This window comes from Argiope bruennichi, chromosome 3, assembly GCF_947563725.1.
Source record: "Argiope bruennichi chromosome 3, qqArgBrue1.1, whole genome shotgun sequence".
Taxonomy (NCBI): Eukaryota; Metazoa; Arthropoda; class Arachnida; order Araneae; family Araneidae; genus Argiope; species Argiope bruennichi.
The window spans coordinates 133,916,918-133,989,006 of record NC_079153.1 but is presented as its reverse complement, the minus strand read 5'-3'; the positions used below and the strand labels follow the sequence as shown (position 1 = coordinate 133,989,006).

General features: G+C 32.2%; 1 long non-coding RNA gene across 1 annotated transcript; it reads right to left on the bottom strand.

Moving 5' to 3' along the window:
• Positions 1 to 29,115: 29,115 nt before the first annotated feature.
• On the bottom strand, positions 29,116 to 48,185 carry LOC129963767 (uncharacterized). Its single transcript, XR_008784012.1, has 4 exons — positions 48,077 to 48,185; positions 45,043 to 45,150; positions 43,415 to 43,552; positions 29,116 to 29,417 (listed from the first exon to the last, which is right to left on the bottom strand). It is a non-coding gene; the product is annotated as an uncharacterized LOC129963767 (long non-coding RNA).
• Between the last annotated feature and the right edge of the window lie 23,904 nt (positions 48,186 to 72,089).

Below are 72,089 nucleotides of genomic sequence, written 5' to 3'. Positions count from 1 at the left end.
GTAGAATACTGATAGCGATGGTGTAGAAACAGCTGTTGAAAGACAGTCGGTGTAGTTGAAGATCTATCAAATCCGGAGAATGGATTCAAAAAGGAAAAATGCGGTTTATTCCAAGGTGGGAAGCAAAATAAATCGGATGATTTAACAGTAATATTATCATGGTCCGAGTCATGTAGCAGAATTTTGATTCTTTCATTAAATGGAAGGATATGAAATGGACGAGCATCATACAACCGGCGAAAACCAACTGGCAATGTGATTTTACGCACAGGATGCTCTGGCACAGACAAATTTCGAAAGTAATACAAAGCGGACAATTTATTACGCCTTAAATCAAGGGGGAGTTGGTGACAAATAACATACAAACTCTCAACTGGAGAAGTACGAAATGCACCTGAGCAGATTCGTAAAGCAGAGTGGTGAACAGTATCTAGTCTTTGTAAAACGGAAGCACGGGCAGATCCATACACCATACAACCATAATCCATACGTGAAAGAATGACCGCTTGATAAATACGGAGAAGGGAGGATCGATCGGCGCCCCAAGATGTTCGGGAGAGTACCTTCAAAATATTTAAGGCCTTCTCGCACTTTTTTCGCAGGTTAAGAACATGCGGAAGGAATGTTAGTTTGCGATCAAAGACCACACCCAAAAATCGTACTTCATCAACTACTGGGATAGGCGTATTGTGTATTTGGATAATAGGATCCAAATGCATGTTTCTCTTCCGGCAAAAGTGTACGCATCTACTCTTCTCAGGAGAAATGTTATGCCCGTTATTATCGCACCAATCTACCACTTTATTAGCCGCATTTTGCAACTGTCGTTCAATGACACTCATGCTGCTACCCTGACAGGAGATCTGCAGGTCATCAACATAGAGGCTACCATGAACTGATGATGGCAAATGGTTCAAGATTTGGCTCATATGAACGATAAAAAGAGTGACACTGAGGACACTTCCTTGAGGGACACCCTCAGCTTGTATAAAATGATTTGAGTAAAAATTACCGACACGAACACGAAAAGTACGAAGTGATAAAAAGTTTTGTACAATATGGGTAAATTTCCTCTAAAACCAAATTTAAAAAGGGTTGATAGTATACCATAGCGCCATGCACGGTCATAGGCCTTCTCGATGTCAAAGAAAATGGAGACAAAGTGGCTCCTTCTAACAAATGTGTTGCGTATCTGGGTTTCCAATAAAACGAGGTTATCAAAAGTTGATCTACCTCTTCGGAAACCACTTTGCAACGGGGGGATGCATCCTTGTTTCTCCAGTTCATACACAAGGCGAGCATTGACCATGCGCTCAAAGATCTTACAAAGACAGTTTGTTAAAGCAATCGGCCTGTAATTCAGAGGATTGGACGAATCTTTGTCGGGTTTTAATATTGGAATCACAATAGCTTCACGCCATTGTGTAGGATACGTTTGCTCAGTCCATATTCTGTTAAAAAGCAGTAACAGATTGGAAAGGGAAGTTGTACTCAAATGGCGGAGCATGTTATACGTGATTCCGTCTGGTCCAGGGCTGGTATCATGGGTTTTAGATAATGCCATTTCTAATTCATACATCTGAAACTCACAATTATAAGGGAATGTATTTCGGTCATTAAAACGTAAAGGCAACCGTTCCGCGCGCTTCTTAACTGCCAAAAAAACAGGATTGTAGGAATCGATTACGGATACTTGTGCGAACGCTTGACCGAGAACATTGGCCACATCTAATGGGGCAGAATGCACCATATTTCCTTCTTTTAAAATAGGAATGGATGTTTCAGTGTAAATCCCATTAGCAGCCTTTACCTTCTTCCACAACGTTTTACTAGAGGTGTTGGAGGTAACAGAAGAAACAAAGGATATCCAGGATTCTCTCTGGCTATACCGGCGAATGCGGCGTGCTAGCGCTTTGGCTCTTTTAAAAGCGATAAGGTTCTCAGTTGTTGGGTACCTTCGAAAGATGTTCCATAATTTTTTCTGCTGTTTGTGACTGTCACGGCAAGCTTCATTCCACCACGGTCTGCGAAATTTTTTTAAACGTGGAGTACTTTTTGGGATAGTGGCATTTGCGGCGTTTATTATTATATCAACAACATGTTGTATTGCTTCTGATACGTCTGATGTACTGACCATAGCTTGAGTGATATCTGCCAATTGCATGAATGCAGCCCAGTCTGCTCGTTGGAAAAGGTAACGTTGGGGGCATGCAGTCGTATTACCTCCATCAGCATACGAGACGACAACTGGGAAATGGTCACTATTGTATAAATACTTTTCAACAGAAAAGTTCATCAATGGTAACAGCTCAGGAGAGCATATGGCTAGATCAAGACTATGGAATGTACGTGTGGGTCCATGGAAATAAGTATTCTCTTCACTATTGAGCAAGCAGAGACAGTTGTTAGAAATCAACTGCTCAATCTGCCGTCCACGAGAATTCGTGTTATCCGAACCCCACAACGTACTATGGCCGTTGAAATCTCCTAGTAGAATAAAAGGCGAAGGAAGCTGGTCCACTAAGTTGTCAAGATCTTGTTGCCGTATGATATCATTAGGTGGTAAATATATAGAACAGACTGTGACCAAAGATCGTACATGTACCTGTACAGCCACAGCCTGAAGAAAAGTATGCAAGTTTAGAGGTGTGCTCGGATACAGATTGGATGTGAAGATACAGACACCTCCAGAACAGTTAGCTCCAGTGTCTGCATCTTTCCGAACACAATTGTAACCCCGTAATTTAATGGCAATATTGGGTCTCAAGAAAGTTTCTTGGACACCAATACAAACAGGATGAAACTTGTTAATGATGGTCTTGATTTCAAACAGTTTGGGCCGAATGCCGCGACAATTCCAGGAGACGAAGGTACCCATTAAGAGAGAGGTTTTGAAGGGGAAAGAAAATGCGCATTTGTTGGAGTTGCCAAATCTTCGCAACTCATCCCGAGATCATTTTCATCCTCAGAAGGATGCAACATTATATCGGGGCTATTGGGCATGCCACCAAAGATGGACGATAAGTCCTTATGGACAATACCCTGCGTCGCCAGCCCCAGAGCGACAGAATTTTTTGACTTTGCTGCTTTTAGCTTCAATGGGAGATCTTTTTGAGAAAGACCTCGTTTTGCTAATCTTAATGTGAGCGACGATGTTTTTGATTTTCGCTTAGGTTTCTCTCTAGTTTCCTTGGGAGGATCAGGGTTACTGCTGATGGAGTTTTCAGTGTCTGAATGAGAGGTTTTAATATTATCTTTTGTTTTTGTAGTTTGTTTAATACAATTTGCACATGAACAATTAGCGCAAAACGTTTTTTTAACTACGGAAGCATAAGTAATACCAGGAGTAGGAGTCTGAGCTTGAACTCTACGCCTGGCTTCAGGATAAGTTAGGTTTTCTTTAATTTTTATTGTTGCGATTTGTTTTTCCAGCTGCCAACGCGGGCAGGATCTAGAGTAAGACGCAAGATTATCACCGCAGTTCACGCACTTTTCAGGTGCGACACATTGCTGGCTATCGTGGCCTTTTTCTGCGCAGCGCGCGCAAGTGTCGGTTCCACGGCAATGTAATCTTGAGTGGCCAAAGCGTTGGCACTTAAAACATCTGAGTGGATTCGGGATGTAGGGTTTAACAGGCAACTTGATATAGCCGGCATAGACATGTTCAGGCAATTTAGGTGATTTGAATGTCAGAATGTGGTGCTTTGTTTCAATTATCTCACCATCCCTCCTGATGGTAATGCGTTTTACATTTATTACTCCCTGAGGTTTCATCTCCTCTGTGATTAATTCGACAGGAAGATTGAAAATTTCACCACAGGTAATTACACCTTTGGATGTATTTAGTGACTGGTGTGGAGTGACACTAACTCGAATTGTTGCTAACGCTTTCAGCTTTTGTATGTTCTGGGCTTGTTTTCGAGTGTTGACTTCTACTAACAAGTCACGAGACCTCATCTTTTTTATTGAATTCACTTCACCAAAAGTAGTTGTGATTGCCTTTTGGACTAAAAATGGAGACACTGTCTGAAAAGTTTCATTCTTATCTGATAATCGCTTTACTATGAAATATCTATCAAAAAGTTGTTCAAAATGAGAATTGATATGCACATTATGACGCCCACTGAAGGGACCACGTTTGGAGGAGCCCATACGATATTACAAAAGATTCGGGTCCGACGGCACCGCCCACCACGGAGCCCAACAAGGGAAAGCAGCCACCGGCTCTGGATATTTCCGACCTCGGTACTTACCCTAGTGCTAATCGGTACCTATACGCTGGGAGCTACCCCCGGGGACAGTGACCACCCTTAACGCCAACCCCAAGGAGTAGCCCCTTCGCTTGATCCCTAGCAGACTAGCCACTCAGGTGACTAGGTACCAGCCGATTGATACACCGGGGACAACAGTGCACCACCCGTCTTTCAAATGGGTCGCCACGCACGGCCAACACGTGGGGTTTTGGCTGTCCATGAGAAGCAAGAAGCAAACAGAGCGGCGACAGCTTCTCATGGAGAGCTCCCTCGCTTGCCGTCGAGGGAATGAAGAAACAGCAGAAAGCAGAAGGCGTAGGGGAGATTGAACATGAAGGGAGTAAAGATACCTGGGTACCTCGGGATTGGGACACCCATACTCACCTATAGTAGGTGAGCCCCTCAGGGGCATAACAGGTTGGAGAGCGATGTACCATTTAAGTGGCGAAGCATGCAGTAAGCGATTCCATCTGGACCGGGACTGGTATCATGTGTCTTAGATAAAGCATTTTTCAATTCATTCAAACTAAATTCAGTATTATAGGGAAGAAAATTTTGAGCAGAAAAGTCCAAAGGTAAATTTTCTACACGATTCTTAGTCCCTATGAAAGTAGGACTATATGAATCTGCTGAAGAAACTTTAGCAAAGGCATGACCTAAAGTATTGGCAACATCTAATGGACAAGATATATTCGCATTTCCTGTGTTGAGTACAGGAATTGAGAATTCTTTGTAAATGCCATTAGCGGCCCTGATTTTCCTCCATAGAAGTTTGCTTGAGGTTGAAGAAGTAATGGATGAAACAAATTTGATCCAGGATTCTCTCTGGCTTTGACGACGAATGCGGCGAGCAAAGGCTTTGGCTTGTTTAAAAGCGATAAGGTTGTCTGTGGTTGGATACCTTCTGAAAACATTCCACAGCTTCTTTTCTCTTTTGCGACTGTCACGACAAGCTTCATTCCACCACGGTCTGCAATATTTCCTTAACCGTGGGGAACTCTTAGGAATACTCTGATCTGCGGCGTTAATTAGGCAGTTGATGACATTTTGCACCGCTTCTGTAATTTCTGTCTCATTGACCATAGAATCAGTGATATTTGCTAGCTGCATGAACTTATCCCAGTCTGCCCGCTGGAATAGATACCGTGGTGGATAATTATTCGCCCCATCTCTATCAGAGTAAGAGACTATCAAGGGAAAGTGATCACTGTCATACAAATCATTTCCAACTGCGAAATTCAGCAGTGGTAAAAGATCAGGAGTGCAGATTGCCAAATCAATACTTTGGAAGCTACGTGTGGGCTCATGGAAGTACGTTTTTTCTTCATTATTGAGCAGACAGAGACAATTATTCGAAATAAATTGTTCAGTCTGTCGCCCACGAGAATTTGTAACTTCCGAACCCCACAAAGTGCTATGTCCATTAAAATCGCCTAACAAGATAAATGGTGATGGAAGCTGGTCAACCAAATTGTCTAGATCACTTTGACTAATAGTCCGTTGAGGTGGCAAGTAAATGCAACAGACCGTAACCAGAATTCGAGAACAAACCTGCACAGCCACGGCCTGCAAAGAGGTGTGTAGAGTAAGAGGTGTGCTCGGATAGAGATTAGAAGTGAAAATACAGACACCACCTGATGGGTGGGTGCTGGAGGTAATATCTCTCCGAGTACAGTTATAGCCACGAAGTTTCAGAGGGAAATCAGACGATAAGAAGGTCTCTTGAAGTCCTATACAAATAGGATGAAATTTGTTGATGAGATGTTTAATGTTATGGAGTTTCGAACGAATGCCGCGACAGTTCCAAGAAAGGAAGGTACCCATTAAGAGGTTTTGGAAAGAGAACTAAAAGCAGAAGAATGAGGTGTTGCTGGAGTGTCGCAACTCATTTTCAAATCATCCTCTTCCTCCGACGGATGGAGAGAGATGAGTTCAGAACTTTTAGGGGAATTGCCAAAAATGGATGACAAGTCTTGTTGAACAAGGCCCCTATTCGCCAGTCCTAAAGCGACTGAATTTTTCAATGTAGATTTTTTGAGCTTTGTTGGCAAATCAGCTTGTGACAGGCCTCGTTTTGAAAGCCTTAGCGACAGAGATTTTTGAGATTTGGTTTTACCTTTACGTCTCCGAGTGTTTGACGATTCAGGAGCACTATTTGAAACCGAATCTGAATCTGCACTAGAGGACTGTGCTTTTTTGGATTGTTTTGTTTTTTCAGAATGAGTTTCTGGAATAGTTACTGGTTTAAAATTTTTTGCAAAAACAGATGCGTAGCTATTACTTGGGTTAGGAGTTTGTGATGTTACCTTGCGCCTTGCCTCTGGATAGGAAATATTTTCTTTGAATTTAACCGTTACAATTTGTTTTTCTAATTGCCAACGTGGACAGAGTCGAGAATAGGCAGTATGATCGCCACTGCAGTTAATGCACTTTTCAGATTCGGCACACTGCTGACTGTCATGGCCCTTTTCCGAACAACGTGCGCAAGTTAGAGTTCGACGGCAGTTTGATTTTGCATGTCCAAAACGTTGGCACTGAAAACAACGTAGAGGGTTTGGTATATAGGGACGGACAGGTAAATTTATATACCCAGCTTTAATAGATTCTGGCAGTTTTGGGCTATTGAATGTTAAAATATAGTGTTTACCCAAGCAGCAAAGAGAAGTCGATAAACGATTGGCCAAGCATCGCATCCATCTGATATACGCCGCCCATATTTTGCCAATGTCACCTTTGCATTGGCGCGACATCGGATTCTGACCATATTTTTTTCTGTCGCCTCTGAAGATCGCTTTTTCATCGGGGCGAACTCCTACGGCGACTTAGTGAAAAAGACCGGCTCAAAGCAATCGGCCCATAGTCGCCTCGATGTCGGGAAAGTTGCTTTTCCTAGGCGGCGCTATGCGAACATATTTTAGAAATTTCCCATGAATCACCTGGCGTGTATTGGATTTTGAAATTCAACCAGCAACGTATACTGTCATTTCAAGAAACTTAGTAAGTGTAAAGTTTTTATTATTATATATTTGTAAATAATATATTATTTATTCTAAATAGTGAATAAAAAAGGTTATTTTTGTTGAAGCCGTTCGAACTCGTTGCTTACCTGAAACATGGAGTTGCACGTGATATTATTAGCGTTAGGCTTAAGCGACCATTATCATTTCTTTTCTTGTTTGTATTCTTTTCAAGTGATTTTATTTCTTATCTTTTTTTGTGTGTGTGTTCTTAAATTATTGCAGATATTTTTCCATTTCATTTACAATGCCTTTCTTTTTGTTAACAACAATTTCTAATGAAAAAAGTTTTTAAAAAATATTAAATTGCGTTCTTATGTTTTGGTTTTGCAATAACATTTGTGTTATTATTTTTATTTCGACATAAGGCTAAAAAAATAGATTAGCAGAATATATTTATTGTAAATTTCAAAAAAAAAAAAAAAAAAAAAAATCTTTAAAACTTGCAATTATGTAGTTATATTTTAATACTCTTATGTGAATAGTTTATAATTATTTCACCTTTCATAAAATAGTAACGTAAATTTTACACCCATTAGTTTATATTATTTTTCTCTATTGTCCTAAACATTATTATAATATTTGCCTATATAGTTCATTATCAGATTGAAAACATTATTAAGCTTATGAAGTTCTATAAGACTTTTACTCCTTAATTACATATCTCCAATTGTCAACAAATATTTTATTTGTACTTTTAAAAGAAATGAAAGCTCAATCATTATTCTAATTAAGGAATATGTTTTTTAGGTTCATCAAATCTGCAAAAAGAAGAGTGAACTTGAAGAAAAAGTATATGTATAATTCTTTATATGTATTACCAGCAAAATATGAAATCCAGTATTCTATAGAATGCCCAAGCATTGTATATAATGCCTAAAACAAGCCAGTAATGTATGAAACAATTTGTATTTCATACATTTTCTAAGCATTCTATAGAATGCCAAATGACAACCTGGCAAAGTATGAAATACATCTCTCATTTAATAAAATAAAAATTTTGTGCAACCTTTGTTTCAAAACTGAAAATGCAATTAAAGATAAAATACATTTTAAAATTGATCTATAAATATAAACAAAAAAAAATTTCTCACTATTTGTTTCGAAACTACTGTGCAAGTTTCTATTCCTGACTTCAAAAAAGAGCAAAATATTGGAAGTTACAATTAATGTGACGGAATATGGTTTCTACCAACTTGGAACATCAGAAGGAAATTTAAAACAATTATATGCGAGACAATTATATGTCCCAATTCACTTTATATCCTAAGAACTTGTTTAGAATTGAAGTTATTCCAAATCACAAAATTTCTCTCTGGTCAGTTGCAATTACTCAGATCAGTGGAAGCAATCAAGGATTTATCAGATGTATGTGTTAAAGTGCCAAAATATGTAATGTCTTTTCGTGAAAAATGTAGTAAAACTTCAAAATGTTGTAATGTGATAGGCTTGAATGACAAGTAGGTAGATTTTAATTTCTGATTTTTTTATCTGGAAACTTATTTGCCTTAATTAGAAAGGCATAAATTTTGTTTTGTACAAATTTTATTTTTCTATATAATTTGAATAAATTTTTTTTAATGGCAACCTCATTATTTTTGCAGACTGACAATTCAAGTGATTTTAATTCTATTTAGCTTAGTTAATTTTCCTTTTCATTTACAATTTTTCTATGAAAGAAGTTTAATAAAATATTAAATAACATTTTTATATTTTGGTATTGAAATAACATTTGTGTAATTATTTTTATTTTGACATGAGGCTAAAAAAAGTTTAGCAGAATGTATTTATTTTAAACTTTCTTTAAAATTTGAGATTATGCAGGCACTTTTGAGTACTCTTATATGAATAATTTCAAATTATTTCACATTTCATAAAACAGTAACATAAATTTTACTCCCATTAGTTTGAGTTTTTTTTTTTTTTTTTTTCTTTATTATCCTAAACATTATTATAAAGTTTGCTTACACAGTCCAGTATCAGAACAAAAATATTATGCTTATGAAGTTCTATAATACTTTCGCTTGTTAATTACTCATCTCCAATTGTCAACAAATGTTTTATTTGTACTTTTAAATGAAGCGGAATCTCAATTACTATTATAATTGTTTTCTAGGTTCATCAAATGTAATCAAAAAGGAAAAATGAAATGTATAAATAAATGTATAATTCTCTTTATATGTAGCTGAAGATTCAGTTATACATATATATAATATTTATATAAATGTGTGTGGATTTTTAGAAATTTCAAACTCTTCAAGTATTACATAATAAATAAAGTTTAAATAAATTTTTTATAAATGACTTTGTGTCAATATTATTTATTCTTGTAAATTATAAGTCATAGTTTCAGGATTTTGCTTGGGTGTATAAGTCATTACAGAAAATTCAGTAAAAAATTTCAATTAAATTATTATTTTACTTTGTATTTCTAAAATATTATTTAATGAAGGTCTTTGTAAATAAATTGTTTTGCATAGTTGTTTTTCTTTTCTCCTAAAAATAAAGAGGGGAAAATAATAATTAAAAAAATATTTATCTAAAGAAATTTTGTATAATTGAAAGTAGTGTTTACATTTTTAGGTATGGAGTTTTTGTGAAATATTCAGAGTTAATCATAGATCAAATTTGGTTCTTGTGCCATGAAACAAAACCAAACTAATAGATTTAAAAAAATTAGAAATTTGAAGTAAATTGTTAATTTGTGCTTGTAAAATGTTATCAATTGGACATTAGCTAACACTAACATTTGTAATGAGGTATAAAATTTCTACACTATAAAGTAACTTTGTAAGTTAATAATAAATAAGATTTCGTATAAGTGAAAGAAGTGTTGTATTTTTGTGCATGGAATTTTTGTGAAACATATTTTTCAAATATTCAGAGTTAATCATAGATCAAATTTGGTTATTTTGCCACAAATCTAAACCTCACTAAACATAAATTATGAAAATATTAGAAATTTGAAGTAAGTTATTAAATAAGAAGTAAGTTTGTGCTTGTAAATTGTTGTTTATTGAATATTAGCTAACACTAACATTTATAATGAGGTTTAAAATTAATGCAATATGAAGTAACTCTGTAAATTAATAGTAAATAAAATTTCCTATAATGGGAAGAAGTGTTCCATGTTTGGGTATGGAATTTTTGTGAAATATTCAGTGTTAATCATTAATTAAATTTGGTTCTTGTGCTACAAAACCAAACAACTAAAATTGATCAAGAAAATATTAGAAATTTGAAGTAAATTATTAATTTGTGCTTGTAAAATGTTGTATGTTGGACATCAACTGACACTAACATTTATAATGTGTTACATTGAAGTAACTTTGCATGTTAATAGTAAATATAAGGAATTTTGTAGAATTGAAAGAAGTGCTGCATTTTTGTGTATGGAATTTTTGAGAAATATTCAGTGTTAATCAAAGATCAAATTTAATTCTTGTGTAATAAAACCAAACTAATCATAGATAATAAAAAAATATTAGAAATTTGAAGTAAATTATTATTTTGTGCTTGTAAAATGTTATCTATTGGACATTAGCTAACACTAAAATTTATAATGAGGTATAAAATTTCTTCATGAAGTAATTTTGTAAAGTCAATAGTAAATAGAATCAGTAAAATTGAAAGAAGCATTACATTTTTGTATATGGAATTTTTATGAAACATATTTGTGAAATATTCGGGGTTTAACATAGATCAAATTTGGTTATTTTGCTAAGAATCTAAACCTCACTAAACATAAATTATGAAAATATTAGAAATTTGAAGTAACTTAATAATTTGTGCTTGTAAAATATTTTCTATTGAAGAAACATATAATAGGAATTATATAATTTAGTGTTTTAAACTATTTTTAATCAATGCATTAAATTTTAGGGTGTTAAAATAGGAATTTGTGTTTTATTCATTATTCTTTAGGAATTATTTGTTGATTACTCACATTAAGCAATATAAAAGTGTGTATAGTAAAAAAAAATATTTTTTTAATAAGAATTATATATTTTTCTATTTCGAATTTAAAATAGCTTTTAAAAACAGATGATATAGGCAATATATGTAATACACCTACTTTTAAATTTCTAATATCAGTTAAAATCATTCTGATTAATTATGTAATTGAAACTATGATTATGTTAACATTTCTTCCCATGCATTAAACAATGAAAATAAACAGGAAATATCAATGAAGGAAATAAATCTTATATGTAGATAGATGTTCAGGGGATCAAATTTAAAATTATTTCAGATAATTTTAACATTTGTTTATTTTTTTAAAGAGCAGTAAAAAAATGTCATTTAAACATTTTATAGGGTAAGGTTGTGGTAAAATCTATGCTATAATAATAGTTAAAAAAAAGTTGGAAGAATTATTAGAATGACATTTTCCATGAATTTTTATCAAAAGCAAGTATTTTATGGAATTTTAAATTTATCAAAATAAATAACAAACACTATTATTAATAGGTAAAAAAGAAAAGCAAACTATACAAAATTTTGAAAGTATGATAGTTTTAAATATTATGACACTAGTTTCTAGAGTTTGAGAAAATTGAATAACCATTAAACTAATATTTCAATTTGACACCAGCAAGTGTTCAGAAATAAATTGCCTATTGATTGGCATTTGGTTGCCCATTGCTAAAATACATGGGGAAATGATTGGTATTGGGTCGCCGATTGTTAAAACACATGGGGAAATGATTGGTATTGGGTCGCCGATTGTTAAAACACATGGGGAAATGATTGGTATTGGGTCGCCGATTGTTAAAACACATCGGGAAATGATTGGTATTGGGTCGCCCATTGATAAAACAGGTCGCGAAATGCTTGGTATAACGTCGCCCGTGATAATAACAAGTCGCCAAAGGATCGGCAAATTCGTCGAAAACAAGTCGGGGCGGCCATCGCGCGGCGAACCGCCGGGGGACATGACCAATGTCGGGGCGAGATCGCCTCCGATCTCGCCCCAATCTCGCTCGTTCCGTGGGGCGGTGCTTGGCCAATGGTTGGCCAACGATCTTTTGCTGCTTGGATAGTATTGAGAAGTTCCCCGTTCCGTCTAATTGTTATTTGACGTACTTGAGTCACTCCTTGACCGCTCAATTCTTTTGTAATAATCTCAATAGGGACATTATATAACTCTCCGCAAGTTATTACACCCTTGGAGGAATTCAGAGATTTATGAGCACTGACAGTGATGGGAATAGTTGCTAAGGCTTTAAGTTTCAGAATTTTCTGTGCTTGTTGGCGGGAACTAACCTCCACTAGTAAATCGCCGGAGCGAAGTTTACGAATAGATGAGACATCACCAATCGTTGCAACGAAAGCCTTTTCAACAAGAAAAGGAGACACATTATGAAAGTTTTCTTTTGTATCGGAAACACGCTGTACGACAAAAAAATGATCAAATGGTTTTTCAACAGATTGCAGTTGTACTTTACGATGCCCACTGAAGGGACCCTTCTTGGGAGGAGCCATACGACATTACATAAGATTCAGGCCCGACGGCACCGCCCACCACGGAGCCCAACAAGGGAAGGCAGCCACCGGCTCTGGCCATTCCCAGCCTCGGCGCTTACCTTGGTGCTAGCCGGAACCTATACGCTCGGAGTTACCCCCGGGGACAGTGACCACCCTTAACGCCAAGCCCAAGGAGTAACCCCTTCGCTTGATCCCTAGCAGACTAGCCACTCAGGTGACTAACTACCAGCCGATTGATGCACAGGGGACCACAGTGCACCACCCGTCTTTCAAATGGGTCGCCACGCACGGCCAACACGTGGGACATTGGCTGTCCATGAGAAGCAAGAAGCAAACAGAGCGGCGACAGCTTCTCATGGGGAGCTCCCTCGCTTGCCGTCGAGGGAAGGAAATACATAGCAGACAGCAGAAGGTGGAGAGGAGAGCGAACTGAAAGGGAGTAAAGATCCCTGGGTACCTCGGGATTGGGACACCCGTACTCACCTAGAGAAGGTGAGCCCCTGAGGGGTAATTGAAGAGGGATAGGATTGTAAGGTTTAGTGGCGCAAGAGCCATATCTGGCCATACTGCGCCAGACCTATGGTTAAAATATTAAATACTTGTCTTATATAAAAATATGTAAAAGTGGAAACTAATTGACAAAATTACATTGCAATGTCTCGTAACATTATCAACAAGGTGTAAAAAATGACAATAAGATGAAATATTAAATAAGATGATAAAAACCAACTGCTTTTAAAAATTTAAAAAGATTTTTATGGGGACGTTCCCCCACTAGCATTTGCATGTCCACTGTTGAAGCATGAAAAAATCTTCGACGGTGATGTTTAAAATCAGGACATTCAACCAAAAGGTGATGAACCGTTAAAATTACTTTGCATCTCGTGCAAAATGGAGCTCTATCGCCGAATAAAAGATGTTTATGTGTAAGACGTGTGTGGCCAATGCGGAGTCTAGATAATTTAACGTCTAGCTCTCGCACTGGTAAACAAGGCCAGAAAGAAATAAAAGGTTTTATCGTGTGAAGTTTGTTATTAATTTGATTGTTCCATGACTCCTGCCAGAGTGAGTAAAAAGGACGTTGGATTGCATTTTTCGCATCACTAAATGGGATGTCTCTCTGTATAAGCAAAGACGAACTCTTTGCAGCATTATCCGCGAGCTCATTACCAGTGATTCCAACATGACTCGGAATCCAGCAAAATAGTATCTCAAACCCCCTGTTTTCGAGAATCCTTAGAAGATCTAGGATTTCCACGGCAACTGAATGAATCCGATTTTGAATACTGGAAAGTATTTTCAATGAGCTCATACTGTCGGTATAGATACAAAATTTTCGCTCAGAAGAGAGTGAAATCCTCTGAAGAGCATAAAAAATTGCCAATAATTCAGCAGATAGAACTGAAAGGGATGTGTCTAGGCGGTAACTGAATATATCAGTATCGAAAACAATTCCGCAACCAACATGACCATCTGACTTTGAACCATCCGTAAAAACTTTTAAGTAATCTAGATACTGACAGTGATGAGAATTAAAGAGATTCTGGTAGACAATAGGGGCAGTATTCTGCTTCTCAAAACTAGAGAAGGGATTTAGAAAGGAAAACTGAGGCATATTCCATGGGGGAAAGGAAAAGAGATCAGCAGTCTGTATCATCTTATCATGGAACTCGGAATCACGAAGAAGAGATTTAGCTCTCTCGAAAAATGGGAGAATGTGGGAAGGTCGAGCATTTTGAAGTCTTCGAAGACTAACCGGAAATGTCATAGAGGACAAGGGGTGCTTCGGAATAGACAAAGCTCGAAGGTAGTACTGGGCAGATACTTTTTTTCGTCTTAAACCAAGTGGTAACTGATGGCAGAGAGCATAAAAACTTTGCATTGGTGAGGTTCCAAATGCACCAGAGCAAATTCGTAAAGCTGAATGGTGTACTGTGTCAAGTCTACGTAAGACCGTAGAACGCGCAGAGCCATACACCATACATCCGTAATCAATACCGGATAAAGTCAATTATTCGTAAATTCGGAGCAAGGAAGTGCGATCTGCTCCCCAAGTGGTTCTGGAAAGAACTTTAAGAATATTTAATGACCTGTCACACTTCTTCCGCAGATGTAGAATATGCGGAAGGAAAGTGAGCTTACGGTCAAATATTATTCCTAGAAATTTTATTTCATTGACCACAGGTATTTCAACATTCCCAATATGGATTGAAGGATCCAAATGAATGGCTCGTCTTCTACAAAAGTGAATACATTGACTTTTTTCAGGAGAAATGGTATGCCCGTTTTTATCGCACCATCCTACCAGTTTGTTAACGGCAACCTGCAATTGGCGCTCTATTAAGCGCATGTTGCTTCCTTGGCAGGAGATCTGAAGATCGTCAACATATAACGTAGCTTGAATAGATGAGGGTAAAACATTAAGAATTTGACTAAAATAACTGATAAAAAGTGTAACACTGAGGATACTTCCCTGTGGAACACCCTCAGCTTGAATAAAAGGATCAGAATATAAATTACCGACCCGAACACGAAATGTGCGTAACGATAAAAAATGTTTTAAAAACATGGGCAAATTTCCCTTAAATCCAAATTTTGATAGTGCAGAGAGAATACCAAACCGCCAGGTACGGTCATAGGCCTTTTCAATGTCGAAGAAGACAGAGACCAGATGATTTCGACGGATAAATGCATTGCGAATTTGAGTTTCAAGTAACACAATATTATCAAATGTCGACCTTCCTCTGCGAAAACCACTTTGAAGCAACGGGATGCATTCTTTCCTTTCCAGTTCAAATACAAGACGGGCATTAACCATGCGCTCAAGTGTGTTGCATAGACAACTTGTGAGTGCGATAGGCCTATAGTGCAGAGGGTTAGAGGTGAATACATTAATTTCATTTAATGTATTCACCGAGATTTGAAATAGTAGAAACTCAGAAAGCAATTCCTTATAATAGAAATTGCTTTCAGTTTTTTTTCAGTCAAAATCTTTGATTAAGTTTGGTTAAAGATTATGACATGCTATGGGTTAAGATAACAACAGGAGCATCGGTGAAATTGCATTCTAGTGTTTAGAGGTAATCGATCTACGTAAGCGCTTTGGTTTTGAAATGTTCGAATATTGTTTATGGCACAAATAATTTTAAAAAAAAATTTTATTGTATAAATAAATTGTGTCTCGCATTTCTTGTATCCATAATACCGGTTTCAAATTGATATTCTGAAATAAAACAAAAACATTTTATAAATTCGCTTCATTTCTACGGAGAATTCGAAATTTCGCAAGTTCATAAATAATTTCATAAATTAGTATTTTATATTCCTTCAAGGTCCTCGACTCAGACTGAATAAGGACTTCGGGAAAGAAAAGATTAAATCGTATAGTGAATATCATGACATATCTTGTCATATGGTTATAGCCGAATGTTCTTAATATCTTCTATTTTCGGTTAAAATTTCTTTCCACGAGTGGAATTTAATTTTTTCATTTTTTTTCTGACGTTAAAAAAAATTCTTAGTTCCATAGTCCATTATGTATGATTTTGTGAAATAAAATTGTGAAAAATCATTTCATATAAAAAAAAGTCCATCGGGAATTCGAACTCCCGAGTATCCAGAACTTTTTCCGTTCTTTTATGTTAAGGTTTAATTTAAGGATCAATAGTTAGTCTTATATGCATTCTGTAAAAAGATTCAATCGAACAAAGGATTAATTTTGGATCTATGCATACTAGAGAAAATCTGGCCTGTTGTTTAGAGTTTTTAGAGAAGCAATGAAAACGTTGCGAAATATATACTTAAAAATAAGGTTAAAAGTTAATTAAATGAAGACCAAAAATTTTAAAACTGAATAGCCATCAACTAAAACATAATTTCTTCGACTTTTAAACGTTGTAAAAATTATTAAAATTATTTTTAATCGGGAATATTTTTAGATATTTTAGCAAAAAAAAAAAGAAAAGCTTTCTCTTAGATGAACATTTATACCCTCCAAATTATAACAGGGCCAAATTTGAAAACTCGAAGTCAACCGGTCTAGAATTCAGAGCCCCATCACATACACCCCTTGACTAATGAGTGACTTTTATTTTCCCATAGTCACTCTGACTTGTGGCAAACCCAAATGCTAGATCGGCCTTTTCCTTCCTGAATTCATATGGTTTCATCTAGGTATCGTAAGTAGCAGGACGGCTGGAAAAAGACAATTTCACCCTGCCTTTTGGTGTGAAATTATTTTTCCATCAACTTTCCGTCAGGATAAAAAAACCATCGTTTTTTTTAATGAAGCATTTATCCAAACATATTTTCACAAAGGTATTCCTATAGGCAAAGAAAGATAAGAGCAATTTACTTCTTTTTGTAAAAACATATTTTGTATGGCCTTTTGTCAGGGTTTGTAAATATCATTTGCTTTCAACAATATTTCTTTTGCACTGTCAAAGCGCCTCCTTTTGTGAGAAAAGTATTCATATGAAGTTAAAGAAAGATAACTGCGTCTTGACTTTAAATGTAAAATAATTCTTCTCTCGTCCTTCCGTGAGGGTTTGTAAGTATCGCCGGCTTTCAAAAACATTTATTTTACGCTATCCGACCACATCATTTTATGGGGAAAATGTTCATATAAAGATAAAGCAAGATAACTTCATCCTGACATGTCATGTAAAGCGATTTTACATTCATCCCTCCTTGAAGGTTTGTAAGGAATAGATTTTTTCCAACAGCATTTCTTTGGAGCAGTCCATGGCCCCCTATTAGTACGAATGCATTCATGTACAGCTAAAGGAAGGTAACTGCATGCTGACATTTCATGTAAAGCTATTTTTCTTTCATATATCCTTGAGAGTTTGTAAGCATTAGTTTTTTTTTCCAACAACATTCCCTTGTAGCAGTCCATGACCCCGTTTTGTGACTAATGTATTCATGTGCAGCTAAAGAAAGATAACTGCTTGCTGACATTTCATGGTAAGCTATTTTTCTTTCATCTCTAATTGAGAGTTTGCAAGCATACGTTTCTTTTCCAACAGCATTTCCTTATAGTAGTTCATGGCCCCCTATTAGTACGAATGCATTCATGTGCAGCTAAAGGAAGGTAAATGCTTGCTGCCATTTAATGTAAAGCTATTTTTCTTTCGTTCCTCCTTGAGAGTTTGTAAGCATTAGTTTTTTTTCCATTTCCTTGTAGCAGTCAATGACCCCCTTTTGTAAGGAATGTATTCATGCACATCTAAAGGAGTGTAACTGCTTGCTGACATTTCATGTAAAGCGATTTGTCTTTCATCCCTCCTTGAGAGGTTTTAAGCATTTGTTGTTGTTTTTTTCCAACAGCATTTATTTCTAGCAGTCCATGGCCCACATTTGTGACGAATGTATTCATGTGTACCTAAAGTAAGGTCATTGCTTGCTGACATTTCAAGGTAAGCTATTTTTCTTTCATCCATCCTTTTGAGTTTGCAAGTATTAGTTTTTTTTTCCAACAGCATTTCCTTGTAGCAGTCCATGGCCCCCTTTTGTGAGAAATCTATTCTTGTACAGCTGAAGGAAGGTAACTGCTTGCTGACATGTCATGTAAAGCTATTTTTCATTCATTCATCCTTGAGAGTTTGCAGACATTAGATGTTTTTACAACAACATTTCCTTGTAGCAGTCCATGGTCCCCGTTTGTGAGAAATCTATTCATAAACAGCTTAAAGAAGGTAACTGCTTGCTGACTTTTCATGTGAAGCTATTTTTCTTTCATCCCTCCTTAAGAGGGTGTAAGCATTTGTTTTTGTTTTTTTTTCCAACAGCATTTCCTTGTAGCAGTCCATGAACCCCTTTTGTGAAGAATGTATTCATGTGCAGCTAAAGTAAGGTAACTATTTGCTGACATTTCATGCAAAGCTATTTTTCTTTCATCCCCCTATGTGAGTTTTTAAGCATAAGTTTTTTTTTTCCAACAGCATTTCCTTGTGGCAGTCTATGGCCTCCTTTTGATATGAATGTATTCATGTGCAGATAAAGGAAAGTAACTTCTTGCTGACATATCATGTAAAGCTATTTTTCTTTCAACCCACAATGAGAGTTTGTAAGCATTAGATTTGTTTTCCTATAGCATTTCCTTGAAGCAGTCCATGGCCCCCTTTTGTGAGAAATCTTTTCATGTAAAGCAAAAGGAAGGTAACTGCTTGCTGATGTTTTTGTAATGCTATTTTTCTTTCATCGCTCCTTAAGAGTTTTTAAGCATTGGTTTTTTTTCCAACAGCATTTACTTGAAGCAATCCATGGCCCACTTTTGTGAGAAATCTTTTCATGTAAAGCAAAAGGAAGGTAATTGCTTGCTGACATTACATGGTAAGCTGGTTTTTTTCATCCCTCCTTCAGAGTCTCTAAGCATTAATTTTTTTTTCCAACAGCATTTCCTTATAGCAGTACATGGCCCCCTTTTGTTTAAAAATCAATAAAATATTTCATTGTAGAATACAATAATGTCTAATGATTTAATCACTATACCATTTTTCCAAATTTGTAGAAAAATATTTTATATAAAAATACTTAAAATTTCTGTTTTATGCAGTTTTATTCTAAGTCAATTTTACATATATTTAAAACAATTAAGATTTGAAAAAGCAATTAACATTTAAAAAATTTTAAGATTAATATATTCGAAATAAAATGATAAATTTTATAAACTTTCTTTAAAAAGCAAGTTCCGAAAACAGTAAAAATGATATGTATTTTTATTCGTTGGGTCATTATTACTTTCTTCTGAAAAAAAATGGCGTAACTGCAAATAGTATTTAAAATATGCTTTAATTATAATGAGAGTTCGGAATTTTAATATAGCTATAGAAAAAGATGTAAGGCATCTAAATTTTCTACGATAATCGAACTCGATTCGGTTACAACTGCAATGTCATTTGTAAGCCATTATATCAAATCTGTCGTCTTTCTTTACATACCTGTTCTATATAGCCATAAAGTTGTCGTGAAAAAAATACTTTATAATAATAGGTATATCAATTTAATGACATTCCATTTACAAGAATTGATTATTTTTAATTCTCATCTCACAATAATATTCTTAATTTCTTCATTTTTTATCAAAATATAAATTAAACAGAAAAATTTATATTCAAACGAAACCATAAAAGCGTGAGATTTTGATAGAAAACCTAAAAAGTAGATTTGAATTTTAATTGCATTTGTAATATATTTCAACTTAATTTTCAAAGAATATCATATGATTAAATTTTGTCTTTAGCTTTTTGCAATATTTCTTAAAAAATATTTCCTAATTTTTATTAAATTAATTAAATGATGCATAAAATCTTTCTACTGTTATAATTTTATTTTTTAGTATTCAGAATCTAAAAAATAATATTTAGATGGTGGTAATTCTGATGTAATTTTAGTTAAATAAGTATATTTGATAATTAAGGGCTTTAAATTTATTAAAGTATTTCATTGTCTTCAGGAAACAATAATAGAAGAAAATTTCAGAAATCTAGCACATTTGGAAGTGAGTGAAAAATCGACTGTAAAATAGTATTTTTATGAACTGCAAACTGTTTAAGCAAAGCCTAAGCCCTTTTTTTTTTTTTTTTTTTTTTTGGAGGTTTCTTCTGCAAAATCTGCAAACCTAAACTATGGTAAGTTGTTCAATACTTGTGCTTTTCCTAAGTAAAAATTGATAAAGTAAATCAATTTACAAAGACAAAGAAAATGAAAAGAATTCTTTATACAAAGACCACACGTTACATTCACCTAAAGACCATGAGAGGTGACTGCAGAATTTCAGCATTTATAAAATCCTTTTCTAGAATTCGAACCCAGTTACATTTGGATGTAACAAAACCACTTTACCAAATGACCTTTAACCTTACAATCACAATCTGTTGGTCATTTATAAAAATTGCACATTTCGAATACGAGAATTCTCAGATATAAATTTTTCAAATTTAGATTTATCCTGTTATTTCTCTCAGAATTTCTTAATATAAGCTGATTCTTTTAAAGAAAAGGTCATCAACCGAATCATTTTATTTGAATCAGAAATAAGAATTCAAACATCTGAAATGGTTGCCTTTATCTTTGATTCAAAATGCTTTCGCTCAAATACTTTTCATTTTAGTGCCAACAACTCCTTTCAAATGAATTGTGAAAGAGACAATGAAGCGTTAATATGATTTTAACAGTCAGAAAATAACTGCGTAAATTCTCAGAATATTCCAAACTGAATAACAGTTTTGCAGAATAACAAATAGTTCTACATCGACAATATATTTGCAAGAGCATACTTAAAGAATGAGTATAAGATTCTCCAAACCGTCTGTCTGTTTTTTCGTGAAAATACATAATCACCAATAAAATACTGCTCAAAATCAAAACTGATTGAAAGAAATTAGCGATGGGAAAGACTGATATAACATCATTTTAATGTTAATAATCATTACGCAAAAGTTAAATTTGAGATTTTATAAAACATTCTGCATTGTGAATTTTAGTTTTAGTTTTAGTTTCATTTACATTAACATCCCGTTTTAAAGCAACACTAGAGCTATTTTGGGAAGGACCTCGTAAATTTGAACCATGATCAGATAAGAAGGACGATACCTGAGCGGGCACCCTCTTCCCAAGCTTCCACACCACACTAACTGGAGGACGGTTGGCTTCGATGGAATTAGCTTGCACTAGACCCTCTTACACGACAGTTCTTCAGTGAATCGAATCTCGAACTTGAAACCCTCCTATTCCGAGACCTTACCACCAGGCCACCACGGCCCTCTCTGAAAGGTGCAGATGAAATATCGTTTTCTGCTTTTCAAATTGTAAAACTTGACATTCTCTCACATCTTGTCCCACAGCACCCGGAATTCGGATTGATTACAACATTTGAAACGTTCATGAATCTCTTAAATGGGATTTAAAAACGCAGCAATAAATAGACGATTCTTCGCTTCACCAAAGAAATTATTTATTAATTTGGTTTTGGGCCTATTTAAAATACAGTCAATTGTAATATGTAAAATTTGCAAAAATTTTCAATCACAAAACCTCTTAGACCAGAGGTCCCAGATTTTTAAACATTCCATTCCACTTTCTGGAAAACAAATCTGTATCCTTTCATTCATTTCATGTGAAATGCATTTTTTCCTTAAGAAGAATAGCACATGTTCATTCCGAAAATGATCAAAAAGAAATTTTTATGAAGCGAAGAACATTTGTTACTAAATATAATTTCGCAAAAAATATCTCTAATATGTGACTTGAATATTTTAAGCCCGCATCACAATTTGTAAATTGTGGAAAGACACATGCATCATTCAAAAACAGACTCAATTCTCACAGTTCGGGGCGTCTTGTTATGGAAACTTTTCAATTATAGCATTGGCGTTTTTAGAAATGTTGAATTTTAGAATAGTACATATTAGGCATACCCACTTTATACAAATTGGTTAATTTGGTTTCATATTTCACGCATATTTAAATTAACAACATGCCTTTTTATTAGGTTAATTTTTTATATAGGTAATATTAGTATAGATTTATATTAGGTTAATTTTTTTATATAGGTAATATTAGTATAGATTTATATTAGGTTAATTTTTTTATATAGGTTATATTAGGATAGATTTATATTAGGTTAATTTTTTATATAGATAATATTAGGTTAATATTTTTATTTTAATAAATTGATGAAAATGCATATTTTATTTATTACGACTCATGATTACGAAATTATTGTCTTGCATTTGTAAGCATTTTTAGTATGTATATAAATTTTGATATTTTGTATGAAATCTGAAATAATGAAGTGATATCACTGAAACAGGCACTTGAAAAAGTATTAATATCCTTATATTTTATAATTCACATGTTTTTATACTTCACAACATTAATTGGCAAATAGATTAGAAACGAAACGTATCTTAATCGACCAGCCCGTTTTGGTCGATTAAAAAGATGTTTTTATAGTCTAATGCAGATCCTATAGCACAGCAGCCCTAAGTAGCTGCCTAGTTGAGAAATCTGCTGCTGATATATTGCAATATTAAACTTGCTACGTGAAGAATCAAGCATTCAAAAAATAATAATAAGTGAATTGTTATTAGACGTTTTTATATTTAATTGATTCAGTGGAAGTGAATTAATTGATTCAGTGGAAGTGTAGAAGAAGCAAATAGAATTAAAGTAACTGGAAAGCATGTAATAAAAATTTACCAAACTCTCTTATTAATGAACACCGAGAATGAAAAGGCTATTACTCTACTTTAACAAATTTATTTCGAGAACGATAGAAGTAGAAATCATTAAGAGTTATCACGATTTCCCTGATTTTTCAAGCGTAATAAAGTTTATTTAGAAAAGTAACAGACTCATTTTCATAGAGCGCAGATGTAAAAACACAGAAATTCAATCTACAGTTACGCAGGTTTATCAAAATAAGCTGTTACATTGGCTTAAAGTGAGAAGGCAGATGCTTTTCTCATATCGTCTGCGTTCGATCATTTGGCGCCGAAATTCTAATTTTCAAGCTTTGTAATGAAATAATACTTACCGAAATATTCACCAACATGGATACTTTCATTTCATTTTTGTTGCTTCTATACTTTGTTTTTAATACAAAGATTATAAATCCTTTTCCTAGTGACTATTAATATTCTCATTGAAATGTGTTGATAACAAAGTTTTATCCGTTTAGTTAAATTGAAGTTCTTCTTTGCAATTGCAAGATAATTATTTCATGGCAAAAATCTTCAAAAAAAAAAAAAAAATCTGAACGTTTTCACGAGCTTTTACAAACAGCGGGGGAGATTATTCGACTGGAACGAATTTAAAGGGATGGCGGACTCTTATGAATTTTTCTCTAGATGTTAATGAATTTTTCGTGTATTAAAATATAAACTTTGTTAAATATTTTTAAACACTCTTTAAAATGAAATATATTATTTTTTAAAAATTAAAAAATATATATTATTCCAAAAATTTCAAAATATTCCAGGTGACTTAATGCGTAATTTTTTCGGCTATTTTTTCCTTTTTATCCTATAAAAATTTATTTGGGACAAAACTATGTATGATTTTGTAATTCCAATCAAATGCTAATTTTACAGAAATATTTGTATGCATGTGCATTACATTTTCATAAGAATTCTATGTTTCTCTGGACTGAAATGGATTATTAAGTATCTGAATGAATGGAAACATGAAATGCATGCCCTATTTTCTTTTAAAGTTTAACTGAAATATTTACTATCAATTTATTTAATTTGCTCAAAAATTAAGACACTTGGAATATTTCAAAGATATTTTAATCTAATTAAAGTTACATTTTAAGAACAATCATTAAAATGTACTTTTTTTTCTTTAAGTCCTTCAAATATTCATTTGATTGAATAATAAGTTTCATAATACCCTTCTGGTTCAATATAAAATATTGTTTTGATGATGAAACAATAAAAAGTGATTGTCACATTTTCTCCCATATTTGCTCATTTCAGAGTCCACTGTTCCCTTAGTCCATCAATTTAGCATACACTGAGGATTTTAGACGCAGTAGAGTTTCGAACCTCCGATACAACGACTGCCATTGAGTTTTGAAAGATTTGAAAACAGAGACACCCGATTTTCAATATGGTTTCCATTGCTTATGATGTGTCATTTAAATGTTGACTCATTCTTTCTATATATGTACAAATATGCGACTTCTAACTGGAGGGAAATTCTTCCCTTGACAAGTTTACAATCAAGGCTGCGCATCGATTTACATTTAATCCTGCTCCATCAAACTCACATCCACATGAATTAACTTGGGAACATAAACGTTCGATACCTTCGTCCAGACACCATTTTAAAATTCTGATCATGAAACAAATCTCTACAGCTCGTTCCGTTTCTGAGTTAGTTTTATGGTAGCTTAGGAGATCAGGAAAATTTCAATTAAATATAAAAATATTTTGACGTACAATTTTATTTTTAAGAATATTATTTCGAATTATTCATTGTAACTATAGGACAAGTACGGAGAATAATACCTAAAATAAATAAATACGTCGTTTTCGGGAGTCGAATTGAAGATCTTCAAAAAGCAGTCAAACACGCTGCCGACCTAGCCACCAAGCCCTGAATAGTGACAGCAGCTGAGGGGTCTAAGATTCATAATACGGCTACCCAATTCAAGTTTTAAACACGGTGGGAATCTGATCTAAAAGCCTGATGCTACGAATAGCAATGAATTCTGCGCATGTGCGTGATTTCAACACAAAATTTCAATTACATGTTGAAATATTTTGACGTAAAATTTAAATTTTAAAGTATATGATTTGGAACTATTCACATTATATATAAGATTATTATGGAAAATAATATCTAAATTAATATGCGTATATATATATATATATATATATATATATATATATATATATATATATATATATATATCAATACGTCGATTTCGAGACTCAAACTGGAAACCTACTAAAAGAAGGCAAACACGCTGCGCACCTTTCCACCAAGCCACGTACAGCAGCAGCGGCTGAGAGGTCTAAGATTCATAATACGACAACCTAATTCAAATTTTAAACACGGTGTGAATCTGATCTGAAAGCACCATGCTACGAATAGCAATGAAATCTGCTCATGTGCGTAATTTCGACTCTTAAAATTTCGATTAAATGTTGAAATATTTTGACATAAAACTTTATTTTTTAAGTATATGATTTGGAATTATTCACAGTATTTATAGGTTTATTGCGGAGAATAATACAAAAAAATTAAATATTTAAATCAATACCGTTTCAATTCAATTTTTTAAGATGGTGGGAATCTGGTCTAAAAGCACAACGCTAAAAATAGGAATGAATTCTGCTCATGTGCGTGAGTTCGACACTTTCAATTTCAATTAAATGTATAAATATTTTGATTTTAAATTTTATTTTTCAAGTATATGATTTGGAATTATTTATGCTACTTATAGTATTATTATAGAGAATAATACCCAAAATAAAAGGATATAAATCATATTTCGTTTTCGAGACTCGAACTGAAAACCTACAAAAAGCACTCAAAACAAGCTGCGAACCTAACCACCAAGACACGTATAGCAACAACGGCTGAGATTTCTAAGATTCATAATAGGACTACCCAAGTCTTAAACACGGTGGGAATCTGGTCTAAAAGCACCATGCTAAGAATAGGAATGAATTCTGCTTCTCAAATTTCTAAGCTTCAACACAGAACTTTCTAGACATAGATATATGAGGAAGGACCAGAAAAATGCTAAGACAAAACAGGAAGCTGTATACCAGGATGTCCGTTAACTTTACCACTGCACACAAATGATTGCATGAGATCACAGTGGGATTTTATATTATTCAAAGTTATCAAATCCTTAATATATTATTACTTGAATTTGGAATTAATCAGTGAAATAAGATGTTCGACTCTATTTATAATAGAAATTCATGAGTGGTAAATTATTTAAATACTAATATTTAAAAACACAGCATTAATTTTAATGAACGTTTTTATTTTTCTTCAGTGTTTTCCAATGATCGACATCAATATCGGTTGCAGTTCAGCTCATTAGATGAATATACACCCGACCGCCTAATAGCTTGGATAAAGAAAAGGATAAAAAGAGAATACATTGAAACTCTTTTTAAAACATAAATTAAATAATGAGCTTTTGGAATTACCAATAGAACGCACACAGATATCTTTCGCCATCGGTATATCTAATACTGGCGAACATTTTCTTCTGGAATTTTTCGAAAATAAATAGTCCAAAAAATAGCTAATTCAGTACCCATAAAAAAAAGTACGTGCAACGTAATTCCATTAAAGTTCTATTTACCCCATAATTAATCTAAATATTATTTTTAATTAATAATTATATCTTAAAAGTTGAAATCTAATATTTATACCAAATTTCATGACGTTAGAGCTTTATTGCGCTCGTCCAAACTAGTTCAATTAACTTTCCCTAATTAATTTAACTTTCCCTAAACTAACAAGTAGTTATTCCAAATTATGATGTGGAGGTGCTCGTGACCACTTTGTCACACAGCGGTACTCCGAAACATCACAGCCTTTTCGTTGCCATATATAATCGTCCACCCCAGTTTGCTAAGTTGGGGGAAATTAAAAATATTTTCCACTCTTTTAATCGGCATCATTATCGGGTGCATTATCCCAACTTCTGTATTGGCATCTAGCAATTACTCTTTTAATATTTAAATTAACTGATTTATCGGTGTGCGAATAAATTTAAGCATGAATAAAAATTAGGAATGGGATCATAAACTTCACATTTTATTTACATTTTTTTTATTTTTACGTTGGATTGTAAAAAATGTTAATGAGTTGAGGAATTATTTTATATTTATGTTGATTCATAATATTCTAAGTTCAGTTGGAGGTTATTGATAACAATTTCTTTTAACATTGTATTTTTTGTTGATTTTGATAGGAGGGTTCATAGATATTATGGATAGAGAGAAATCTACATAATAGAGATAAATTTTTAAATGTAACTGCAATTTTAAATGCAAGATCTTTGCCAGTTCATCCTTTTACACTTTTGAAATGGTACTTGATAACAATAATGAAAAGTTTTCCTTCAAGCATTAAATTATATTTTATCTTCAATTCATGGTCTATCGGGTTATAACATATGTTGTATTAATTAAAACTATTTAAACTACTACCAGATTTTTCTATTGCTGTTAATTGTATAGTGAAATCCACGATAAGTTGTAAAGAAAAATCCATTGAAATAGGATTGTGATATTATTGAATTCAAAATGTCGTAATCGAATTTTAAAAAAAGGAACCAGGAAACGAAAAATGTTGGACCACCGCAGAGAGCCTAATTATTGTTGAAAAAGAATCACAAATAAATGCTTTAGTACTTTTATTATTTCCTCTTCTGGAAAATATCATTTCAAGTGTATACAGTTTGAATTCGAGTAGACAAATTAATTTGGAAAACAGAAGTGACTTCATTACATGTGAAATTTCAATTAAACTGAATAAAATTCATTTTTCTTCAAATATAAGTTACATTAAAACTAAAAGTAAGTTTTTCAATAAAATTGAATAAAATAAATTTTTCAAGCACAGTCTACAACATTACGAAAGTACATTTTTCTGGTACATTTTACAATAAAACTGAAAGTATACTTTTCAATAAAACTGAATAAAGTACATTTAGGATTATATATAAAATGAAAATTGATTATTCAGCTACATATTTTCCTTTCCAGTTTCCAGACTTATTTCGCAAAAAAAAAAAAAATCGAACTCTAAAAATCATTCTATCTAAAAATCAATACATATTTCTTGGTTTAAAATTTCTTTCATAATTTGACAAAACGTACAAATTAAATTCTCGAAATCATTATCTTACATGCGGTTGTCCTTGCCAAGAAACAAAGAACGAAAAATTCAGGAAAGGAAGGAATACTACAAAAGAATATAAAAGGTTACTATTCTACAAATGAGGGTTACTACAAAAGAATATGAAAGAAAGATAGAAGACATCGGTATTTTTCTTTTCATATTGCACTAAAATATCAAGAATTTTACATATTACTTTTTGCATTCTATAAGCTTTGAATGAATCCAATATGATATTTTAATATAGGTATCAGGAATATTCTTTAGACAGCAAAAATGAGATCAAAGGACATTTCTCACTTCCTTTAAGCACTTCCACAACATAAAACAAATAAGTATATATCATATACCACCATAAAATGAATGTGCATTAAAAGATAATCAAATTCCAAAAGAATAATGTCATTAAAGATAACACATCCTCGCTCGAAAGACTACATACTACGTCATTCAAGATCCATTAAGGTCCCCGTAAAACGTATTAATTGATAATAAAAATGATAATTTTCCTGGTAATTGAAGAGATAATATACAAGCCTCAATGTAGGTTTAAAAAAATGATGCTTGGTGCCTGCTTTTTAATAGTTCGCAGAATGTTCTGCTCACTTCAAAGGGATTTCATTACCAAACTGCGCTCTTGTAATTCATTCATCCCAGGAGATTTAGCTATAGTCTTTAATCGGTAATGAATGTATGAGCAGAAAATACAATTTGCATCATTTCTAAGTGAGCACTTTGTTTAAAGATTAAAGCAAACAAAAATAACTTTCATTTCCAATGCTGTTTTACAGAGAAGAATTAAGTGTATTTAGAGAAATGTGTTGTTTTCGAATTTGAAGCAAACGTAACTATTAGCAATATACGTTTGTAAACAGTTCATTCGCTTTGAGTTAAATTTGAAATTTATAAAAATATAAGCTTAGCTTTTTAGAAATTTTCAATCGATGTTCTTTCGCAATATGAATAAAAATGGGAAGAATTTTTGTACATTCACAGTCATGAATATTCGTATACATTATCTCATATTGCTATACAAAGCAGTGTAAAAATATTTAGTTAAATTATATTAACGTCCCGTTTTAAAGCAACAATAGGGCTATTTTAGGACGTAAATTTTGAACTGCGGTCAGATGACGAGGACGACATCTGAGATGGCGCACCCTCTCCAAACTTCCACACCACACCAAAGGGATAACATTTGGTCTCAACGGAGTTAGCGTGCACCAGGCCCGCTTACACGATGGCTCTTCGTGTGGAATCGGGTATCGAATCTGAAGTCCTGCAATGTAAAAAAGAGAAAAGTGTCTTAACAAATAAATATATTACAGAAATGAAACAATTTTTATTAAATTCACGAATTCAAAAAAAATCAAAAGAAGATTAAATAACAATTCTTCAAAATATACAAAACAATTTTTTCGCATCATCAAGATAACTATTCATATCTTAAAATAATAATAATGCATAAAACAATAATAATTATATAACAAATAATTTGTTATATAACAAATATAATAACAAATAATTTATATAACAAATATAATAACAAATAATTTGTTTTTAGTATTTTACTAAAAGTATAAAAAAGTAGTAAATAATTTAAATCTGGATATGAAAACATAAGCGCAAAAGCGTCAGTCATAGAATTCAAATAAATTGAAATTTTAACTATTAAGTGAAATAGGTAACTTTTGCAATGATAGCAAATAAAACGGTAAATGTTTTCCAAAATCCATTAAAAAAAATTGTTCCATTTCGTTTTATTTAGGCTCCATGCTTATATTATATATGTAATGATATTTTAAACTCTTAATTTCAATTTAATAAATTTCCAAAGTTTTATCTTAATCTAACCCATAATAAGTTCATTCTCTTATTTCGTGATCCAATTCCACTGTCTCTACTTAATTAATTCAAGAGAAGCTTCATAAAATTGCTTAATCAGCTAAACGCCGAGATACTTTCACACGCTCGGCATGAAAGGGTAAAAATGTCCAGTAAGCACATTCTTTCTTAAAAGATCCCTGTGTTTCCCTTACAAGTGATTGACATGTGTCAGAAATCCCTATCAGAATCTTAATAAGATATTAGCACTGTGAAGAAATATTTTCCCTATCAAAATGTAAGGTTATATAAGGCGAGGGATAATTTATTTCGGTCTTTTTTCCCCACTTCGGCTTTTGTATTGCGCTGTGGCGGACGCGCAATGTCCGCGTCTTTGCTTGTAAATAATTATGCTTTCCCGATGGATTAAAAAGAATTTAAAAATGTAAAAAAATCTCTTCACTGTCTTCAAACTGCATTCTACTTCACATAAAATAATGTTACACATTAAAAAGCCGACAGGATCCGAAAATTGTTACATATATATTGTATTTATTTTCACTAGAGAAACTAAACAGCCGTTAAATAAATTCTTTTTTTATCGATTAAAAGCTCACCAACTAATATAAATTCATCAAAAGTAGAATGAAAATCGTGACATGTCATTTATGAAGGGAAGAAAGAACTTGATATCCAAAACAGAAGTATCTTAAAATCTTAATCAACAGTTTACGGATTTTTTTAAAAAGGTATAACTCATTCCACTACTCATGTTGACGAGATGTTACAAAATGATAACTCATTAAAAAATATTATGTAAAAGAATCAAAATAAATTTTTAAAATAATGTGCAGTTCATATTTATTTTCTTATTTCAACACATTACGAGTTCTTATCATTAAGTTCTCTTAATTAGATTAATAGATTTGCTGTTGTCGTTTCTAATGGCATTTGTCATAGACACGCCCCCTAACTTTAAAAGTCAGTGATTTTAAGCCAAGAGTGCGTGTCTTGTTTTTTCAGTCTATACCAAACCGGAAAGTGGCCACATGATCTCAAGAAACGGAGGTGAGGTGTGGTGTGATGTTAAGGGCCAAGCTATATACACATCACAACCATTTTTAGGGGCGGACTTCATTCATGCATTTCATTCACTCATCCACAGATCGTAATTTAGACCTGAATCAGAGAACGATCGCCTCTGATCCAGTACCCCTAGTGGTATTACTCTCGAAATGGAGGATTTTGTGACCACGACAGAGTTATACATGCGCCAGCAACCACACACACAGGGATAGTCTTCGGCCGGCGGTGTTCGAACTCGCAACTCAAGGGACGCGAATACAACGCCCTACCAAACAGGCTACCCGGACCTGCTTAACCGATTTAAAACAATCATGAATCTACGGCCAGAAAATGTGATTTGCATTAGCTCTTTTTCACGATCAGCGATTGCTTTCTCAGAAATAAGTAATCACGATCGGTCTATGAAAATAATCATCGACTTTTGATTACTTTTGTAGAAATACAATATCACATTGTAGGAACAGTCCTTGTTTTTCTAACCAAAAGCAATAATTAATCATAAATGTCCCATGCTCCATGATTTATATGCTCATACGCCTTACTACCACTATTTCTGGTAATCGCTTGATATACTCGTAAGAGATAGGAAGAGTTTATGCACTTCATTTCTGTCCTGCCCATAATTTTTTTATAAATGACTCGTTATCAAGAAATTATGTTAAAAAACAAATTACATTTCCTCAGGTTTTAATGTTTCATGAATGATTTCCATTTCATTAAATGGACCCTTTTAGAAATTTTTTAGTTGTCACCATAAAAACATCACGGCAATAAAGAAAGTTCTGTGCCATGTTCTTGCTCATTCAATCTATGAATCATAAAATCAGACCTTTCATAAGCAAGAAAGTATATAAAATTTAGAATTTCAACTAACTTTTTTTTTCTTTGCAAGTATTTATAATTAATGTAAATGTGTATTTTAACGCTATTTTAAATGCTGTAAACACAAATATTTCAGTGTTTTAGGCATTTAAGCTAAAAATATTTCTGAAACTTAATTGCTTTGGTAAATAATGTAGAAGTCGAATATATTTTGGCTCTTGATCGCCGAAAAAGGCCAATTAAGTGTCTGAATCTTTAAGACAATACATTTTAACATAGTACAAAACATGGGTATTTTACATATGATATATCTAAAAAGTACTGGAGTTTTAATTAATCGAAGAAATTTTACAATAAATGTCAGGAAAGAAATTTTAAAATTAAAAAAAAATTGCTAATACATTTACGCTTTCTAAATATTTGCGGACTTGTTGACAAGCGACATATAGCCGATAGATTTATCCTTAATTAGGTAAGTTTTCAGGTGAAACTATGACCTGTTGGCTGAGTATCCTTTTTGATATCACAGAATTGTAACGATTTCTTCACTTTGATACGATTAAAAAATATGGGAAATGGAAAATCTGTTGTCAGATGTTTTTGTTATTGGATATTTTTTTTAACTAAAAGAGCATTTGATAAAATCAGTACTGTAACTTTCAAACGACGCTTTAATTTAGGAAATTTATACAAAATAATATTTTATTAAAAATATTAATTTTTTTATGAAACCAATAAAGTTTGTAACGGATTCAGCTGGTTTTCATAATTTTAATAACCAAGCATCGCAAAAGCAATTCTTAAAAGAATTTGTATTTTAATTCTGAAGACATCACTAGAACTAATATCAGATCCTTAATTAGGTTTAGAATGAAAAAAACTTATTACAAACAACCGCGCTTGGCGACCAGCAAATTCTTCGAGATTATTTTTAATTGAAATTTTGATGCGTAACGTGGTGTTACGAATTTGTAATTCTGTTTCCCAGAACATTTTCTTCCATCTTAAGAAACAGTTTTATGGACAACCCTATTTGATGTTGAAAGAGTCACGAATGAACGAATCCCGGACTTGGTAACAAACTTGACAATCATTTGTCGATAAGACCAATGGGAAGCAGATTACGGAAGATTACATCTTGGAAGTTATAAAGGTTTGTTAGGACCAAACTAGAATCAGTCGTATAGTTAGTCGATTGAATCAGTTATTATTGAGTCAGAGTGAAGCTCAAACGATTCTTAGTGACTTGAGGATTGAGCCGTGCGCAAGTTTGAATCAGCAATTGAGCAAGTTTTTGAATCAAGTATTCAAGCAGCATCGAATCAAGTGCTGAATAACCAGTCGTATAAAACCGAGTCAGTAATTGAGCGCAGCTAAAATAAGAAGATAATGGTAAATAGCAGGCGTTTAAATCCAAGATAAGATCCAAGTCCGATGTTTGATAATTATTGATAAGAATCCGTCATCGTACAATATTTCGAATTTCGCAGCTTAAAGAACCAACTGGAATAGATGATGCAAACAAAGAAAATCGAATGATTTCCTCATTTACAGTTTTCCTCTCGCAATTAAGATAAAATCCCTTCTGTCTGCTTATCACTACACTTATTAATGCTACCACATATAGAACCGTACTTTCCTCTCGACGAAATGACTCCTGACAATTTCCGAAAATTAAATTTCCGATTTTAAGTAAACAAGCAATTACGCAAGCAAACAAGACGCAATTTATGCAAAAAATTCATGACTGAAAAGCATCCGACAATGCCTACACAATATTTCATCTCTAAATACACTCCATTATTGGTTTGGTAGATACTAAATGTATCTACCAAACCAGTTCTGTTATTACGTTTAAGCTGAACACATCAATTGCTGCAAGAAAGAGATGACCATTTGAAAAATGATTGCCGTTGAGATTTGTTCCAGATGTGCCTTAGTAATTGCTCTGACGGCTGTTATTTGTAACTTAAATATGAATGCAAGATGCCTACTCATTTTATGTGTAATCTTTAAACAATAACGAGAAAAGCACCCTCATACAAAAAGAAATACTCGCTGCTTCTTGGCTAATAAATTGACGTTTTGTAAATCCCTTCATAAACACATTATGGACTTAAAGGCAGTAAATGATTCAATTTTCGAAATGGCTGGAAAATGAATGAGATCGAAGTTGATATTGATTAATTCTAGTTATTCCTAATTTGAAGCGAATATTGTAAAACTTATTCAACTTTATGTTCATTACAGCTTAAATTCAAATCAAGAAAGAACTTCCTTAATATATGGCATGTTATACACAATAACGAAGAAATTGCTGAATTCTAATAATAAGCATCACCCAGGATAATATCAACACACTTATTACAGTTTGATATTTCTATGATTTTTTTTCAGTGGGCAAATAAATTATCATTCGAAACAATTAATGCTTTCGACTATATTTATTTAAACCCCAAATTAACAGTGTGCAATATTCATTTACCTGCAGTAAAACCGATTCGAAGATATTTGTTCTTAACATATATTGACAAGACATATGTACTTTCTGCCGTAACTAGCTAATGTAAAAATGCTGCGGGGAAGTATTATTTCTATATCAGTTCTTTGCCTAGTTTACAATCTAGCGACAATGAAAATGTTTTAACCGTTAAGATTTTCACGAATTTCCATTTTTTAATCTTCAAGTTCAGATTTATGTCTGTACTTCTAGCAATATAAATGGACTATACAAATACAAAACGAGTTAGAATCTTGAAAGATTTCTATAAATTTTTGAATAATATTTCGGGAGTGAAGGGAAGTCTATTCATACAAGAATAACAGTACAGGATAAAAATAGGGTGGTTTTACGGATCCCAAAGCAGATTTGCAGAATATAGACGCCTTCGCCTCTAGAAGGGTTAATATTAATCAAGACTCGCATTAAAATGATATCGAGTCAATATTGTTTCACCCTCAGGCAATTTTTAAATCCAAAATTTGCCGAAGCTTAATGTCGGATATGAACTAACATTGGAGAAACATTTCACGTAAAAGTTAAGAAGCGAAATATCAAAATTCACAGAGAAAGAGAGAAATTAGGCTAACACGAAATTATACAAATTAAAGGTAAATGGTTCATAATAGCCCGGAAATTCAGAAATGTTTCGTATGTTTTAAGTCTATACGAAGAATTTAAAATTTATAATTAGAAGGCGTAGGTATTTCAATAGGGAGGCATTAAATAGGAGATTCCAATGTCTAGAATGTACTCTCATTATAGAGTAACTGTATCGTCCTTATTTCCATCTTTTGGGAAAAAATCGGATTGTAGATGGTAACAAGAGCCTAGAAAAAAAATAATCAACTAGGTTAAAGTTCAAATAATTAAAACGATATCCGTTCGGATTCCAACTAGCATTTGTAATCGATTAAATTTAAACTTTAATAAAAGTCGATTTAAAAGCTCGTAGAATAAAATAGTTAAAATTTCGGAAATCTTATACGAGATTTAAAACCTTTAGAAATACAAACGCCTCCTGATAAATCAAGATATTAATGGGAAGGTGCAACAATATAAAATTAAAAGTCAGCAACAGGAAAGAACACTAGAACAAAATCACTCCAAATTATGAAGGAAACCGACTTTATTAATAAACACATTTGTCGCATTCTAAGAACAATTTCATAGTTTACTTCGAAATTTCATGTTCACATCATTGAGTGTATGGAATGAATAAAACAATTGTATGAAAATCAAGTTTCATACAAGTCTAATTAAAAAATTAACATTGTTAAGTTTTATTCCGATATATCTAAGGTTTAAAAATTGCCCAGACAAATCTACCAATACAACAGCATAGATTGCTAAAGCTTAAATAACTAAAATAGATGCGACAACCTCTGCAACCAAGTAAAAAACAGACAACAAGGATTTACAGGTAGCTCCACTTTTAAGACGCTACATAAGTCATTGAAACGAGATAGAAGTAAAAACAAATTAGGAGATTAAAATTTAGCATTTTATCATCAAGACTATTCCATTTCGGATTTGTTATGCTCAAATGATAATTTCTTGTGCAACCAAAATATATTTAAAATATGTTAAACTTCTATCTCAAAAGACAGCACTAATGAATTTTAACATTAAATATTTTGTGGAGTATTTAACTTCCGCTTTTCCAATGATATATATCCATTTTAATATAACAATTAATGGATCATGTATGATTCGTAATCTATACACGCAGTAATATAATAAGCGAAATACATTTACATATTAAATATACAGAATCAAGTAGACAAAATGAGAATCTGAAAAGATATGCGCTTTTAAGCTTATTATAGCGCAGTGGTTGAAATGGGATCATTTGCCATTTTCCCCTTGAATAATGCGGGACAACTTGCAGCATCAGCATCTTTCAAAAAGGATTTTATATCTCAAAAAGCAAAGATTTCACAAGTGTATAGGTTTGAAAACCATAATTTTACTTAAAATTGCTACAAATATATACATTTAAGATAGAAATAATCACTAAAAATAAGTTCAGATATCATTTCGGTACACACAGAACAAATTCTTTTCAATACAACCTCATGGAGTATTTCATTTACAAACATTGTTATTTACAAATTTTTAGCAAATACAACAAAGTTTAAATAAACCGTTTTCGAAAAATAGTAGAGTTATGTTAATTATAATGCTATTTATAATGAAAAAAATCGTTCTTTACATCGTTTCAACGAGTGGCACATCACTCATTGTTAAATATTTTAATTTTAAGTACATTAAAATGAAAACAAGTTTTTGTATTACTGAACCATTATCGCAAATTATGCTAATTTTAGCGTTCTTTCTGAGCATACTCGACTGTAAATACTAGTTGAAAAGTTATCCTATCGCAACATATCCGAGTTGCCAAATGCTTTCAAATACGATTTTCCATCACTATTGTGAAGGCGACTCTTTGCATACTAAGATTGGCATAGCACATTTGCATGCAAAGAAATCAGCCTTATTTAAAATTTCTTGTGTTTAACGAGGCATCGCTACTCCAACAAATTGTTTTCTTATTCAACGCAAAAGCGAACCTTTAGTTTATTAAACTAAATTTCATGCAATTTGTCGTTCTCATTAATGGAACATTCATCTACTATATATGTAGTAGATGGATAAATACACGAGTTACACTCCGTTACAAAAGATAGCTTAAGTGTACTGAAACTTAAGCTTTTATTTCGATTAGCATCTACATGGACTAAATGTTAACATTTAATCTAAATGGAGTCATAAGCAGGACGACACATTCAATACAATACTATAAACAAATAACAACCGATTCTAAATATTTCAACATTTTCTACAAGATACTTGTACACTTCAGCTTAACATTCGAATCATTAAATAATGAAATTTGTTTTACAACAGCATTAACATTTATAAACGTGTTCAAAGTTTTAAAACAAAGGAAAAAAAATTAGATTTAACCAGTTAAAGGCTGGATGATGCTTTTTAAAATCGAACCTTTCATGTTCCGCGCCAATTCTGAAGCAGCCAAAACAATCTTTACAAATGCAGAAGATTTCTCGAACAAATTAATTTGAACGTTTTTAAATGCGTTAAGAGTTAGATTTGGTACGTGAAAAAAGTTAAAATATTTATCTTCACATGATAATTTAGAACAAACGGGGAATTTTACCGATTAATTTTTCAAGATCCTATGTTTTGCTTTGTCAGGATTAAATTTCCTTACTTATGAGAAAGCGATTTCCTTGGCTTGAAGAGAAATTCGTCTAGTTACCAGTTTCTCCTTAATATACCAATGAAGAGTTTTAAAGCAGAATAGACATACTGAATTGATTTGGGGAAGGAATAGCTTGTTTTAATTAAATTCTTTGCAAGAACGTGACTTGCAAATGACTTCCCCACCGGAATTGCGCCAAAAGCTTTGAAGTTTGTTATAGACTTCCACCTTCAGGTAGCGGAACGAAATTAATGATAATGGCGAAATTAGACTAAAGGAAAGAATAGGAAGAGAATACGAAGTGTCAGCTAACAAATTAAGATTTAGACCTAGTAATACGATGGTTAGGTAATTTCTACACGAGCCGCAGGAAGATTAATGAAAGCAAAGTACGGGAAGGACAGCCTGCATCATTGAGACAATTCGGTTATTTAAAAAGGAACGAAGTTTCAGATTTTATAGTCTTCATTTGAAGAGATTAAGCGCCGTAAGCATGCAATTCGGACTAGAGCGATTTCTATTTTATAAGTAGGTTAATTCTAAATTTTAAAAACACCAGTAAAACCAATGGAATTTTATCGCGGTAGCTTTTAATTGCCATCAAAACTATAGATATAGCTATGTACTGCTAAAGAACTGACGTCAAGTTCGTAATTAGGGTATTTTTAATAATTTTTGGAAAGTTATTCACCTTCAACGCGATATTTCTATCCAAATCACGTTACATATTCACGATAGGTTTTCAATTCCAAAGCATTTTGACTTCGATGGTGATCAAGCATCGAGTTCAAAAATGCTCTGGAATTTAGAAGACTGTCGATTAACTGGCTAGCACAGTTACCGGCAGTCATCACCGAAGTTAAGAAGTGGGCAGAAAAACAATTAAAATCCCCAATTAAAACAGGCTTCAAGAATCTGGCACGTATCGAAGTTTCGAAAGAAATACGGTATTAATGTTTTCATTTGCGTTAAAAAATGTTTAATATATCTAAAACTCGAAACGGACTATTCCTAAAAGCTCACCGTTTACATGTCCATACAAAAAAAAATCCTTACAATCTAATCTTAAAATTCAATTCCACAACTATTTGGTGAGCAAGATATTTAAGAAGCCTGTAACGACAGTTCTTTAGCACAAATTCAAGTTGCAAGTTTATATTCGTTTACATACCGAATCCAATTTCTCTAAATCTATGTATCAAAAGTTCCAATGTTTTATTTTGTTCAAGTTTAATGCCTAGCTGCAAGACAAGCTCGAGTTTCGATTTAAAAATTTAAGTTAAAAATCATAACTACTTTACGCTCAGCATTAGAAATTGCTATTGCATCAAACGACCAGACGATTAATTAGAGCATATAAAATTTAAGAACTAAACGCGGTATAATATACGCCAGTTTAATAGTAATTAAAGCCTATCAGTGTGGGGAAGTTTGAAATGAAACCTACTAGAATTATACTGGATAAAGTAGGAGAATTTGTTTTAATCAGACACGAGGTACACTACAAGTTTCTTGGCGAATTCAGTTACTGCAGAAGAATCAAATATAGAAATGTAATAGAGAGTAGCACATATGAATTTAATGATTTTTAAAAGGTCGCATCTCCTAACCTTTAACCAGACAAATTCCATTATCAAAAACAATCGCGCCTACTTGAAATTTGGCAACATTCTGAAGTGTGAGTAGTCTGAACATTAAGTATTTAATCAGCTTCAAATTTAACATGGATTTTATTTTTTTTTTTTTGCCAAAGTAATTGCACCAAAATTAAGATATTTTGAACCCTTTCTCAGCTTTGTATTTCAAAATTTGACATTAGAAACATTTCATTTGAACTACTCACAACTTTTTGCCGAAACTATTAATTCCAACGATTCATTTTGTTCGAAACGTTTCGATTTGGTGTTGGCCAAGCACCAAGATCAAAAAGCTTCGATATTTGGCAGAAGATGGTTTCTTAGCTTGCCGGCAAAGCTATGAGCCACCTTGCACTACAGAGGAAGGGGATTAAATTTATGGAACTCCGCTGAAGAACACATGCCGATTATATTCCGGTAGTCAAGACTAGTCACACGACAATAAATCTAAAAACGCCAGGATTTCATTGTAAAAATGTATCGCTAAAATACTACATTTTTTATTTAAATCTCCAATTTAGACTAATTCAGATGAAAAGGATAACGGATTTGTCTGGCTCGTATTTTAGATAGAAACCAGATTCAATATCAGAAGCTAACTTCCCGTAACACTGTAAGATCACTTGTTCTTTAACAGTTACGGTTCAATACATTATATTACATTCTATATTCACGACTTATTAATATTTAAAGGCGGATCACGAGTTAGATATTGTAAGCAACTTTAAATTTTGGTAGTTTTAAATGACATTAAATTTGTATTCCGAATGTAGGGTGTTCAATTTTAAAAAATTATGCCATTGCTTTTACTGAGATACAAAAAGTAAAACCCATTCAAGACATGCGAAACGCATCGTTAATTGACGAGTGATGGTACCAAAGAGATTTAATTGCGGTAATAAAGAATAAAATTGCTGCAATTCGACTGAATTCAGATTAACCCTAATTTTACTGACGTTCAACTCATTAAGAATGTTTAGATTTATAAGTCGATTGAACGAATCGAGAATTTTCGAAACGAGTAAATTTTTTGTTTTCAATATATTTTTGAATTATTAGGATTGATGTTCAAAACTTCCTCTGCCATGAAAGACTAATGTAATACGGGAAGCATTTTTGAAATTTCAATGTTTCGGCCTTTTAAGATGTAAATTGACACAGTGAAATCAATGCATTTAAGAAATCAAAATGCTTGCACCGCACGAGTATAACTTAAATACGACCAAGTATGAAAAATGGTTCAAAGCTCAAGATTTAATGACGGGAATTATTCGAACTCGAACTTTGTTTCAGATTTACTTTGACTTCCATTTGATGCTTTCGCTATTTTTAATGAATATCGTTAAACAATTCTAGTTATTGAAAATACTTATGATTAAATAATTTCACAAAATCTATTTAAACATACACCATCCAGCCTGATAATGTACATTAATATTCATTATAATCAGAAATACAGAATTTATTAAAATTAAGCATCGTGACTCTTACTGTTCCCTACACAATTCTAAATCTTCTATACAATATTCAAATCAATAATATCGTGCTGAGATAAGATAGCTGAATCGTCCTTTAAGTCATGATTCACAGTCAAAATATTATTACGCAAGCAAAATTGAAAGATTTGCTTATCAAATTAAGTTTAAGATAATTTTTTATTTCAATTAAAGCTTTTAAAGCGGGAAGGGAACTTCAATGGAGGGATTTTCTGAAACTCTTTATATTTCTACATTAAAATCATGGATTATAAATACCGACAAGATTAACATACAAATATGCGACATAAGTTATGAAAGATAAATGCAATATTTAAATTCGCATGTCAGAAAAATCAGATTCAGTTTCAGATACATCTACCGAAGCCATCCTAACAAATTCAATGACTTTAACCTAGATATTAGAATCGAATGAAACGGACAGTTAAGAATTTAAATCCTTAAAATTAGGGAGACAAAAAAAAATGGAAGTAACCGATTGGTGCACAAATTATGTGGGCTATTTTAGAGAAACAATTCGAAATTCACGTCTACGCGTGTTCTACGAGATATTAAGCTCGATTCCAGAAGCGGCATTTTATCTGGCAATTAAAATGTTGGGAACATAAAAATGTCGCCTTTAAAAGTAAAAGCAACTAAAATATTAAGGATTCAATTAATATTGAGAAAATTCACGGAATTAATGCAAGTCAAGAAAGGACTGGTGCTCATGGTACTAAGGGTCTTGCTATCCACTACTATTCCAGCCAAAATTAAGAGATCTCGTAATTACGATACTACCTCGATTAAAGAGATACTAATAGAAAGTATTGTTACGCATTTTGTAATTAGTTGCATGTTTTCTTTCGTTAAGTTAGATTTACTAGAACAGTTCAATTTAGAAATGACATCTTTAGAGGCATTGAAATCACGAGAAAGTGACAAAAGCGTTATAATTTGAATCCCCATTTTATTAATTTCCTTTTACACACCATCAGAAGATTAGCTTTCACAGAACTGCATTAGTCCAAAATTGTCGAAAACTAAAGATTCTGAAAATTTTAAAAAATTACGTTGAAAGGCTCATTCTATTGAGAAAGATTCCATTCTTAATAAACTTGATCCGAGCCCAAAAGCCGAAAAGCTATGTTTAAATTGGATCTAGTAAATTTACATTTCTTACGAAATATTAAGTTGGGACTCGGCCAATCAAACAAGACATTTTACGTACATTCCGCATGTCAACGTATGATAGTTTCATTCTACCATCAGTACTTGAATCTCTAGATCATTAATAATTTTTAAAGTATAAATTACACTTGACTGGTTCAAATTCTTCATCCATCCCACCATATTAATGTTCAATCATTTAATTACAATCCCACTTAGCACTCGTTCTCCATTTTTATGATTGTCTAATACGTCCCAATTCGTTAACACGTTAAGTATCAGCTCCCTGGGGACCGTTACTTTCCGTTTAGACCGCCGGTCCCAAACAGCCCAGACGAAAAGTAAACCGAAAAGGGACCAATATATACTTACCGTGTTAACCTCCCTTCCGACCCACCTATTCTCCAAGCTGTTTTCGATTGTTTTGACCTTCCCTAATGAACCAGTTAAGTGTCATTTATACTTTTAAAATCCTGCCCTTAACTAAGAACTGAAACCATCTGATAATTTGAACTAATTCTTTAAAGTCGTTTCTCGATACATTTTAATGATCTGTTAATCGACAGAAGTTCAACATTTGACAAGGCTGAAGATTTAATGTCATAAGATTTCAAGAACTAAAGTACTCCGACTCATTCTTTACCGATCCGAGTTTCCTATACTAATAAATTTCGTGAGGAAATGTGGCGAATACCTTCTAATTAAATGGCTTGAACAGAATAGTTAAGATCCTAGTTAATACTGTAAAAACATTTTAAAAGATCGATTAAACAACTTTCTAGGCTTGATTTAAGCGGTAAATTGAGTTCGATTTTTAGGAAACAACGAAAACTAAGACTAGAGTGCTATTCATATTGGATCAATGTTTCAAACGAATTAAAGATTTGAAGAGTCGTTCGTTGATGTTAACTACCCCCGAGGCTGTTTTTCATCTGCATGAAAAGGAATATTATCGGTGAAATATATCGGTATAGCGCATATGGCGAGGAACCGAAATATAGTAAGACTAAAATAACTCGTGCATCGTGGGAATAGACGAGTTTATAGATAAAAAATCGGAAATTCGGCAATAACTGCCGAAATGCTTGTTAAATGCACGTATATTCACTTTTGCTTGCCGACTTAATATTTAGTTAGAAGAGGGGCATTGATTTGCTGCTTCCGAGAGGCTGAACTGGAATCGAACATGTGGCCTTAGTATGACATTATCAGCACCAAACTTTAACCAATCTAAAGATTACATAGCTTCCGATTGCTCTGTCCGTTTCATTTGAAACAATTTAAAATTAAAAATTTAAACATTAAAGAATTCCGATGAGCTCTTGCTAGACATTGAAGTTCCCTTGCATGATAGTACAGAATTATTTATCCATTTAGTTAAAGCTAATTTTTTGATTGAAATGTACAGATTGAGAAAGAACATTTCTGTAAATTTTCTATAGGCTTGACATTTACTTAAAGTCATGCTTAAGTTCATCTGTTGATAAGCCAGGTGAACATTATTATTTCCAAGATCATTCAAGCAAACTAACGTACTTCAGTCATTTCACAATACAGCTGACTAGTTAATTTCAGAACGTTGAAGAGTTGCAAGATGAGCGACTTCGTCCAGAAAAAGCAAACCCAGATCGGCTTTAAAACCTTTATTCTTGATGCAGGAGAATATTAGGAGTCCTGAAAAATATTGCATTTGATAAATATAACGGCCGTTACTCAATTTTAATAAACTCTTTAATTGTGAGCATAGTGACCAAAAAATACATGAAATAGTATACAAATACGACAATAGATTAAAGCTGCCATAATATCGGATACGGGCTTAGAAAGTTACCAATACAAGGGAAATTCAGTATTTTAGAATAATTAACACACGCTAAGTTTTACAAATGAGTTGTTTCATCGTTTAACTGCCATGTTAAAGATAGAATTATTAGCATTTGAAGTTCGATGTCGCTTTTTATTTAAAAATTCCCTCCGTCTTAGTGAAAATATTTCAATATTTAAGAGCTTCGGGAGTTTAGAAGACAGCTGGGCCAATCGAGGAACAATATCGGTTTATCCGACAGAGTGAAAAGGTTATAAATTTATAGGATGAATGGGAAGATCTACGTATTTATTGCGATTATCACTGGATTTAATAGCCAATGTTTACTTCAAATTCCAAACCAAATAAAAGCTTCCAAATTTTAGAGTGGAGATTCATTTTCCTGTTAACATTCCAGTTCAAGAACAACGAACTATTTTTAGGAAAACGAGTGTCTTCTCGGATTAGTCGATAAATACTAGGTGCGACAATTTATAAATGTACAATCGTTAAATGTGATTTCCCTTATGGGTTATAGGTGATATTACGTACATTTTATGTTAATAGGTACGCCATTTCACTAAATATTAACCGTATTTTTTCAATTACGGATTGAAAGTTTGCTAGTAATTCAGAAATGGAGACAATTTTATTAGCTGGGATAAGAGGATACAGATGACTGAAGATGCCATGTGAAAGCTTATATTTTCTCGTTTCCTAAATAACTATTAATTCACCAACTACAGTGTGTGATGCATTTCTTTGAACATTTACTAAAATTTAAAATTTCCGGGCAGGCATATAGCGATTACCCTTGGCTAAAATCCTACGGTTTTGTGTTGAAAGTATACTCCAACTACCAAGTATTTTTTTTTATTTGAAATCTATTTTCGCAAAATGAATTACGAGATTAAACACTTAAAATTGGGCACCTTACACACTTCATCTCTAAGCTTTTAAAGTGAATTCCGTTTTATTACTTTCGCATAATATACTAACAAGAGACGGTCTCCACATTGACTACCAAACGATCATAAATTTGCTACACTATTAGACATCCAATTTTTCATTTCGAATACGCATTGGCAAACGAAACTTGAACGTTAAAACCACCAGTAATAATATCGATATTGCTTGTAATATAACAACGAATATTCTCATCAGCATTAACGCGCACAACTTTTCAAAACATGACTGATAAAATGGCTGTTCACTTATTTCAGCGACAATAGGAAAACAAATCCGATTTCTATCTTCTGAAACAAATTCTTATTCATCTAGTCTGGCTTTAATGTAAGATGAATATTTATCCAAAATCTATTATCAAGCAAGAATGAAATTTACATATCTTCAAACTTACCATCTTGCAATCCCGGTTGAGAATTGCTCATTTTAAAGTTAAGAGGATGAAGTCCATCTGCATTTCTTTTTCGTAATAACTGTCCTTTCGTATTGAGCACAAAATAACCTATAGAGGAAAACTTTTACAATGAGATGGCGACAGAATGCTACATTTTTAATAAAAACATTCTCGTCGATAATGATGTAAAAACAGATTCTGTGAAAGCAGGTATGTCAAGAGCAAGAACTCACTGAAATTAAAATACTAGTGAAGAATCCGATCAAGAAACCTTGCAGAAAATGGACCGATTTCAAGGAATACAGATAAAGCCTATAAAATTTGCTTTTCTCTAAAGAGTAGTTATGTTTAGCATGATACATTTCTATTTACACGGGAGTTATTGGCTTTAAAATTTACGCTTAAAGCACAAATTAATATAAATGCTTCTATGAAAGAAAATGCATATTTCTGTTCTAGGAGACTTGGTCATGACTGCTACAAATAAACCATCAGATAATTTCATAAGCTTAAACTGAATTAAATCGCAAAAACTAAGCTAATTGTCGCAGAAACAATGTTTAAGATTTAATATGGAAATTTAATATTCATTTTCCAAGTAGTAGATTGCTTGAATCTTTACCTAAATATGGGCCATTACCGTTCAGTTAATGAAGTCTTGTTAGCATTTTATTTTGACTAAAATTTCATCTGCTCTCTTAAACATGACGAATACATAATTCGTCTACTTAATCGAGACACCAGTACAACCTTCTCCCAATATGAAATTCTTTTTATGGACGTCTACGACGAGTGTTGATCGGAAGCGAATGTCCAGAAATTTTTCCAAATAGAAAGTAATAACCAATTTTTCCTGAGCAATCAAAGAATTCTGCAGATTGTACAAAACATTTTGCAAGTGCCAATTTTTTCATCCAGTGAAATTAAATCCCTCATAATATGGCACAGTAAAGACATCCATCTGCTCGGTTCCTCCATTGAAGGAGGGGTGAGGGAATTGAACATCTTCTGGTAGAACATTGAGGTAACATCGTCGAGTTTTCCGTTTCTCGTCTTCATAATTGGACTACATGGAAAGCAACAGCTAAAGATTTTCATGTAGAGTACCGATTTTGACCGATTTTGTATCTATACAGAATAGCTCGAAGCAATTTGCTTAGTATTTCTTCAAGAGAAAGGCTCAGCATAAAAATATTCCAATGCTATTAACTTTTGCTCAAAGTCAGATTATTCGCAAAAATGGTTTAAAATATTGAATACATTTCTCAAAGTAATAAAGCGAGCCCTTATTTGTTGAATTATGCACCAAATAAATTGTTCCAGGTGTAAAAGGGAAAAATTGCAAAGGAACGAATGCGCCAAGTAAATCAATGTTCAGGAAAGTTTTAAAAGATGATTTTTAATATACAGATGAACAAGATTTAACAATCGATGTTCATTTTATTAACACTCATTCATGTTGTACCCACTTTTCCCCGGTAATACTTGCAGCTTCGTTTGAAGTACAAGTTTTGAAATAACTAGTTTGCATTAAAAGAGGCATTTCCAACAAAAAGTATCTATACGATTTTGTAGGCATTAACAAGGAATTGCAACTCAAATTGAAAGATTCGGCAAGAATTCAAATAAAAATTATCACGCATTGTTTATCGATTTTGATACGATGGTTACAGGATTTCAAGTTTCTCCCACAGTAGAGTTTCTTACGAACTTGTGTATTACCAGAGATTCGTTTCGTGAAGTTCACTTTAAGAATTCCTTAAAGAAAGCCATCTCAAATAGTAAAATCGCCGATCTAGTATTGTTACAAGATGATACTTATAACAAGATTAATTCGTCCTTATTTTTGCTTCCCTCTTACTTTACTAAACAATTTTAGAAACGCCGTTTACGAGTTTTCTTATGGCGCTTAGTAATAATGGCAACCAGTCTTGCCGAGTCGGCTTGTTTTCACTAATTTTTCAAACAGCAGTAAATTTATTCTTGTCATGAATAAGAATACATTTCGTACAATAATGTTAACATTAGATTTACAGTAAAGGGTTTTTTTATCTACTTTTACTAAAACTCGCCATTTTGACGGGTAAAGCAAATTGGGGACTTTTAGTTCTAGATATATTTTAACATAGTAGCTATTAATAAACAGTATCCATTACAGTTACAAGTTTTACAACCATTATACTGCAATGAATTTCGCGCGACACTACAAAATAAGCAGAATATTCATATATACAAGTTTTTTTTTTACACATAATTTAAAAAATCGCCTCCACCAATTATCACAACTTGTGAAAAGGTATGTGTTAATACGTCTATAAATTTTGCACCTGTGTTGCGCTAAGAATAACTACTAATTTTTTTTACAATCTATTTTGTGAAGGTATTGTAGTGCCTTTTAGAAAAAATTTCATATAATGAACCGGATTTTTATATTTATTAAATCTATTATCCGTATGTATCCGGATATTAGCTAAATAAGGTACACTGCACGTAGATACTTCGATTTTAGGTCATTAAAAAAAACAAATTCAGATAAATGTTTCGGTATATGCCTAGTAATCCATATATATTTCCAAAAAAGAATATTCAGGTTTTTCGATACATAATAGAATTATGGAAGGAGTTGATAGGTTCTATAAATATAGTGTTAACCCTTTCACTACCGACACGGGTCAACTGGGCGTGAATAATATATTTTGGCAGACAGGTTTATACTTCAAACGAGGTTTGTATGATTCAAAACGAGTCTCCACGAAAGATTTCCTCGCTTACATCCTACATCCGCTGTGTGAAATAAAAATCGACCCACCAGTGTAGAATTTACACAGCCACACCGGCCAGAGTAGTAAAGAGGTTAAACATGAAATGAAAGTCATTGTTAAGAAATTAATTGGAAGCCATTTCAGTTTTGCGACCAATTCAGATGTTACAACATTGAATCGGTACACATTGTTTACGGAGATAAAGATTCATCGCGAATTCAGTTCAAAATATCTATATTGAAAAAATTATTTTGTTAAAAGAAAATGCTTACCAATAAATCAGCATGTAGTTTCGACTTCAGAAATCACAATAACAGAATTAAAAGCAAAACAAACTTCCACATAAAACCAGCTTCGCAACAAATGAACCATTTCTTCAAATATAGCAAGTGTAGAGTTTTACATATACGACAAAAGATAAAGAGAAAAACTGAGCGCGATGGATCTGTTTTAAGGATTCTTGAAAATCTCCAAACCAATCAAAATGGTCCAAATCGATATTTTTATAACTATATTTACATAAAACATATTCTTCTTTCCGTTCAGCGCCTGGGCAGCATTGTGGGCGAAGCAAAGATTCGGCAACTGAAGATTATTGATGATCAACTGAAGCATTGATGATCCTTATGGTACAGACATGATGTCTTTTAAATCTGCCATTTTTAATCAAATGTTCCCACATCGATGTGACATGTTCAATACAGGGATAGAGGAGCAATGGAATAGAGATATCTTAAATCCAGACTTTGGTATTTTTGGAACAATAATATCATGTGCTTGCAAAAAAGAATTATCACCTGGAATTATGGTTAGTCAGTAAAATAAGACGATTATATTCTAGGCATAGTAGAAATTTAAAGAAAAACTTAATTAATCTTTTTTTTATATTTTTACCATTAAATACGTCTTAGAAATGAAAAAAGGAATGTTTGAAACATTTTATTCAAAATTGAAACTAATAATTTAAAAAAAAGAAATCTACTCGGTTAATTGCTAAAATTATATAATTTGCATTATACATTCATAAGTAATATAATTTCATCTTTTTATTTTCTCAAATACGAATTATACAAAGAAAAATTATTGCTACTAACAAAAAATTCAAATAAAAAAATTTTAAAAAGCTCCACGTTTCATACATTCGCAAGTCCGAAAAACACATTTTTTGGAATCACATTTATCTACGTGTAAACACAAAAAGTTGAAGCAATGTGGTTTTTGTGTCTAATTTGAAAGATTTTCTTTTTCAAATTTTGAAAGCAAATCATTCACAAGAAGTCAATCAATCTAGCTGTCCGAATACAAATTAATATGCCAACAACAACAAAAAAAAAAACGTAAAGAAAACTAGTTGGATAAGATTTGGTTTATAGATTCATCATCTCTCAAATCTCTCAAGTATAGGATTTGTATCGATTTTTTGAGCCAAATCTCTTAAAGGGTTAATTCAGAAATGTAACGATTTAGATAAATAAATTTTTATGCAGTTTTTTTGGAATCTTAAAAGTAGAATTTTTTATCAAATTTTGAATTGAATTCATCTGAAGGTTAATGATCCGTTGATCTATAATGTATATAAACCAGGTAACTAAAAAACGCGACGATTTTAATAAATGGAAATTTTGTATGTTGTTTCTAAAATGTATTGTTGGTATATTGTTGTTGTGTGTCAAAATTTGGTTTCCAATAAGTGTTCAAAAATGCATGTTTGGTAATCTTTAGTTTACTACGAAGCATAAAGTACTAACTTGCAGGACTCTGAAAATAAAAAATTGAATATGCACAATATAGCCTTATCCAAGGTTCACACTTTTATGCGGAGGAAAGGGGATAACACTTTCTTTGTAGCAGAGTGTGCTTTAGGATATTACTTTCGCTGATTTTAAATATAAATTATCTTCATCAACGAAATATGCCTTTGCAGCTACACGGTGAGAAAATATCTGAGCTGTGTCAACGCAAAATATTCAGTTTTCTGATAGCAAAAATATCAGAGTAAGAAAGTCACTCGAATACTTTTGAATTCTAAAATGCAATGCCTTCTATTAAAATGTATGTTTTAAGTTTTATATATTCATCATAAGAAGTAATAACAAAAACTACATGAAAAAGTGCGGCGTCGTGAGTACGTATACAAACAAAAATATGCACATTTTCATTTGTCAAAAGGAAAAAAAAAAATGAAAGTGAGAAAAAAAAATTGTAGAAAATTTATTTGCCTACAATATGGTGTGGCCTTGAGAAAACACAAGACCAATGACCTTTTCCATTTATTTATTATCTGCTCAGCTTTTTTTTTTTTTTTTTCTCCTTCTTCTTTCATTTTTAAGAGCAGATGTAAAAGGCGGACTTCGAACTATTAGTCAATTCGCACCAGATCTAGAAAAGAAATCGTCTGCTTCAGAGCATAATCAACAAGAGAGGGTGGGGACAGATGTTCATAAAATGCTGTCTAAAAATAAAGTATTCGGCTACGAAAATGGACAATGAAAATATTGAAACATCACAATTCTGCATTTCCTGAGTGCTATTTCATCAGTGTGCATTTATGTCCAAAAATATTGCTGAGGAATATAAAACTTTTTAATAGAATAAATTTCTTGAATTTAAAGTAGATGAAAGAGGAGTTGAAAGAGGTTAAATTTTTTAATTGATTTTAAACCAATGGGAGTAGTCTCTTCCTAAACTTTCTTGCATACTCTTTATTAAATGTGGAGAATTTTTGTTTTAGATTCTTTTTCGATTGAAACCTGTATTTGTTGGCAGGCATTCAACGGCTTTTTGGATTTGATTCAAAATGTGATAGATGTCTGCACTGTAGATTTTAATCTAAGTAACGAATTTTATCCATCTAGCTCTCTTTGTTTTGTAGCAAGCATCTTAATTTATAATCGAACAACCGAACAGACAAACGTCTTCTGGATAGAATTTGCTCAAACTTTGATAGAAATCTACAAAATTGATGTAAAGATTATATACCAAATTTCATCCTTTTAGCTCAAAGCGCTTTTAAGTATCTTTATCGCAAACAAACAGACAGACATTTTCCAAACATATGTCCTCGAGTTCGAATTTTTTAACGATTGCAAAACTTTCTCTGTACTTCGTATACGTAGTCATTTAATAACGTTGCCCGAATTGAGAAGGGGGGGGGTTAATTTTGAAGTTTAAGACGAAAATACGAGCACGAGGTGTTATCGTTTACTTTATTTATTCAAATGGTCGACTTCAAAATAATCAGCAAGTCGCATCATTTCAAGGATGGGATTAAGAGATACTTTCAAATCTTCGTCTCGCGGCAAACCATCAAATAAACCAAGAATCTAACATCAGATTAACAAATGTTGAATTATCTTTTGTGCCAAGAAAATAAATTTATAAAAACTGCTGAATCTAGGAATCGTACAATATTAGGATTGCAGTGTATATTTAAGCTCAATTATATAAAAAAATCATTATTAAATAAAATGAAAATGAATATTAATTAAAATGAATATACACTTATAATGCATTGAAATATTAATTGTTCATTTAACATTTTAATTAACATTATTTTGTTGATCCTGTAAAATAATAATTTTTAATGTTTTATTTGCTTTAAATTTATTACTTCGTTATGATTTATCATACCAATAAATTTTTTATGGTTAGTAAAGAAATCATTAATTAATAATTATGGTTAATTTTTCAAGAATTTTAGAACTTTAATAATTTTTCACATGATATTTTCAGATTAAATCCTTTTCACATGATATTTTCAGATTAAGTCTTTGCTGAAATAATTTCAATACCCATTATATGCTGACGCCATTAAAATATAGCCATTATAATATACATTGTCTAGGGTAGCCAAATGCAAAAATCTTATCTAAATAATCTATATTGCAATGTTTTTAGACCTTATTTTCCAGAAAGTAGTTCTATTAAGTAATATTAAGCCAAGACTTCCATTAAAATATCAAATGTTAAAAAATATTTTAGATCTGTAATACTACGAAAAAATTCACCAAAAATTGTTTAATAATCTGTAGCCCTAGAGAAAACTGGAGATAAAATGAAGCAAAAAGATAAGTATGGTGATTAAAATGATATCCACTTTTTTATTTTATAAAATGTGTGAGATTGATAACCTATTTATGGCTTACAAATATTTTATTACCATAAAAAAATATATGGTTTCTCTATATCTCATAACATTATTTCACTTCTCTTTAATTATTAAATGCGTTTATTTAAATTAACAAATTCCATGTTTTTAAAAGTTAAATTTGTAACAGATCTTTTCCTTTTAATTAATATACTAGAACTCTGAAATCTGGTACAGTTGTACATTCCTGATGGAAGTACAAAATAATTTAATATTTTCATAACTTAATTATTAATTATTCAATGAATTTTAGATATTTATTCTATGAGTAGCATCATTGAGTAATAATTTTATAAAACCTTATTTTAATATTCTATAAAACAGATAATAATTATGAAAATTCCTAGAATTATTTCAAAAAATGATAAAATGATGATTCATAATCAGCAAAGATTTCTTAAAAAAAATTTAAATTATAATTACTTGGCAAAAGTTTCAAATAATTTTGTGTTCATTAATTCAAGCTGTATTTTGGATGATTTGCTAGATGCTGTTTCCACTCATTCGACATTTCCTTCATGCTTTTAACTTCTTTATTATAATAATCCTTTACCTACATTTGAAAAATCCTTTAAAATTTTATTTTCTTAACTATTTCTTAGATATTTGAAAATATGTTCAAATTGTCTTTAAAATCTCACTAGTTGTCTTCGGTAACTAGTTGTTCACTCATCATATTAATATTTTTAATTTAATCACGTTAATCAACTTTGAGGAATTGCATTTTATTACAGCAAAGGGAAGTGTTAATTTAAAATTATTTGCTATGTCTACAAAGGGACGAAATTAATAAAATTGGCAAAATCACTGATTATTTAAGCCGGGGCTCTACCAAAGTTCTATATTGCAATGTTTCACGTAACTGGAGAATAATGAGGGGGAGTAGGCATTCGTTATTGAAAAATTTAGGAATCGTAAGCTTTCTTATGAAACAAAAATTTTCGAAATTGGTGGTTGCTCAATGAAAAATACATTAGAAAGTAAAATTTTTAAAATTTCTCTCGAAACTGGAAAACAGCTGGATGGCCAAGCAAACATTGATGACTTATCTAGGAGTCATGAGCTTCCATATGCAACAGATGATGGCGAAATTGTTTGAATGATTATGGCTGAGGAATTCCTCTATTTTTTTTATCCCTCAAAGAGCATCACAATGAAGCAATGAGTTATTGATTCCTCATGAAAATGGAGGGTGGATGTGGGCACACCACAACTGATGACAAGTAGAAATTATAAGCTTTTATATGAAACAAATATTGGTGAAATCGAACTAAACGTTATTGCTGAGGTATTGGGTCTTTGGTTTCCCTTATTATTTTAAATCTATGAATTCGTTTTGCAGTTAATAGTAATTCATAAACGTAAATATTAAAATGCGATTTATATTAATATTTTTAATTTAGACTAAATATAATAAGTATTTTTTTCTTATTGTTTAGACATCTACAATGAATTATTTAATCTTAATTTCATTCTTTTCTTTTTGAAAAAAGAAATCAATGGGTTTTTATTCTTTTAAGTAGCAAATTAAAAAATTTATTGCAGACAAATACAAAACGTCTAAATAAAAACTGAGAATAATTTAATACCTTACAACTTAAGTAATTTACTATTTTTAAGGCTTCATACGGACATATTTGTTTTGAATTTAGATTAAATGCTAAAAAAAAAGAACCATTTTCAAAATAAATATTTTTTTTCAAACTTCCTCATTACTCACCAGAAGACTTATTATATTCATTAATATCGAAATATATCAAAAAAAAAATTGATATTTTGGAAAAATGAATCTTGCTCTGAAGGCTTTCATTTATTTTAATATTTTTGAGGGATTTCAAATATAAATTTCCTAAATTAGCTGAAAAGATGAATATTTCATGTTTCATAGGAATTCTAAATGTATAATTTACTCTAGGAATTCTAAACATATAAAAATTTATTTAATGCTAATTCAACCAAATGCAAATGAAAGTAGAAATAGAAAAATGTAAACATGTACTTTTTTAGATTGCATAGCGAGAGAATGTTATGCTGCATCACGAGAAAAATTTCCAATCATTCAATATTTTCATTAATTTGTTTCGCTTACCAGAGTTAACCAAACTGTTTTAAGCGAAAGAATCTTGTTCAAAATTGAAAATATTTGTAAGGAAACTGAATTATAAGGAAATAAATTTTTCTCATTTTGATATAGATTCTCTTTAGAAATTTGAAAATTTAATTAAATAAACTAAAATTTTCCTTCAAAATATGATTTTAATTTTTATTTGGTTTACTCTAAAACATGAACTTATTCCTTTAATAAAAAGTATTTCATTAAATATAAGTGAATGCTGTAACTAACTTGCACTTAGCTATTGCTGATTTTCGTAATTAATTTTTCAAAAATAGTTTTAAATGTATTTATTCTTTGCTTTATCTTGTTAACAAATCCTGGTTCACTTTAAAATATTAAATTAATTTTTAATAATATTTTAATGAAATATTTTGTTAAAAGTATATTTTATTAAAAGTGTAAGGATATTTTTTCAAGATCTTTACTGGTTTCATTTGAATCATGATCGTATTTAGAACTAATTTTGGTAGAAAAATGTTTCTTAAACTCAATTTCTATTTATTTTGCTTCTCATTTTTACAATTCGGAACTCAACATTTAGTTACTTCAATTTCTTGAATATTTTCTGCTAAATTTTATGCTATCCATAATTGATTCTTTTATGAATTAGTACTATTGAAAAATGCTGAAACTACAATGGAAAGAATTGAATTTCCCTAAAGAGAATAATTTGACAAAATTTTAATCAAATAAAAAAGTGGAAAACATAGCACTAAGAAAAAATTAATATAAACTGCATATTAAGAATAAATTTACTGACAAACACAAAAAAATTCCAAGCCCATAATTAATTTTTGTTACGTGGATGCAAGAATAAGAATGAATTATTCTTTTAAGTAGGCATATAATATTATTTTTATAACCTTGATTTTCTTTATTTTACTTAATTCCTGCATTACTGTGTAGTTCATAAAAATCACAGTGACTATTTTTTGGACGAATCTCGTAAATTCAGAGGTATTCAGAGCCGGCTCAGATTTCATCCCATACTAATTGGACACGAATTCGGATATCTGTATTATCCTTACAGAATAACGAGAGTCTTTGTGCCACAGTACTTTTAATCCGCGCTAACCTTATCTTTACGGAGACAAAAAGGCAATGATTCTCCAATTCTGAAACTCGATCTACATTTCACCAAAATCCTTCATTAAAGTAACGCTCCGGTCTTTCATTGGAATGACAATGATCTTTCAATTCTGAAACTCGGTCTATACTTCACCCAGGACCTTCATTAAAATAGCGCTCCAGTCTTACACTGGAAAATGATTTCTTATTGAAAAAAGCAGGATTGAAACTATCATTTAAAACACCAGATTATACTCTTCTGTGAATCACATAGTTTATGTGGAAGAAGATAAAAATTAAAATTTGTACTGAATTTTTAAAAGGATATTAAATTAAAATCAAAAGAATTGCTTCAAGAATCCTGAAATTCTTTCGTAATTCAAATTCTACTATTAAGTCCAAATACTAAGACTAATAATACAAGATCATAATGACGTAATTTGAGATCGAAATGATACTAAATGAATGCAACTTATTAATTTTAATATTGTCTAGCACATTTTCTATGAAGTAAATAGTCAATATAAAGAGTTCTAACCTATATATCAATTTTCAATATCTATAAAGATTGAGTTTGGGTTGGTGTTTTCAGGCACAAAAGCCATCTTTGACAAACTTGCACCACACTCTTGGTATTAAAATATTTATTTAAATTTATAATAAAATTGAAAAAAATAGATACTTAATAAATCCAAATTTTAAAAATGTAAAAAATCACAGTCGTGAAAAAGTCACATAATAATGTGAGGTATGGCACAGTACTAAAGGCTTGCTAATTTTATGTATGATTATTAAAACTTATACTTTTTAAAAACTTAAAAAGTCAAGATGAGAAGTTTTGGAATACTATCGCCCAAATCAGAGTGAGACATTTGAAAAAATATGAGACGTTGCGATGAAAATCATAGAAATTCTACACGAATACGTAAAACAAACATTAGAGCAGTTACAAACTGAGCGAAATACAGCTGGTTCCCGAATCAGCGGATATCAATATTTATAGTCGTCACTTTAAGAAAAAATCTGCTTTTGTGATCGATAAATAAGAAAAAGAAAAAGAAAATTGTCCCATCTTTGACGGAATATAACTGTTGTGAGATGATCCTAATTAAGATACGATGCATAACTTGATAATATTATAAATTTTCAATTTTTTAAAAATCTGTATTACCTTTTTTATTGTTCACATTCTGTAGGACATTAAATAACATATATCTTTTATTAAAGATCCTTAAAAAATTTAAACGATAAAAAATTTCAAACTTTGCATGAACCGAGATCCAATTAAGGCCTAACAGATAATCAGCTGGAGTGGTGTTTTTAAACCGTTTACTAATGAAAGCACATTTGTATTTTCTAATAAACGTATATTCGTGCTTTTTTCCAACTGATTGAAACAGTATTTTGACTCAGAACTTCACTTGTAGTCGCAAAATTACATACCAAATTTGACATATTTAAGTCACTGCGTTTTTGAATTATCGCGTTTATATATTTCTAATAGTACAGACCGAGAGTCTGTCAATCCCTAGTTCGATTTGGCTCAAATTTTGAAATATATCTGCAATATAGATATTAAATCTGTGTATCAAATTTTATTTATCTAACTCTCTCCAGTTTGTAGTTATCATGTTAACTTATATTCCAACAGCGACAAATAGGCTATCTAAGAATAGATTTTGCTCAAAATACGATAAAATACCAGAAATTTGGTGCAATGGCCATATACCAAATTTAGCTTAAAGAATTTTCGATTTATTTTTATCCTAGACAGACTTTTCGATAGACAAACATTTTATAAATATGTATATTTCGAACTCAAGGAGGTTTAAAAAGTGGAGATTCGTCAAACTCACAAATTCAAATTTTTTGATGATCACAGTACTTTCTCTATATTTCGTAAACAAGAGAATAAAAAAGCCTTTGGTCATGATTCGAATAGCCGAAAAAAAGGTAGAAAGAGAAAAATATCATATATAAAGAATTCAACTTTAAAATCGACTCATTGATATAGAAAATTATATTTTGTTTCAATCCCGTTAACTACCTTGTTTCTGATGTTTCACCTTTTATTTCCATTTATTTATATTTAGGGTAAAAAAATCCTCCATTGTGCAAATTTTACTGAAATTAATTTGTTTTATATGCGACTACACTTAAGACTAAGATGTGAAGTACAATTTTAAGGAAATGATTTATTTAAAACACATTTTTAGAAGTTATCTTTAAGTATTGTATTTTCCTGTTATGGTTATCTGACAACTGATGAGGAAATTGAGTTACACTTGGGATCTCACAACGGTTTATGAAATTGAATATTATACATAAACAAGCACTAAAATGTCAATAACTAAGACGCAATTATAAATGTTCTAAATGCGGTGAATGTGATAAATTCTTTGTTGTAGTCGCATAATGAATATCATGTTGTGCAGTGAAATAAAATGCTGTTAACTATTACTTTAGTTTATTATTTGTTATCACTTCGTTAAGGTAAATAAATATAGTTGTGATCTGAAGCAAATAAATTCAGTTAATTTAATAATCATTTTAACAAGAATTTTATTATGCAAAGGTAAAATGAAATAATTTTTCCCTTTGTTTTAGCGTTTCTGTATATATCTCTATCCGCAATGAGCAAAACGTTCTAGAAAAAGTAAAACCTTCCATAAAGAAAGCATGAAAATAAAATTCAAGAACAATTTTGCCATCACGAAGAATCTGCTAATGCAGCGCTTATAGAAGAATCATTTATACAATGAAAACATTAATTAAAAATGAAAAAAAAGAATACAAAAGAATGGAAAAATTGTCAGTTAAAACAATAGGGAAACTTGCTCATTAGGTAACTGAATTTTAAGGTTTTGGCGTTTTTTCCCCTCATATACGAAGTATAGAGAAACTTTATAACCGTCAAAAAATACGAACTCAAGATTTTGACGAATCTCTTTGTTTTAGATCTACCCGAGTTGGAAAAACGTATATTTGAAAAATGTATCCTTGCCCTTCTGTCTGTCTGTCCGTGATAAAGATCAAAATGTTTCGAGATAGATGGAAAGAAATTGGAATATAGTCTTTATACCAAACTAGTAGATTTCAGTTAAATTTCGGGAAAAATCTATTCAGAGGAAGTCTGTCTATCCGACTATTCAAATATGAGTGAACACGAAAATTATAAAGCGAACAGGATGACATTCAGTATATAGAATTAACATCTACAGTGAGACACCTAATCTATTTTGAGCCATATCCGACAAAGGGTTGCATATTTTTCAGCCTGTACTCTCAAAAGCATGTAAGCGCGATAACCGGAAAACGAAATGACATAAATATATCAAACTTGTTATGTGATTTTGTGACTACATTTATAGTTCTTAAATTTCAATTTCAATTGCTTGGGACAAACGTGTCTAAAACAAAGTATATCTTAATTGATATATAAATTTAGCATCTATATTATGGACCTCTATGAAAAGCCAAATCCAACAGGGATTTTATGACCACAATTGCAATTTTGTGTTAAATTCTGGTTTCAATCAGTTTGAAAAAATGCTTCTAAAGCACAAATTTGATTTTCGGTTATTATTAACTCCAAGCCAAGGATTAAATACCTAAAAATTCTCCAACTATTCGACGGTAGATTCTGAAAAAAACGCTGAATTCATGCCAAGGATTAATTTTTCGTGACTATTGTAGGCCAAAGCCATGAAAAGCATCATCTATCTTATACAAGGTATCTTTGAGGGGGGGGGGGATGATACCTTTGTTAAAAAGTATACAAGAACGTTTGGCTGGTTTAACTAATCTATTGATGAATTAGCGATTTATCTATTTTTTTATATTTTTCCTTTTTAATGCAATAAATAGATTTACAGGGGACTTATTAGCTGACACTGAATAATTAATAAATAGTAATTATATTATACATGAAAAGTATGTGTAGTTATGACAATGTGTGAAAATGTATGTGTGTATGTAGACGTGCGTAATTTTTCAGTATCCTTTCTCTCTCTTTAATGCAAATTGTAAGAAAATTTTGAATTTACCAAACTTATTTTAATTCTTTCGAAAAACTTCATATTTCAGAAGGGGAAAAAACTCCTTATTTTACATTCGTAATGAGCAAAACTTATAAGAAAAAGCATAACCTCTCAAAAATAAAGTATCTGTATAAAATTAAAGAACAATATGCTATCACGAAGATGGCTAATGCAGTCAATAAAGAAGAATCATTTATACAATGAGCACATTGTTTAAAATTGGAAAAATAGAATTACTGCTTCAAATAATTTAAAAACGTCATCATCAGGAAAATTAATTTTAAATTTGGGGAGGAGGATTTTTTTAAATGCGTTTCTTGTTAATATTTAACAGCTTATTCAATCAATATTTTGGGCGAACAGACTGGTCCCCAAAGGTGGCTAGTATTTAGAAACGCTGAAATGAGATATTTCATCCCACTCGCAGTATTCACTAGATATTGCTTGATATATTTCTCCTTGTTCCCATCCATGGAACATGGTCTGGTGTCGCAGTGTTTCCAATCTTATGAAGATACGAAAAATTAGATCGGAGGGGGATAATGTGGAAAAGTAGAAGCTAGTGAGACAATATTTTGAAAAATAATAATGCACATAATTTTTTACAATAAAGCCGTGAATTTTCAAAAAAAAAATAATAATCCTTTAAAATTAATTCACAGAACTGGCATTTTTCAAATCTCACAATTCGATTAATTTTTTTTATTCAACACTTTTAAATAAGAAAAAAATATCTTAGAAAAGGTATTATTTATTTGAGAGCGAAGGTATCCATCCTTCGAAAAACCTCACTATGAAATGGTGTCTAGGGTTAAATATAGCTTCTATTATGCATATATATAACTTTCGGTACATATTACAGCGTGGACATCTCATCGTGCTGCCACGGTCCACAGCCATTCAATCCGAACAGTCCAGCACCCGCTCGCTCTCGCCTCATTCCATCTACCAGCGTTAGGATTCTCCGTGGCGTCGCCTGCGCCATCTCGTGGAGACTGTGACCTGCTTCCACATTTACTAGAGTATTATCTTAGAAAAAGTATTATTTACTTTATTTTAGAAGTGCTTTTATGTAAAATAAATTATTAAAGGAAACTATGCCAGTTATAATGTTTAATCTAATACAGTAATGTGTAGAATAATTAGTTACCTAGATTGATGAAAAATAATGAATTTAGATTGTTTTATAAGCAAGATATAACCGTTTCACAGTTTGAATTTTAAGATTTTTCAAGGGGAGGTAAGCGGAGAAATGTCCCCTCAGAAATAGCAACTTTTCGGTTTTCAGTACTTAAAAGTGAAAGGATTATTTTGCCAAAATTTTTTAATCCATAAATTTGTTCTTATGTTTGTCATTTTTCGGCAATGGAGTATTTTAGTTCAAGAAAATAAACAGTCCGTTCCAGGCAATGACTTGCAGTCCGTTCTAAGCAAATTTTAAACGAAATTCATCTAACTGTACCTTTGTAAGTTGCAAGACTCTCATAATTTTATAACTAGATAGGAAAAAATAGTTTTATTAAATTGTACTTGGGATTAATCTTACATCTAATTATTGACATTAATTAATGTTCTTCGTTCATTCCGCAACTACATTCTAACGATTCATTTAGGCTGTAACTCTGACATGCCGGGAAACAATGACGAGTAACCACAAACAGCTTCTCCGACCAGCCCGAAGGTACACGGAAAAATTTGAATGTTTGGACCTCTGCCATAGCATTGTCGGGAGCTAAGATTTAGTCCTAAGGTCAATCACCAGCTACGATACAACCCCTCCCTCAGGAGGCACGTCCCGTCATCGGTAAGTGTAACTGGATTCGCATCATTTTTGTATCCAGCTAGGAAGCGAGAACCAACACCACTCCAGTAGCTTCTCATCCTCATGTCTAAGGTATCCCCTCTCCCGGTGAGAGAACAACTATAAATAATTAAAACTCGAATGAATGAATCTCTTTGTCATCATTTTAAAAAAGAGACCTTGGAATATTGATCAACTCCCATGTTTATAAATTTCGTATAAGATTTTACTAGTTTTTTTAATCAATCTTTAAATTCATTCATGATATAGGAATTTTTAAATGAAATCTTATTATTTCTCTCTCTGTTATATTTTTGGCTATTCATACTCCATTACTCTAACTTGAGCCTTTATCCAATGTACTTTTATATCTTGCTTAGTTTTTATCAGTTGCCTGTACTGAATAATCTTTACTGTTGAGTCAGTCGCCATGATTACTGAGCAAAGAGCCAGCACAAAGATGAGATTCCTCAGACTGTTCGTGAAAAATTTCATCCAGTCATAAGAACATAGATTTAAAAAAAAATCAAAAATAGGCATCAAATATGGAAGTTTAATCGACAGTGAATACAGGCTTAACAATTATCAGAAGAGGAATTATTATAAATTACCTTTAGAAATGAATGGCTATATCTTCCAAAACTATTAATCTCACAAAACTGGTTTTTGCATTATCATAAACTCAGGAATATTACTTTTTTATTGATTCGCTTTCCCTTCTTTATACATTTTTCTTTGTTTTGAGTGATTTTTTTCAAATTTAATTTAAACCGCAATCTGAACTAATGTTTTTAATGTTACCACAAAATCCATCCGTCCATGCACATCCATCAAAACATTCAGTTGTGTGTGTTTTTTTCAGTGTTGAAATTTTCTTTGGACATTAAATTCAAAACAGAATTTTATTTCGTTTTATTTATACTTTTTATTGATACCTATTGTAATTATTAATATATTGATTCGATTTAATTCATGTTTTTCAATCGTATTAAATAACATGCCACTATTTAAAAAAAATTCTTTTATATAAATTGTTTAAAAGCCTAACAAGTCAATAATGTGGGTGAACAAGTTGATCGACAAAGGCGGCTAGTATTATAAGAAAACTATATGTTTCAAAGATATAAAGTATTTATCCACAGCTATGAGGAATGTTATACGACTGAAAAAGATCTAAAAATAACTGAAGTTAAAAGCAATAAAAACTAAACATTGGCATTATCATCGTTTACCAGTCCTTCCCATGTGCAAATAAACATGAGTATCCTGTAGGATAGAAAATTCTCGGAGGGCCAAATAAAATATTCCTTCAGCAGTGAAGAGTTCAGGTAATCAATTAATCAGTCAACTAGAAACCTAAAGAACTTTCTTTGAGCTACATCAAGAAGGCTCTTATCGTATCAAAGAGTTTTCACTGTAAGCTGACATTAAGCGTATAATGTCGGTAGGGATTAACGATTTTCTCCAAGTACAAGAAAAGAGAGACGCTGCACTAAATTTATAAAGTCAACTTTTATGTAAGAAAGCTTTTGTTCGTTTCTGAAAATAGATTCTATTTCAACCAAGAAAGGGAGGCATTAGACTAACAGCTCATTATTCATTAAATTTTTTAGCCACTATAAATGAGTTCTTTATTTCAGAGTATATTTATATTTTACATTTATACAAATAGTTAAAATTGGATTGAATATTTTTTTTTCTGTTGAATGAATTAACAGTACAAAAATGTTATTTTTTTAATGGGCATCTGATCATTATATAAAAGAGCAATTCTTTTTCACTTCTCTACGTCTGTATGATGTCTAAAACTTATTATGAAATTATTGATAATTCTCACTTTTAAAATGATGAAGAACATTATAGCTAATTCAGTTGAGTTAAAGAAGTGCACAGTTTTGAAGTCCACTAAGTATATTTTGGGAATGTGCACATTATTTTGAAAATAGAACAGAGGACAAGTACGGCATTTGAACAAGCCCCGGTCTCCAAATTGCACTGACTTGCACGAAATCGTTTGGCCCACAACATCAAATATTTCATTCTTCAATGATGAATAATTTTTTATGGGATCGTATTTTGGACTTATAGCATTCCGAACCCGAAGCAAGACCTTATCATAAGATATCAAGTCGTTGTAAATCAGAGCATAACAGCACAATTAGAGACCAATTTTTTTTTGATTAAAAATCATAAAAAAATAATTTATTACTATATAAATAAATTTATATTTTAAAAGAATAAATTTAAATATCTTTAAGTAGCAAAGGAATTAAATCGACATTTTAGATATAAAGTGTTCAAGATACAAAATGTAATAGTCGGAGAGGATTTAAGGTTAGATATTCGATGTTACTAATCATCCGCCTACTGTCTTAACATAGCACAAGTTATTTCTGATGGAGTATCCTGCATTTCCTTCTTTATCATTACGGTTCGTCTGAGCTAGTAAACTAAATTCATCAGCTAATCAGAGTTATACATTATGCACCGAGCTGTTCTCAAGACGCTTTAAAACCAAATTTATCAATCTAAATTTGTACACATCTATTCTTAATTAGGAACGTATTGTTGGAAAGTGGAAAATCTTTTTTTTCCATGGATGTAAAAAAAAATATCCTTTCGACATTTTCTCCTAAAATTTCAAGAGGATCGGAGCCATGAAAAAGAGAAAAAAAAATGGAAAAGTAATTTATTCATTTATAAGATAAGGTTAAACAGCAGTCAATGTTAGGCAATGAAAATCCTTTACTTTTATATTTCTATCTGGCAGGATTATATCCGAATATGTGAGTGTGCGTGTGTACGTGTGTGTGCGCGCGTGCGTGCGTGTGTATGTAATGATACTCTAATTTAAATCGTGATTAATTTCCTATTTTTTTATCTTAAATTAGCCTATGTTAATTTATTCTAAAATTTTCTCTTATTTCCTAATCCAAATTTCATTTTTTATATAATTATTTTTAACACGCACTTTAAGTATTGTTTACGCTTTGGTCCTCACGCAGTAAGTCAAGTGATAAAAATTCCTAACATCCACGGCATTTCCTTTAAAGATTCCATTGAATCTTCACCTATCAAAGAAATTTCTATCAGAATATCTGAGTAAAATCACTATGGAATATCTCATAGCTTTATGATAACAACAATAAAATTAACTAGAATTAAAACATTTGGGGGAGGATTATAAAAAAGACTAGAAGTTTAAAGACTTAATGCAGTTTGTAAAAACAGATTTGTACAATGTTCGTAATCAGTTTTGAGATATGTTTAAGTTTTAAAAGAAAAATACAACTAGGATTGAGAACAGCTGAAGAAGGAGCTGAGGAAGCTGATAAGTGTGAAGAATATAAAACTGCTTTGCAAACATACGAAATGAGAAAGTTTTCAGGAGTATGAGAATCTTCTCCCTCTTACTTCACAAGTAATCCACACATTTTCTTCTCAACGTTGTTTATTTTAGAACCATTCGATCCAGAAAACTTCTAGTTGATTTTACGTTTTCTTTTCTCATCTTTTCCCTTCTTTTCAAAACATCATACCTTCCAGAAAACCATTTTTCTCTTCTTTCAAAAAATAAAAATTGATATGGCCTCATAAATGCTTCATGAATAATTTATGATTTGGTAAAATAAACATTTTCATCTGAAAAATTGCTAAGAATTAAGTTGGTCTCGTCGGACCTAAAAAAATGTATATATATTACTTTAAAAAAATTGTAATATTAGGAAGGAATTTTTTGTTTTTCGTTTGTAGAAATAATCAAACCGTAATTGCTGCATCTTTATTAGAATGAGAATCATGTTTAATATTTAAATATTAATATAAGCTCGAAATAAATTATTTTCGTACTGTGTACAATAAACAGCGGTTTTGTGTTTCATTTAGGCATATTCATATCCTGCACTTTGAATTAATGTCGGTTCTGCGTATTTCAAAAATGATTCATTGTGGTAACTTGATTCAAAATGTTTTAATTTCACAGAAATCCATTTAAGCAGAATCGACTATTTATGACTCGAAAAGTAATTTTGATTTACTGTAAGTCAACTTGGACGTGCAATCCAAACTGAGATAAGGTATTTTACGACTTTGTAGTAGTGTATGCCATATAATCTTTGAATTAAAAACACTATTTCTGAACTTTGTGTTGTTAATGGCTTTATAGCTTAGATCATAATCGTTTTATTTTTTAAAAAACCGTGTTTATGACTGTAGCTGCCACCGTCTGAAAATTGAAAAGGTGACATAGCTCAAGATTTTAGGTTTCGCCTTCTTTATTGTACTGAAAAATGTTTTTCAAATCGATGGTAGAATAAAATAGATTTCAAATATGAAAGATAGAAATTCTTAGTTAAGTTTCGTATAATGAAATTACTCTATAAGTTGTAGATTACGATCGGCGAGTTTCTGTTCATCCAATTAAAACATGGATTTTGAAGCAGCTTGTGTTCCATCGTCCTATCCGTTTTATGACATTCAAAGCTTTCAATTGCTTTTCCTGCAATTTAGCGTTTATACTATTTGAGCTTGCTTTTTCTAGTTCTTTGTAAAAAGAATTGTTTTTCATAAGTACAACCTGCACTAAAAGTCTGTGAGACACTCTGTATATTATCTTAAAAATTACAGGCTGAAAGATTTAAAATTCTAAGAGTCAGGTACCTTTAAATGAAATTAGCCATTTTGTGCTTGAAATAAGTAATTACTGAGTCGTCAAACGGTATAATCTTTTAATTCGCTTTGTCACATCATAGGATTTTTTTTATGATATTTTATTTAAAAAATTATTATTGATTAAAAAATTATTTAGTTCTGATAGATTTACTTTCGTAATAAATTCACTTAAAATAAGCTAGTTTACCTCGACCAGTCGGAATACAGCGAAAAATCATATCTTAAACGCACATCAATATACCAGTTTTTGTATAATACTGGTTAAGAGAACAATCAAAGGAAGGAACGCACACCTATCTTCCTCCAATTCATATTTTATAGTCATGTCATGCCTTAATCTAGTACACCACATGTAGTCAGGAAATATTTGGATAACTTTATTTCTATGCATGTCAAGCCATGTTTCTGAGCATTACTAAAATATAAACAATATTGCATTTGTTATAGATTATTTTTGTATTTTTTTTTTAAATCTAAGCTAAATCTATATATTTTTAAATGCAATTATAAATTAAATTTTAATTCTATGTGCATACGGTTTTAAGTAATTTAATTAAAACTATGATTATAAATAAAAATAAGCTTCACTTTCACGAAATAAGTCATTAGTTACTGTAACAATCCTTATTTTTATTTTATTGTTATTGCGATGTTTTTCATTACTATTATATATTGTTTCGTTTTCTTTCATAAAACAAACAAATAGAAATATTCCGACAAATAAAAAATATATTTATAAATAAAACTTATAAACATAAAATGTTTCAGGAAACTGAAATACAAATTAAAATATATAATACATGAGAGAAATCGAAACAGCATGCGGGTACAGTAACTGGTAACAGTACAAAACTGGTAGAGATACATTTTTGCCAAAAGTTCGGGAAGCATTCAAATTACAAACTGTAGCTATTAAAGTAGTTCTTAGAATAAAATATTTCCCTCTTTACCTTAAGGCTTCGAAATATTTTGATAAAAGGAACTTTACTCCCGTACTTCCAAACAAATAAAATATATATAATTTCTCCTTTCCTGTAAGGCTCTATATCTAGAACCTCAGGTGCTTCTGAAACTGTAAGCTGCGCTCAAGAAAATGAAGAGTAAAAAAAGGACACATATATAATGCTCTTCGCATTATAAATTTTTAGAACTGAGACTAGGAAAAGGGAAGATATGAAAGTGTAAGAAAGTTTTCAATACTTTTATTCTTTAAGCATAATATTTAAGAAACAACTGTTGTTCCAAAACTAGCAATAATTATTGAGGACAAGAAAGTGTATTCTTACAGAAATTCTATAATTGATGTTACTTATTTTTATTAAATATATTCTTGAAATTTTTTAACCATTTAATTTAAGACATTTACATTAAAATAAAAAATAATATACAATTAGTATGTTGTTACTATCCTCAAGAAGCTCGAGAAATATTCATACATACATATTTTTTTCATATATATATATATATTCCCTCCAGATAAACGGTTTTTTTTATCCTAAGGGAATTTAGATGGCATATTTTGTTCGACCGAATATATGATACCTGCAACCTGTTTAAATTAAACTGCATAATCTCTACATAAAGATTATACTGTACAGTCTCTACTTATAATAAATCATATATTATAAGAATATTCGAATAATATAATAGGACGTATATAATATAATATAGGGATAATATAATATAATATAATCATATATTATAAGAACATATATATATAATAGGAAGAATGAAAAAAACTATATTTTATGTAGTTTGAATCACTGAATATATCGCTTAATGAAAAATTCAATACTTATATTTTATTTCAGGCTCTATTTAAAATGAGTCTGCTATTATGAGCTATATTTTTAAAAAAAATTCTTTCTTAAAGTGATAACTGAATTTTATGTGGAACTGAGTTATATAGAATGGCAAATAATTTTTATTTCAAGAGACAGCATATTCCTTATAGAATAACAATTCGAAATTCTCAGTTTAAAATAAAAATATAAAATTTTAAGGAGATGCGCATTTATAGTCTGAAAATTCGTAATATGACGTAGCTTAGGATTATTTAGTGTCCTTGATTGCTTCACGTTCTACGTGTAACGATTTTTATATTACCTAATTCATAAGGAATAGTATTGCCTAAACTTATTATATTAAAAACATCCAATGCTTTAGAATATGTTTAAGTTTTGGTGAAATATGGGTTTGGTTTGGTTTGGTTGTTTGGATTTTTTTGGCGCAAGAGCCATTTTTGGCCAAGCTGCGCCAAGCACATGGTATGAAATGCTACTAGATTAAAAAGAACCAAACATCATAAAGTCTAATATAAAGTAAAATACGCAAATTCGGATGATATAAAACACATTCAAAGAGTAAAAATTCCAAATGAAAGTTTGAGAATAGATTTTCACATAAAAAGTGTTGAAACAAATTTAATAAATAAAAGACGATAAATCAATAAAAAGTGTTAAATGCGAATATAAAATCCAATGGTTCTTAAAAATTTAAAAAGGTTTGGGTGATGTTTTTCACCCACCAATTCCTGTAGGGTTAATGATAATGACTTAAAGTAGTGTAATCGATACGAGTTAAAACATGGGCATTCAATTAAAATGTGCTTGATGGTAAAATCAGCTTGACATGTTTGGCACACTGGCACCCTTTCACCAAAAATGAGATGCTTGTGCGTGAAGCGAGTATATCCTATACGGAGGCGGTTCAATTTGACATCTTCCTCTCGTATAGGTAGAACGGGCCATAATCCAATGTTGGATTTCACGTCATGCAATTTGTTATGGGACTGCAAATCCCATTGGTTTTGCCAAATTATAAAAATACGACTATTGAAGGACTTCTTCACATCAGTGTACGGAAGTCCTTGGTTCAAGGTAATCGATGCCGATTTTGCAGCAGTGTCCGCCTTTTCATTGCCAGCGATGCCCACATGACTCGGAATCCAACAAAAATTAATTTGGAAGCCCTCATTCTGCAAGAGACGTAAAGTGTATAGAATACGGATAGCAATGGGATGTATTCGATTGTGGTAGTGAGAAAGCGTTTCTAGTGCACTCATGCTATCGGTATAAATCATAAATTTTCTTTGAGAAGAATGCAAAATTTTCTTTAAAGCATAGAGTATTGCTAATAGCTCAGCAGTAAATACCGAGGAAAAGTTATGCAGACGGTAATTAAATGTATCGGATGAAAGTATTATGCCACAACCAACATGTCCATCGGATTTTGAACCATCTGTATAAATTGGAACGAAAGAAGAATACCGATAGCGATGATATAGAAAGAGTTGCTGAAAAATAATAGGAGCAGTTAATGACTTGTCAAATCCTGTAAAGGGATTCAAATAAGTAATTTGTGGTATATCCCAAGGAGGGAAGCAATAATCAATAGATGATTTGATACCAACATTATCAAAGTCGAAGTCTTGTAAGAACTTTTTTACTCTCTCACAGAAAGGCATAATGTGAAAGGGCCGAGCATCATAAAGTCTGCCGAGGCTAAGCGGTAGTGTTATTTGACTTATAGGATGTCTTGGAACAGATTTTGATCGGAAATAATACAAGGCAGATATTTTTTGGCGCCTTAAGCAGAGAGGTAGTTGGTTACAAATAACATGCAAACTCTCTACAGGAGACGTGCGAAATGCACCAGAACAGATCCGTAAAGCTGAATGGTGCACGGCGTCCAACCGCCGCAAAACAGAAGATCGGGCCGACCCATACACCATACACCCATAGTCGATACGGGAAAGGATGACTGCTTCATAAATTCGCAGTAGGGAAGCACGATCGGCACCCCAAGATGTTCTGGAAAGCACCTTTAAGATATTTAATATTTTCTCACACCGCGTCCGAAGGTATAGGATGTGTGGTAAGAAGGTCAATTTCCGATCAAAGATAACTCCCAAAAATCGGGTCTCATTCACAACTGGAATAGTTGTACGTCCAATGTATATAGCGGGATCCAAATGTACATTTCTCTTTCTGCAGAAATGGATGCACTGACTCTTCTCAGGAGAGATTCTGTGGCCGTTGTTATTGCACCAAGCCACCACACTGTTTACTGCATTTTGTAGTTGTCGTTCAATTAGATTCATATTACTACCTTGGCAGGAGATCTGCAAATCGTCTACATAAAGTGTTCCATTAACAGATGGCGATAAAATCGATAAAACTTGGCTCAGATGAACTATAAAAAGTGTCACACTGAGGACGCTTCCTTGAGGAACTCCCTCAGATTGGATAAAAGAATCAGAGTAAAAATTAGCAACCCTAACTCGAAACGTTCTATGGGATAAAAAGTTTTCCAAAAATACGGGCAAATTTCCTCTAAACCCAAAGTTAAAAAGGGTGGAAAGTATACCATAGCGCCATGCACGGTCATACGCTTTTTCGATATCGAAGAATATTGAGACAAGGTGATTCCTCCTGACAAATGCGTTGCGTATTTCGGTTTCCAGCAAAACGAGGTTGTCAAAAGTAGACAGACCTCTACGGAAACCACTCTGCAACGGGGAGATGCATCCTTGTTTTTCCAATTCGAACATTAAACGAGCATTGACCATGCACTCGAAGGTCTTGCAAAGGCAATTTGTCAACGCAATCGGCCTGTAATTCAGAGGGTTCGATGTCTCTTTACCAAATTTTAAGATTGGAATCACAATAGCTTCTCGCCATTGTGAAGGGTACTTCTGTTCAGTCCAAATTCTGTTGAAAAGCATTAACAGATTGGACAGGGAAGTAGTATTCAAGTGGCGAAGCATGTTATACGTGATTCCATCTGGTCCAGGGCTCGTATCATGGACATGAGACAAGGCCAATTCCAGTTCATACATTCTGAATTCAGAGTTATAAGGAAAGGCACTTTGAGTATTAAAACGCAGCCGCAACCGTTCTGAGCGATTCTTAATTGCCAGAAAATCAGGAGTATAAGAATCTGCTGCAGAAACACGTGCGAACGCTTGGCCAAGAATATTAGCTACATCAATGGGGTCGGAATGCATCACATTTCCTGTTTTTAATACAGGAATCGAAGCTTCACGATAGATCCCATTAGCAGCCTTTACCTTTTTCCACAGAAGTTTACTGGACGTCCTGCATGTAATGGATGATACAAAATTAACCCATGAGTCTCTTTGGCTACGACGCCGAGTGCGACGAGCTAGCGCTTTGGCTCTTTTAAAAGCGACAAAGTTCTCAGTTGTTGGGTACCTTCGAAAGATGTTCCAGAGTCTTTTTTGATTCTTGTAACTATCCTGACAGGCTTTGTTCCACCATGGTTTTCGAAATTTTCTTAGACGTGGTGAACTCTTAGGAATAGTGGAAGTTGCGGCACATATTATACTATCAACGACATTTTGAACTGCTTCCGAGATGTCTGATGTATTGACCATCGTCTCCGTTATAGCTGCCATTTGAGAGAAAGCAGTCCAGTCTGCCCGCTGGAATAAGAAACGCGGAGGACAAAGAGTCGCACCACCGCTATCAGCATGGCAGACGACAATAGGAAAATGGTCACTATTGTACAAATTAGTACTTACTTCAAAGGCCAAAAACGGCAGGAGTTCTGGAGAACATATGGCCAGATCAAGGCTGTGGAATGTACGTGTGGGTTCATGAAAATATGTTTTCTCATTATTATTGAGCAAGCAGAGCGAGTTGTTGGAAATAAATTGTTCTATCTGCTGACCACGAGTGTTTGTATTATCTGAACCCCACAAAGTACTATGGCCATTGAAATCGCCAAGTAAGATGAAAGGTGAAGGAAGCTGGTCCACTAAGTTGTTGAGATCTTGCTGACAAATGACATCATGTGGCGGTTAAATAAACACAACAGACTGTGACCAATGTTCTTGTGTGAACCTGCACAGCCACAGACTGTAGAGATGTGTGTAAAGTAAGAGATGTACTGGGATATAAATTGGATGTAAAGATACAGACACCACCAGAAGTTCGAGGCCCTGTGTCTGCATCTTTCCTAGTACAGTTATAGCCACGCAATTTTATGGGAATATTGGGTGTCAAGAACGTTTCTTGAACCCCAAAACAGATGGGATGAAATGTATTGAAAATGGTCTTGATGTCATTAAGTTTGGAACGAATGCCGCGACAATTCCAAGACAGGAAGGTACCCATTAAGAGAGTCTTTTTGAAGAGGAACCAGAAGAGGCAGTGGTTGGAGTTGCCTGAATTTCGCAACTCATCTCCAAGTCATCATCATCCTCAGATGGGTGTAATTTTATATCAGGGTTATTATGGGGAATATCACCGAAGATAGATGTCAAGTCCTTATGGACCACATCCTGCGTCGCTAACCCTAAGGCGACGGAATTTTTTGATTTGGACTTTTTTAATTTCAGAGTGAGGTCCTTATGCGAAAGGCCGCGTTTTGCAAACTGCAGTTTCAGTGAATTTTGAGATTTTCGTTTAGCTTTTGG